At 39.8% G+C, this 66,679-nt stretch overlaps 2 long non-coding RNA genes across 2 annotated transcripts; both read left to right on the forward strand.

Moving 5' to 3' along the window:
- Nucleotides 1-38,732: 38,732 nt before the first annotated feature.
- On the forward strand, nucleotides 38,733-48,481 carry LOC133041209 (uncharacterized). The gene is made up of 5 exons (XR_009689195.1): nucleotides 38,733-40,110; nucleotides 40,408-40,518; nucleotides 40,961-41,104; nucleotides 43,454-46,385; nucleotides 48,390-48,481. It is a non-coding gene; the product is annotated as an uncharacterized LOC133041209 (long non-coding RNA).
- Nucleotides 48,482-50,487: 2,006 nt separating this feature from the next.
- LOC133041210 (uncharacterized) lies at nucleotides 50,488-59,971 on the forward strand. The gene is made up of 2 exons (XR_009689196.1): nucleotides 50,488-56,245; nucleotides 58,113-59,971. It is a non-coding gene; the product is annotated as an uncharacterized LOC133041210 (long non-coding RNA).
- Nucleotides 59,972-66,679: the final 6,708 nt, after the last annotated feature.

Raw genomic sequence — 66,679 nt, forward strand, 5'->3', positions numbered from 1 at the left:
GAACCAAGCATATATCAATATAAAAGTTGCTACACTGTCTCTAGAACTTGAGAATAAGGCCATGGCTTTTGCAACAGAGAACAACTTTTTATTTGAAAATCAACAGCTGGAATCTTACTGGAGCCAGGAGGGACTGAGTACTGATATCAAAGACTATGTGACCAGAGCTGCCCATTACATGCTGGATATTGTTTAATTCACCGTGGCATAAATTCAAGCAGGTGCAACACAATTCATTATTCCATGTAAATGGTACAATAGAGCTTGGGCTTAAGTGACTTGAAAAGGCACGAGTACATTGCATAAACAGCTCAGACTTCCCCATTATCTATCCCCATTGAATGAATGCCTCTTCTAAAATTCAAATCTATAGCTTATAGGGGGATATCCTACAAGCAGTTGTCACAAGAGAGAACTTGGGCTTAGTTCACAGATGGATTGGCATAATATGTTGAAACTGACTGAAAATGGACAGCTGCATCACAATCCACTAAGGTATTTCTAGAGGACAGTGGTGAAGAGAAATTCTCCCAGTGGGCAGATCTGCTAGCAGTACACTTGGTCATCCAGTGCTAATGGCAAGAGATGGAGCTTGAGGTATTTAGACTCCTGGTCAATGGTTGCATGACTTGGCTAGTTGTTGAGGAGCCTAGAACAAATAACACTGGAAGGTTTAAGACTAGTCATTCTGGGGAAGAGGTATGTAAACAAATCTATAAAAGTAGTCACAAAGTCTGCAGATCTTTGTGTCTTACACTAATGCTCATTAGAAAGTATTCCCTGCAGAGGAAGCTTTCAACAGTTAAGCAAACAGAATGACTCTTTCTAAAGATGTCATTTTTCTCCTTTCCTTAGCAACCTAAAGCCTCATGTAATGGGCCAACTGACAGAATGGCCATATGAAGGGATGAAGACACCAAATGGGTCTAACAGCATGTACTTCTTCTAATCAAGACTGACATAGCTGCTGCCATGGCGAATATCCATCCAGTTTCTCAGAAGAAGAGACCAAATCTGAACCATCAATATGGTGCCATCCCTTGAGGCAACCTCAATTTAAGCAGTAGGTCAATTATAATGGGCCAGTTCAACCATGAAAAGGGCAATAATTTTATCTCACTGGAATAGAAATCTACTAAGGATGTTAGCTTTTCTTCCCTTGCACTTTCCTCAGGACCACCATCTAGCTAGCTCACAGGATGCCTGATCTATTAGTATCACATTCCATACAACATTTCCTTTGAGTAAGATCCCTTTTAATGCCAAAGAAGTGCTACAATAGATGCAAAACTGCAAGAACCACTGGTCTTCAATGTACATCCGTCATCAAGAGCAGCTGTCTAAAAGAACATTTGAAAGCCTTGTTGGAGTTTTGACAAAATCACCAACTCAGGACTGACTCTTCTCTAGGATGCAGGGTATGTGATGCTAAATGGTAGATACATGGTAATGCTTTACCGTAAATAGTAAGAATAAATGGCTCTGGGAAGCACAGGATCAATATAGAAATGGATTCTTTCACAATAATTCCTAAAACTCTCAGAATTTGTACTTTCCGATCTTAGGTTCTACAAGATTAGAGATAGTGGTTCCTGGGGATCAGATCGCTAGAGTGGAATGGAAGGATGCTTCTATCAAATGACACAGAAAACTTCCTATGGAACTTGAAGGTAGCACCTACCTGTTCACTTTGAACTCTTTATACCAAGAAACATTAGGCAAAGAAAGATATTAATATCTTTTCAAGAGTTACTGATCATGTGAAGAAATCCAGAATTGCTGCTATACAATAGGGATAAAAAAGGGTATGTCAGCAACCCAGGAATTCACTAAGGTATCTTTTGGTTGTTTCGTACCTGGCAAATGATCAGTTGTAGCAACCATAGCCTGATAAAGGCAAGGCCATTATGAATATATACCTTCAGAAATGAGGTCACTCCAGCAGACAAGCAACTGAAAGGGAGGGAATTCTGGAATAGATAGTGAAGAAAGGAGATTATATTATACCCTTGGAATCAGTTGAAGCTGATAGCATGTTGTTCCTACCAAAACAAGAAAGAAAAAGGAAAGAGAGAGAGGTCTCTTATTTCAGAATGGTAGCTAGATATAATGAGAGCACATGACTTGAACTGATTAATGCAAGAGAGTGGATTGTACCATATTGTAGTTCTAGTTGCTTCAGTTCTCTTGATCTGTTTCTGTCATTGCCATACTTGTTTCTATCTTGTTCCAACACCAATAGCCACTGAACTGACAAACTTTGGTTGGAGACTGACTCATTTCATGTGGGCACAACCTAATAGCATTTTACCCATGCCCATACAGAGCATGTCTTGCCTTGCTAAGTAACACATATGATTAACTCAGCAGTATTAAAGAATTAATGTCCTAGGGAGCAAGCATTTGACCAATAAGAAATGGGAGCTAATGGATAAATTCTCCTTCCTTCCCTTCCTGGAAGGGCTGACTTGAGAAGCAATTGTTTTTATGATCTCTTAGAAGAAAGTCCCATGGATCAGATAACATTGTCACTTGATATCACGTATGGCCAACTTGATAATGCACCTTTTTATTGGCTCTTACCCCACTTTCCCTCTTGTGCTTTCCTTCTTCCTCAGATCTACTGTCCAGGATTAGAAGAACCCTTGCCAAAGGAGAATGGAATTACTGAGATTTTCTTGGGAAAAAAAAAAACAGGTTTATAAAAAGAGGGGGCTATGTTTAAACATCTTAAGAAAAGAGTTAATAGGCATCTTTTGCCACTTCAGGAGGATAGCATAACTCTAACTTACTGGTTGGCTGTCAATCACAGCACATCCATCCTTTAAACCTAATGTAAGTCCTTCAGATGGCAGTACCAGCAGACACATAGAGATACCCAAAAGAGATGAGGGCCATAAAGAAAAGGAAATTAATATTAACTAAGCACTTTGACACATATCTGGTCTCATGACTTCATGGCAAATAAGATGGGGAAACAGTGGAAACAGTGACTGACTTTATTTTTTGGGTCTCCAAAATCACTGCAGATGGTGACTGCAGCCATGAAATTAAAAGACGCTTACTTTTTGGAAGGAAAGTTATGACCAACATATACCGCATATTAAAAAACAGAGACATTACTTTGCCAACAAAGGTCCATCTAGTCAAGGCTATGGTTTTTCCAGTAGTCATGTATGGATGTGAGAGTTGGACTATAAAGAAAGCTGAAGAATTGATGGTTTTGAACTGTGGTTTTGGAGAAGGCTCTTGAGAGTCCCTTGGACTGCAAGGAGATCCAACCAGTCCATCCTAAAGGAAATCAGTCCTGGGTGTTCACTGGAAGGACTGAAGCTGAAACTCCAATACCTTGGCCACCTGATGTGAAGAGCTGACTCATTTAAAAAGACCCTGATGCTGGGAAAGACTGAAGGCAGGAGGAGAAGGGGACGACAGAGGATGAGATGGTTGGATGGCATCACCAACTCGATGGACTTGAGTTTGGGTAAACTCCGGGAGTTGGTGATGGACAAGGAGGCCTGGCATGCTGTGGTCCATGGGGTCGCAAAGAGTTGGACATGACTGAGTGACTGAACTGAACTGATGACACATATACTCCATATATTATCTCATCCAATCTTCTTAGGATGGAAGCATTATTATCTCTATTTCACAGATGAAGGAATATAAGTTCAGTTCAGTCGCTCAGTCATGTCTGACTTGTTGCAACCCCATTGACTGCAGCATGCCAGGCCTCCCTGTTGATCACCAACTCCCGGAATTTACCCAAACTCATGTCCATTGAGTCAGTGATGCCAGTATGAATATTTCAGATTAATACTACCCAACTACCAAATGGCTGGGAATCAAACTCAGTTTTTTTTCACTAATGCACTTTCTTCATATTAGATTTCTTTATTGTGAACCAGAATTGTATTTAGATATTACTGTCTTTGTGATCTTGTTGGACTTAGAGAAAAAGAATTTTGGTATATAGGGAGCAAAAAAAAAAAAAAATCATCTTGTCAAAAGCAAAAGTTAAATACAATTATATGTAAAGGAGAAAAAAATAAAAGAGAACAGAAAGTCAGAATCTTGGACTACAGTTGTCCAAACCAAAGTTTTACAATGTGGTCCCATCGCTTCATGGCAAATAGATGGGGAAACAATGGAAGCAGTGGCTGACTTTATTTTTCTGGGCTCCAAAATCACTGCAGATGGTGATTGCAACCATGAAATTAAAAGACGCTTGCTCCTTGGAAGGAAAGTTATGACCAGCATATACAGCATATTAAAAAGCAGAGACATTACTTTGCCAACAAGAGTCTGTCTAGTCAAGGCTATGGTTTTTCCATTAGTCGTGTATGGATGTTAGAGTTGGACTATAAAGAAAGCTGAGTGCAGAAGAATTGATGGTTTTGAACTGTGGTGTTGGAGAAGACTCTTGAGAGTCTCTTGAACCACAAGAAGATCCAGCCAGTCCATCCTAAAGATCAGTCCTGGGTGTTCATTGGAGGGACTGATGTTGAAGCTGAAACTCCAATACTTTGGCCACCTGATGCAAAGAACTGACTCATTGGAAAAGACCCTGATGCTGGGAAAGATTGAAGGCAGGAGGAGAAGGGGACGACAGAGGATGAGATGGTTGGATGGCATCACCGACACAATGGACGTGGGTTTGGGTGGACTCCGGGAGTTGGTGATGGACAGGGAGGCCTGGTGTACTACAGTTCATGGGGTCGCGAAGAGTCGGACAAGACTGAGCGACTAAACTGAACTTAACAGAACGTATATGTATCAAAAAAAATTGGATGTGTTACAAATTTTTAATCAGTATGCCAATATATTTTGTCTCTCATTAAAATACTCTATTTGATGATGGCTGTCAGATTAAGTATTGTGTTCAGTGGGTTGTCCAACATGATACAGTGATAGAGGGCAGAGTAAAACTTCCTGTGAACCAGGAAGGATTGTATTGCAGATTTAAGCAGATGCTAAGGAAAAAAATGTTTACGGAACACCTGAGAACATTGTCTTCTGTGTATATAAGAAAGAGCAGTCAAGATAGTCAGTATTTCTATCAAACAGCAACAGTGGTGCTGTGAGACCAAAAATCCCTAAAGTCTGAGACAACATTATTTTCTATAGTTCCAACCAATCAGTAATTACTGCTGACTTGTTTACTGTTGCTAAATGAGTCTTTTAGTTGAGTCACTGAAAATACATTGAACATGAAAAGTGTGAGAACTACTGTTCCAAGAAACCTATTTACTTGACCAGACTTGCCACCCCACCTAATCTGAGAAACAAATGGGAAATCGCTAGTTCAAGCAATTTATTGTGTTGAAAAAACACTTTTCCCCACCAGTACAACCAAAATTGTCAGGGAACATTTCATTTTAAGGATTCCTATATGTTGTTTTCTGTTTCTCAAGGGCCCTCTGTTCCTTATCAGTTCCTGGAAAACAGGAATGAGCAGAGCTACACACAGTTCTCAGGACTGAGGTCATGAGATGGAGTGCATACGTGGATTCCTTTCAGTAACCTTTTACTTCTCTGTAAAACTACTTAGTCATGTTCCTACTTCTCAAGATATGGATTGTCTTCTGGCCCTGTGGCAATTGTTATTCCCCTAGCTACTGTTGTTATGGCCCTATGACGATTGTTATTCCCTTAGTTACTGTAGTTATGCATCTGGTTTCGGTGTTTTTGCTCAACTTTATTTATTGTCTAAAGCTTCCTTGTATAGCAGTATACAAGCACACGCTGCCATGAATAAAGCACCCTTGTTTCACTTGAGACTTGGGTCCCTCGCGTCCTTCTTTTTGTCGCTCTCTCTTCATCGACTCCAGTCCCCAGGTCCCGGTCTGCAAAGACCATAACACAAAATGAAGAACCAGTGATACAGAGACCCATATTCATGGAAATTTCTGTCAGAATCAGCAGCATCTCTTTAAGACAGGTGACCCATCTGGACCCAAATGGCCCAGAAAACATGAAGGGGAGACTTCATTCACTGAGAATGTATTTAGGATGCAGAAGAGCTAAAAATGAAATTCCTTGAGCCCTGGGCAGGAATCACAACATGCATTAGAAAGGACCAGATAGAACTGAGAAAGAAGAAAGCCAGGACTTTGCTTTGGGCTGCCTCTTCTCCCCCCATGTTTTGGCACATGAAGGAAGCCTGTAAAGTAGAAAGAATTTTTTCAGTAAATGGCAGATGCCATATCTGCTGAAGAATGGAGGTGAAGGTAGCCCCCCCAAAGCCTCAGAGTGGCTCCAAATGGTCAGGCAGAGACTGAGTCGTCCATTACTGGCACTGCAGGCCAGCTAGAGCTCTTTCAGGAGAGTCAGCTCCAAGTTTTCTTTACAAGATTTAACCATATGGAGACAAGTTTCACTGGCTAAGATCCCTTCTTTCCCATTTTATAAAGATTTGATGACAACTCAATATGCAATTCTGGCTTCCACACTTGGCTCCTGATGGTGTCCTGAAAATAGCAACCAACATCTGAAGGTGGGTTGGTGAAAAGGACATGAATGGAAGGGCCAGAGGGCACTGGATGAAAATCATAACTCCAGCACTTCCTGTTGAGATAACAACTCTCTGAGCTACAGATTAATCCCAGTTAAATAGGAAAATGATAACTGCATCACAAGAGTGTTATGAGAATGATATTGTGTACAGATTCCATCTCTTAGGTGGTACTCAAAAAATGTTAATTCCCTTGCCCTGACTTCAGTTAAATTCAATGTGTTCTTTAATCCTCACAATTCTATAAGGAATGCAGTCAGGTACCCATCTAAAGGTAATATGTCAGAGAAATTGAGTCTGACAATGTGCCTAAAGGTTGATGGCTGGGAAATAACAGAATTAAGAGTTATCTCCACATCTTTTAAAAATTCCTAATATGTTTGCTCCTTTTGTTCTAAGTCACAAGTTTTTATTCATTTATTCACTCATTCAACAAATGTTTGTCCAGTGCCTAAGACATACCAGATTTAGAAATTAAGGACTGAAAAAAACCAACAAATCTCTTTCCTTGTAGACCTTATATTATAGTAAAGGGAGACAGATAACAAATATAAAACATGTACAGAGGTGACAATGCTAGGTGGAAATACAGTGAAGTAGAGGACTGGAGGGCTGAGTATATGTATGCACTAATTAAAGAGGCTGGTCAGGAAGGTGGTCTGATAAGTTGACCGTGGAACAGAACTGAAGGAGTCAGAAGTGAGCCATACAGATACCTGAGGGAAGAGTGTTTCAGGAAATGGAACCACCAAGTACACAGGTCCTGAGGTAGCAGCATGCTGCTTTTGTCAAAGGAATATCAGAGATATTATAGCTGCAATGGAGTGAGGGGGACGGGGGGCAGTGGTGTGATATGAAATGAAAGAAGCATGCATGAGGCGGCTTTACACAGGGCTTCCTAGGTGATGGTTAGCTCTTTGAATTTTACTCCAAGTAAGATGGGAAGCCAGTAAATGTGTTGAACAGAGAAGTAACAAGATCTTAAGTTTTTACAGAGTTCACTTTGCTGGGGGCAAGGGGAAAACCTGAAACCATACACTAATTCAGGGGAGTGATGAGGATGGATGGTTTGTGTAGGATAGTGGTGGTGCAGGTGATGAGAGGTGGTCTGGTTTTGTATATATTATAAAATAGGTTCAAAAGAAGTTGTTCATGGAAGAATGTGAGTGTGAGAGACAGAGGGAGAGACATCAAAGATAACATCTAGGCTTTGTTGTTACTTTTTAAACACCATAGAAAATCACCAGTGATTGCTAAAGTGTCAGTCTTTATAAGTAACCGTGAATTAGTCATTTTACCTCTCTAGATTTAGTTTCTTCATTAGCAAATGTCTCATGTGTCTTACGATTGGTCCAGAGGCAGCACCCTTCCCTCCAACATCCTTTCCTTCCGACATCTTTTGAAGGCCTCAAATTTAATTTGAGGATGGTGTTTCCTCTTCCAAATTCTAAGAGTTTCTCTTCCCCTCTCTCTCTCCAAGCATCATTCTATTTGCCCCTTGTTTTCTTCTTCCTAACTTCCCTTTTCCCATTCAACCTGCCTCTTCCTGAGTTATAGAGAGCTAGGGAAACACGGTCATAACTTGGAAGAGAAGCATTCCTTTTCTTATGCATTATGCTGGCCTTGCATTCTCAATCCAACAAGGGCTAAATTTTTGACATCTACAGTGGGTTAGGTGTCCTGGGAAGATAGTCTATATCCTCAGGAACTGGTTGCTTCTCCTTGTATTAATATCTTGATACATGCAGATCCCTTTAAAAGAGAGTAAGGGAATCACAGTGTTGCAGAGCAGAAACTTAAATCTGAAAAGCTTAGGTCTATTTTAAAAACGTCATTTTCCAGTTTTGTCATTTGCCTTCCTCAGACCTATTCCCAGCACTCATAAGGTATAGACACTTGACTGACTTGAAAACCAGATACATAGAAATTCTACTGGACAAAGGGAAATCCCTCATATCTCCTGAGCACTGAATGGCTTCTAGATCCTCCTCTTATTCACTGTGCCATTTAATCCTTAGGACAGCCCTACGAGAAAGAAGGGCAAAACAGAAATTATTTCCCCACTTACTGGTGAAAAAATTGATAATCAACTATTATTGCCCAAGGAAACAACTGTTAAATGTAGGATCCATATTAAAATCACTAGAATGTGGGTCTTCTGGTTTCTAAACACAATGCTATTTCATAATAATAGCTTCTATTTATTGAGCTCTGTATACCGAGTGTTCTGTGAATAACTTATATTAATTACCTTATTCAGTGTTTACAAATGCCAATGAAATGCATGTATTGCCCTATTTTACAAATGAGGAAACTAATCTTCAGGAAGTTTAAATAAGTTAATCATACTTCAATATAGCTGAAACTATAATAATAATAATAATAATAAAGCTTCTATATTTACTTAAAAAAAAAAAGTTAAATAAATTGTCCATCTGACACTCAGATTTAGCCAAAGTCAACCCTGCCCTATGGTGCTGGTGTTGTCTATCATATAGAGAAACTTTGGGGTTAAAATGGATTTCAATACAGTGGAACACTTCATTTCTATACTTGTCTCTCCTAGGTTTTTTTTTTTTTTTTTTTTTTTTTTTCTCTACAGACATCTCTTACAATTTTTCTCCTACCTCAAGGCTATGGCTTTTTGGCTTCCTCTGCTAATTCCTTTTCCTCTACAATTATCTTAATTTTGGAGTCCTCGAAGGCAAATCTTGAGCTCTCTCTCATTCTTCTCTCTGCAAGATTTTTATCCATCTCCTTAGATTCAAATACCATACATGAACTTGAGAGTCTCAAATTTTTGTTCCCAGCTTAGCAGTATCCTCTAAGCTCTACACTTTCCCCCATCTCCAGATGACATCTTGGTATATCTGCTTGCCTGACTTGCTGACATCCCAAATGTAACAACATTCCAAAGGGGAACATGCGATTCCCTCTCCACCAAACTCCTAAGCTGATCATATTGAAGTCTTCCCTTTCTCTGAAAATGACAGAACCACTGGAACAGTTGCGAAAGCTAAAAACTACGGTTCTTCCCTTTCCTCACTCTTCACAGCCTATCAGCAAGTCCTATTGGCTCTGCTTCCCAAATATATCCTGAAAGTCTCTAGTCTTTTCTGTTTTAAGCCACCATTGATTTTCATCTGTGCCATCTCATAGCTGCCCCACTGCACCCACTCTTGCCCCTTCTCATCTGTTCTCTTTACAGTAATTTTTTTTGGAAAATGTAACCCAGCTCACGTCACTCCCCTATTTCAAAGTCCTCAATGATTTCCCATAGATTTCAGAAATCCTCAAACACCTTAAAGGTTTGTGTGATGTCGTTCGTGCCTTTATCTCCCTTCTTTCCTTCATTATACACCAGTCATGCTGACTTTCTAGAAGTTCTTAAAACTTTTCCAGTTCCATCCCACTTCAGCACTCTTATCTTTGCCTTTGTTTTGAAAGCTTCTTTCCTGACCCTTCTACCTGGCTGGCTTTTTGGTCTCATTTTGAACACTGTCTCCTATGAGAAGCCTTCTCTAATGACTTAGTCTTTATCACAGCACCATGCTTACTTACTTCGTCATAATTACCACAAACTGTAATTATTTATCTGTGTGTTTATTTATTGCCTGATTCTACTTGAGGACAGGGTTTTGTCAGTCTATCATTGTCACAATTCAGTGTCTGCACTTACGTGTTCCCAGTACACAAAGCTCAGGAAATATTTATTGAGTGAATGAATGGGTAAAACTAAATTTTAGTTATGCAGACTACCATTTTCATAAATATGATGCCTTGGTCATGTTTATCCTCTGTGTTCTGTGCTCTGCAAACTCAAAGAGGCATCCCAGAGATGCAGCAATATAGAAATGAGCTGTGGTCAGGACCTAACTTCTATTAAACAAGAACGAAGAGGACAAACTGTATTAACCCAAAAGAATCTAGGCCGTTAGGCCAGGTGCCAGAATTTTTTGGCTTTTTGATTTCCAGCATTTCCTTAGGTATGAAATGGACTCAAATTTCTGAAAAGTCATCCAAAGTATGACCACATATTATAAAAACCATTTTACTTAGCCTTTAAACAAATGTCATGCTCTATTTAAATATCAGCCAGGCTTCTTATTAGCATGTACAGGGTTAGAGGCCATATCTAACCTAGGCCTTAATCTTTGTCACCAAAAGTAGGCAAATGTATAATCATAATAACTTATTATGAGTCTTATTTTAAGAGCCTACTTACTGTATGACAAGTATGCCCCAGTACTAGGTGCTGTATGAGTTATTTCTACTTAATCTTTGCAATAAACCTATTAGGAAAATTTTTTGCCCAACTAATAAAGATTTACTGAGCATGGCCTCGCCCATCAGAACAAGACCCAGTTTCCCCCTCAGTCAGTCTCTCCCATCAGGAAGCTTTCATAAGCTTCTTATCCTTATCCATCAGAGGGCAGAGAGAATGAAAACCACAATCACAGAAAACTAATCAAACTGGACCACAGCCTTGGTCCTCAATGAAACTATGAGGCATGCTGTGTAGGGCCACAGAAGACGGGCGGGTCATGGAGAGTTCTGACACAATGTGGTCCACTGGAGAAGATAAAGGCAAACCACTTCAATATTCTTGCCTTGAGAACCCCATGAACAGTATGAAAAGGTAAAAAGATAGGACACTCAAGGTTGGTAGGTGCTCAATATGCTACTGGAGAAGAATGGAGAAATAACTCCAGAAAGAATGAAGAGACGGAGCAAAAGCAAAAACAACACCCAGTTGTGGATGTGACTGGTGATGGAAGTAAAGTCCAATGCTGTAAAGAACAACATTGCAATAGGAACCTGGAATGTTAGGTCCATGAATCAAGGCAAATTGGAAGTGGTCAAACAGGAGATGGTAAGAGTGATAATAGACATTTTAGAAATCAATGAACTAAAATGTACTGGAATGGGTGAATTTAACTCAGATGACCATTATATTTACTACTGTAAGCAAGAATGCCTTAGAAGAAATGGAGTAGCCATCACATCCAAAAAAAAAAAAAAAAAAAGAGTCCAAAGTGCAGTACTTGGATGCAACCTCAAAAATGACAGAATGATCTCTGTTCATTTCCAAGGCAAAGCATTCAATATCACAGTAACCCAAGACTATGCCCTGACCAGTAATGCTGAAGTAGCTGAAGTTGAACTGAAGAAGCTGAAGGTTTTATGAAGACCTAAAAGACCTTCTAGGATTAACAGCCAAAAAAGATATCCTTTTCATTATAGGGGACTGGAATGCAAAAGTAGGAAGTCAAGAGATACCTGGAGTAACAGGCAAATTTGACCTTGGAGTACAAAACAAAGCAGGTCAAAGGCTAACAGAGTTTTGCCAAGAGAACGCACTGGTCATAGCAAACACCATGTCCCAACAACACAAGAGAAGACTCTACACATGGATATCACTAGATGGTCAATACCAAAATTAGACTAATTATATTCTTTGCAGCCAAAGATGGAGAAGCTCTATACAGTCAGTGAAAAAAAGACCGGGAGCTGACTGTGGCTCAGATCATGAACTCTTTATTGCCAAATTCAGACTGAAATTGAACAAAGTAGGGAAAACCACTAGACCATTCAGGTATGACCTAAATCAAATCCCTTATGATTATACAGTGGAAGTGAGAAATAGATTCAAGGGATTAGATCTGATATACAGAGTGCCTGAAAGACTATGGATGGAGGTTCCTGACATTGTACAGGAGGCAGTGATCAAGACCATCCCCAACAAAAAGAAATGCAAAAAGGCAAAATGGTTGTCTGAAGAAGCCTTACAAATAGCTGAGAAAAGAAGAGAAGCTCAAGGCAAAGGAGAAAAGGAAAGATATACCCATCTGAATGCCGAGTTCCAAAGAATAGCAAGGAGAGATGAAAAAGCCATCCTCAGTGATCAATGCAAAGAAATACAGGAAAACAATAGAATGAGAAAGACTAGAGATCTCTTCAGGAGAAGGAAACAGCAACCCACTCCAGTACTCTTGCCTAGAAAATTCTGTGAGAGAGGAGCCTGGTGGACTGCTGTCCAGGGGGTCGCACAGAGTCTAACATGACTGAAGCAACTTAGCATGCATGCATGCATGGATTGGAGAAGGAAATGGCAACCCATTCCTGTATTCTTGCCTGAAGAGTCGCAGGGACAGAGGAACCTTGTGGGCTGCCGTCTATGGGGTCACACAGAGTCGGACGACTGAAGTGACTTAGCAGCAGCAGCAGAGATCCCTTCAAGAAAATTAGAGATACCAAGGGAACATTTCATGCAAAGATGGGCACAATAAAGGTCAAAAATGGTATGGACCTAACAGAAGAGGAAGATATTAAGAAAATGTGGCAAGAATACACAGAAGAACTATACAAAAAAGATTTTCGTGACCAGATAACCACGGTGTTGTGATCACTCGCCTAGAGCCAAACATCCTGGAATGCGAAGTCAAGTGTGCCTTAGGAAGCATCACTATGAAAAAAGCTAGTAAAGGTGATAAAATTCCAGTTGAGCTACTTCAAATCCTAAAAGATGATGCTGTGAAAGTGCTGCACTCAACATGCCAGCAAATTTGGAAAACATAGCAGTAGACACAAACTGGTAAAGGTCAGTTTTCATTCCAATCCCAAAGAATGTTCAAACTACCACACAATTGCACTTATCTCCCACCCTAGCAAAGTAATGCTCAAAATTCTCCAAGCCAGGCTTCAACAGTACTTGAACTGAGAATTCCAGATGTTCAAGCTGGATTTAGAAAAGCAGAGGAACCAGAGATCAAATTGCCAACATCCGTTGGATCATCAAAAAGCACGAGAGCTCCAGAAAAACATCTACTTCTTCTTTGTTGACCACACCAAAGCCTTTGACTGTGTGGATCACAACAAACTATGGAAAATTCTTTAAGAGATGGGAATACCAGACCATTTGACTGCCTCCTGAGAAATCTGTATGCAGGTCTAGAAGCAACAGTTAGAACCAGACATGGAACAACAGACTGGTTCCAAACAGGGAAAGGAGTACGTCAAGGCTGTATATTGTCATCCTGCTTATTTAACTTATATGCAGAGTGCATCACACAAAAGGTCAGGCTGGATGAAGCACAAGCTGGAATCAAGATTGCCAGGAGAAATATCAATAACCTCAGATACACAGATGACACCACCCTTATGGCAGAAAGTGAAGAGGAACTAAAGAGCCTCTTGATGAAAGTGAAAGAGGAGAGTGAAAAAAGTTGGCTTAAAGCTTAACATTCAGAAAACTAAGATCATGGCATCTGGTCCCAGCACTTCATGGCAAATAGATGGGGAAACAATGGAAACTGTGGCAGACTATTTTTGGGGGTTCCAAAATCACTGCAGATGGTGACTGCAGCCATGAAATTAAAAGACGCTTGCTCCTTGGAAGAAAAACTATGACCAAACTAGACAGCATATTAAAAAGCAGAAACATTACTTTGCCAACAAAGGTCCATCTCATCAAAGCTATGGTTTTTCCAGTAGTCATGTGTGGATGTGAGAGTTGGACTGTAAAGAAAGCTGAGCACCAAAGAATTAATGCTTTTTAACTGTGTGTTGGAGAAGACTCTTGAGAGTCCCTTGGACTGCAAGGAGATCCAACCAGTCCATCCTAAAGGAAATCAGTCCTGAATATTCATTGGAAGGACTGATGCTGATGCTGAAACTCCAATACTTTGGCCACCTGATGCGAAGAATCAACTCATTTGGAAAGACCCTGATACTGGGAAAAATTGAAGGCAGAAGAAGAAGGGGACAACAGAGGATGAAATGGTTGAATGGCATCACTAACTCGATGGACATGAGTTTGAGTAAGTGTCGGGAGTTGGTGATGGTTAGGGAAACCTGGCATGCTGCAGTCCATGGGGTCGCAAAGAGTCAGATTCGACTGAGCGACTGAACTGAATAAATGAATACTCTGAAGCTCATAACTGAGTGACTGAACTGACTGGCAGGCTCAGAGAAGTGACATTACTTGCTCTTACACCAGGCTTATAGCTGGTAAGAGGTTACACAGAGATTAAACTCACTTTTTCTGATTGCAAAGTGAGCATTATTTAAAAAACATTGTGTTTTGGGGAAAAAAATACTTATCAATATCTTTTCTGCTGCACACCTTCTTCTTTTTTTGGCTGTACCTTATGGCATGTGGGATCTTAGGTCCCCAACCAAGGCTTGAACCCATGCCCCCTACAGTGGAATCACAGAGTCTTAACTAGTGGACCTCCCCCTTCCCCTGAGAAGCCCTGCACATCAATATCTTTTTATTAAATTATTTAAGTATACCATACTTTCTGATCAACTAATGAAATGTGATTCTCTTTAAGAGGCAACCTGTGTAAGCTCTCTGGCTCTCCATTACTTCTCTGGGGTGAAATTCTATCAGTGATCCTATCACAGAGAATAGTCTTAATTTGCCTTCCCTCAGTAAATAATTGGCTCACAGGTATTAGCTATTTCCTGTTGCTTGACATCTCCTCAAAGAGAAAATGAATGCACTTCAATAATGATCTGTGAAACCTTTGGATTTCATGAAGTTGCTGATTAGGTCTGTACAAAGAGAAGAAAATGGCACCATTATTTCATTATTTATTTTCTATTTGGGGTTTAACTTAAACTTTCATTTGAAGTTTGAAAACCACTGCCCTTGAGAAATAGAGAAAAAAAAGAAAAGGAAGGAATGAAGGGAGGGAGAGGAAAAGGAAGGAAAAGGGGAGGGAAGAAAATAAGAAGGTTAAGATCTTCTTTTTTCTTGGAATGGCTTCCACAATTAAGTCATCCTGACACCACTGCCTCTTAAAGCTTCATAACCAACTTTGCACCTTTACTGATAAGTCTAAGTTCCTACCTAACATTTCCAATAAGATGAACAGTAGATACAGATATTATACATTTGAAATACCCAAAACTATATTCCTATTCCCCCAAATGTAATCATTCCCCAAATTTTCATCTCAGAAAAAGTCTACACCACCACTCGATGCTAAAAATAAACAACCAAACAACTCTTGGAGTAATCCTTGCCTCCTGTCTCTGCTACACATTTCACAGCCAACATTTGGCTTTACTGCCAAATTTTATAGTATTTGTCCACTTTTCTCAGCATCTTCTGCTACCACTCTAGTCCAAGCCATCACCATTTCTCACCTAGATGAAATACAACAGCTTCCTAACTGGTCTCCCTGCTGCTACTCTCACCCACCTTCATACAATTTGCTCTCTAGACAGCAGTCAAAGTCAGTTTTTAAAAAATGTAAATTAGATCATGTTACTCTCCCTCTCACAATTTTCCAAAGGTTTCCCATTATACCAAGAATAAAATCCAAACTCCTTACTATAATCTAAGACAGAGTTTTCCAAAGCAAGCCATTATTAGGTTGTGAAACCAATATCCTGGGTAAGGATTAGCTGTTGTGGTCCTTTAATGGACCGGAACCTTGTGGTCCCGAGTCACAGATGAGAAAGCGAAAGAGAAAGAGGCTAATATTCCCTGGGTTACGCAGAGAACCAATAAAGCCCTAGGACAGCGCTTGTACTGCTCACGGAGGCACAAGGCGCCCTCTCGAAGAGGTCTTGAAAGCCAGGGCAGGAGAGTGAGCTCAGCAGGTTTCCACGCTCCAGAGAATTAGCCAGAGGGAGAGACAGAAAGAGAGAGAGACACAGAGACCCAAGTTTCTGGTGAAGCAATGGTGTTTTAATGATCTTTTAATGAGTATATATAGGCTGTTGTACAAGGAATTTGTTTTGACAATGATAAAGATCAGAAAACCAAATGTACAGCAACCATTATCCAGGGAACAAGGAATTAACAATGGTCATAAGGTCAGAAGACAATCCATATCTCAAGAAAGAGCGTCGTGGCTAAGCAGTTTTGTCGTAAGGAGAATGTTTACTGAAGGAAATCCATGCATGTGTCTCATCCTATGACCTCAGTCCTGGGAGCAGCCTGCTGTTCCACTCGTTCCTGTTACCAGGAACTGATAAGGAACAGAGGATTTATGAAAGACAGAAAACAGCACACAGGAATTCTCCTGTTAAACGTTCCCTAATGTTAGCATTGTAAAATAAAATGGAAAAAAATCAAAGTTTATTGAAAGAACTTATGTTTAAGATGTGTGGTGTGTGTGTGTGTGTGTATAGTGGACTACAACATAAAATGCGTTTCTTTCTGTGGATCCCATTAAAAGAGTTTGAAAACCATTGGCCTACAAGATCTTAAAGATCTGTTTGCTCACATCTCCTGCATAATATTCCACCTCATCCCCTGCTCATCAAAATACCTCAGCCCTTCTAGCATCCTTATTGTGACTTCAGAGAAGGAAAGCTTCTCCCCACCTCTGTCCCTAGCACTTGTCTGAATACTCTACTTCCAATTATTCATATGGATGGATCCTTCTTACCATTCAGATCTCAGCTCAAATGTCACCTGCTTAGAAGCTTTTCCTCTAACTAATCTAAAGCAGTCCCTACCACTTCTCTATCACATCGCCCTAGTTTATTTTCTTACGTTGCTAACCATGCTGTTGCATATTTATTTGTTTGTACATTGTCTTTCTCAGCATAATGCAGGAATCTTAACTGTCCTGTTTGCCACAGCTCCCCCTACACGTATAACAGCCTCTCAATAAATATTAGTTGATAGAATGTTGAATATTTCAGTTTTATGTGGGTTTTTGTAAAATAGGGACACCTTATAATGAAATCCTTAAATAACTATAATAACATTGGTAGGAAAACAAGATGCTGCTGCTAAAACTGAACAGTGATTGGCAGGCAGGGCCCATGGGAGAGTGTGATGGTTCATTTGTCAGCTGATGGAGGAAAATCCAAATGTAGTGTATAAAAGGTAATTTCTGGGCATGCAAGGTATAAAATGTAGACTGGTTGACATTGAGTATAGAATAGTCAGGGACGTTGTCATAGTTTTTGTCTAGTGCCCTGTGGTACCTGGCAAGAAAACCCCTTAAAATTGAAGTGTTCCTCTTGAATTCCCTTCAATAGTGGGACCAGGGACAAAAACCTGCCTTCAGTCCTGAATGAAAGAAGAGGGACCCAGGAAGGCAAGTCAAGAGTGGCAACTGCTAAGAATGATGAGATGGGGCGGCGTCAGAGTGGGAAGCACCCTCAGGGAGCCAGGCCCACAAGTAGACTCCAGAGTCAGAGGAAAAGAGGCCCTCATTTCCTTCAAAGTCCCAGCTAGCAAACTCCCCCAAGAGGTGAGAGTATTATTACCTGGATCTTTATTTACTTCTTTCCAGATGACCCATCATAAAGAGGCTTGTATGCTAAGCTGAGGAGTTTAAACTTTCTTCTAGATACAAAGGGGAACCTCTGAGGAGTTTAAGCTGGAGAGTGGCCTGTTGGGGTGTCTCAGATCCCCTGGCTGCATGTGAAGGGGACTGAGAGTTTGCACACATGGAAGCAGGAAACTCTGTTGCAGATGCACTGTATGAGAAGCACTGAGCATCTAAACAAAGACAAAGGCTGTGGGACATTTGTGCAGAGGGAATCCGACTCCATCCCTGGTAGCTCAGATGGTAAAGGATATGCCCGCAACGTTGGAGACCTAGGTTCAATCCCTGAGTCAGGAAGATCCCCTGGAGAAGGGAATGGCTACCCACTCCAGTATTCTTGCCTGGAGAATTCCACTGAATAGAGGAGCCTGGTGGGCTACAGTCCATGGGGTCGCAAAGCGTTGGACACGACTGAGCAACTAACACTACTTACTGGTTAAGTGCTTCCAGTCTGTCGTCCCAAACCAGTTAGGAATTCCAAAGCCTTTTCTGGTTCCTGTAAAATAAAACAGAGAATAGCATCTCCTTCAGAGACTGCTTTAGGGGCTGATATGATAATGCATTTAAACCCTAAGTGCCTGACACAGTAAAGTGAAAGTCGCTCAGTCGTGTCCAACTCTTTGTGACCCCATGGACTGTAGCCTACCATGCTCCTCCGTCCATGGGATTTTCCAGGCAAGAGTACTGGAGTGGATTGCCATTTCCTTCTCCATTAAGTGCTCAATAAATGTTAGCTATTACTCTAGTGTGGTGGGCTACAGTGCATGGGATTGCAAAGAGTCAGAATGACTGAGTGACTAAACAACATATTAGTTTTTCAGGCAGGCACTAGTATCATTTTTTTAGCACTGTGGGGGACAATGACAGACAGAAATATGCTCCACATCCTGCAAATCAGAATTCACATTCAGTCAGCATCAGTTTCCATTCTATTGTTTTCCTCTATTTCTTTGCATTGATCACTGAGGGAGGCTTTCTTATCTCTCCTTGCTATTCTTTGGAACTCTGCATTCAAATGGGTATATCTTTCCTTTTTTCCTTTGCCTTTTGCTTCTCTTCTTTTTTCAGCTATTTGTAAGACCTCCTAGACAACCATTTTGCCTTTTTGCATTTCTTTTTATTGGGGACAGTCTTGATCACTGCCTCCTGTACCATGTCATAAAGAGAGACTAGAGATCTCTTCAAGAAAATTAGAGATACCAAGGGAACATTTCATGCAAAGATGGGCACAATAAAGGACAGAAATGGTATGGACCTAATAGAAACAGAAGACACTAAGAAGAGGTGGCAGGAATACACAGAAGAACTATGCAAAAAAAAGATCTTCATGACCCAGATAACCATGATGGTGTGATCGTTCACCTTGAGCCAGACGTCCTGGAGTGCGAAGTCAGGTGGGCCTTCAGAAGCATCACTATGAACAAAGCCAGGTGGAGGTGATGGAATTCCAGTTGAACTATTACAAATACTAAAGATAATACTCTGAAAGTGTTGCACTCAATATGCCAGCAAATTTGGAAAACTCAGCAGTGGCCACAGGACTGGAAAAGCTCAGTTTTCACTCCAATCCCAAAGAAGGGTAATACCAAAGAATGTTCAAACTACCACAAAATAGCAGTCCTTCCACAAGCTAACAAGTAATGCTCAAAATTCTCTAAGCTAGGCTTCAACAGTCCATGAACTGAGAATTCCAGATGTTCAAGCTGGATTTAGAAAAGGCAGAAGAACCAGAGATCAAATTGCCAGCCTCAGTTGGATCATCAAAAAAGCATGAGAGTTTCAGAAAAACATCTACTTCTGCTTTACTGACTACACCAAAGCCTTTAACTGTGTGGATCACAACAAACTATGGAAAATTCTTTAAGAGATGGGAATACCAGACCACCTTACCTGCCTCTTCAGAAAACTATATGCAGGTCTAGAAGCAACAGTTAGAACCAGACATGGAACAACAGACTGGTTCCAAATTGGGAAAGGAGTATGTCAAGGCTGTATATTGTCACCCTGCTTATTTAACTTATATGCAGAGTACATCACACAAAAGGCCAGGCTGGATGAAGCACAAGCTGGAATCAAGATTGCCGGGAGAAATATCAATAACCTCAGATACACAGATGACACCACCCTTATGGCAGAAAGTGAAGAGGAACTAAAGAGCCTCTTGATGAAAGTGAAAGAGAAGTGTGAAAAAGCTGACTTAAAACTCAACTTTCAGAAAACTAGGATCATGGCATCCAGGCCCATCACTTCATGGCAAATAGATGGGGAAACAGTAACAGACTTTATTTTTGTTGACTCCAAAATCACTACAGATAGTGACTGCAGCCATGAAATTAAAAGATGCTTGCTCCTTGGAAGAAAAGCTATGACCAACCTAGACAGCATATTAAAAAGCAAAGACATTACTTTGCCAACAAAGGTCCATCTTGTCAAAGCTCTGGTTTTTCCAGTAGTCATGGATGGATGTGAGAGTTGGACCATAAAGAAAGCTGAGCACCGAATAATTGATGCTTTTGAACTGTGGTGTTGGAGAAGATTCTTGAGAGTCCCTTGGACTGCAAGGAGGTCCAACCAGTCCATCCTAAAGGAAATCAGTCCTGAATATTCATTGGAAGGACTGATGCTGATGCTGAAACTCCAATACTTTGGCCACCTGATGCGAAGAATCAACTCATTTGGAAAACCCTAAGGCTGGGAAAGATTGAAGGCCGGAGGAGAAGGGGACAACAGAGGATGAGATGGTTGGATGGCATCACCAACTCGATGGACATGAGACTGAGCAAGTTCCAGGATTTGATGGACAGGGAAGCCTGGCATGCTGTAGTCCATGGGGGTTGCAGAGTCGGACATGACTGAATGACTGAACTGAACTGAACAGTTCAGTTTGGGATCAGATGGCCAAAGTATTGGAGCTTCTGCTTCAGCATCAATCCTTCCAATGAATATTCAGGACTGGTTTCCTTTAGGATGGACTGGTTGGATCTTGTAGTCCAAGGGACTCTCAAGAATCTACTCCAACACCACAGTTCAAAAGCATCAATTCTTTGGCACTCAGCTTTCTTTATGGTCCAACTCTCAGATCTATTCATGACTACTGGAAAAACCATAGCTTTGATGGGCCTTTGTTGGTAAAGTAATGTCTTTGCTTTTTAATATGCTGTCTACGTTGGTCATAGCTTTTCTTCCAAGGAGCAAGCATCTTTTAATTTCATGGTTGCAGTCACCATCTGCAGTGATTTTGGAGTCCAGGAAAATGAAGTCTGTCACTGTTTCCATTGTTTCCCTATCTATTTGCCATGAAGTGATGGGACCAGATGCCGTGATCTTTGTTTTTTGAATGTTCAGTTTTAAGCCAGCTTTTTCACTCTTCTCTTTCACTTTCATCAAGAGGTTCTTTAGTTCCTCTTCACTTTCTGCCATAAGGGTGGTGTCATCTGTGTATCTGAGGTTATTGATATTTCTCCCGGCAATCTTGATTCCAGCTTGTGCTTCATCCAGCCTGGCCTTTTGTGTGATGTACTCTACATATAAGTTAAATAAGCAGGGTGACAATATACAGCCTTGACGTACTCCTTTCCCAGTTTGGAACCAGTCTGTTGTTCCACATCTGGTTCTAACTGTTGCTTCTAGACCTCCATACAGATTTATAAAAAGGCAGGTAAGGTGGTCTGGTATTCCCACCTCTTGAAGAATTTTCCACAGTTGGTTGTGATCCATACAATCAAAGGCTTTGGTGTGGTTAATAAAGCAGAAGTAGATGTTTTTCTGGAACTCATGCTTTTTTGATGATCCAACTGAGGCTGGCAATTTGATCTCTGGTTCTTCTGCCTTTTCTAAATCCAGCTTGAACATCTGGAATTCTCAGTTCATGGACTGTTGTAGCTTAGCTTAGAGAATTTTGAGCAATATTTGCTAGCTTGTGCAAGGAGTACAATTGTGCGGTAGTTTGAACATTCTTTGGTATTGCACCAAAGTATTTGGTATTTGGTATTGGAATGAAAACTGACCTTTTCCAGTCCTGTGGCCACTGCTGAATTTTCCAAATTTGTTGGCATATTGGGTGCAGCACTTTCACAGCATTATCTTTTAGAATTTGAAATAGTTGAACTGGAATTCCATCACCTCCACCTGGCTTGTTCATAGTGATGCTTCCTAAGGCCCACCTGACTTCGCACTCCAGGATGTCTGGCTCTAGATGAGTGATCACACCATCATGGTTATCTGGGTCATGAAGATATTTTTTGTATAGTTCTGTGCATTCTTGCCACCTTTTCTTAGTATCTTCTACTTCTGTTAAGTCCATACCATTTCTGTCCTTTATTGTGCCCATCTTTGCATGAAATATTCCCTGGTAGCTCTAATTTTCTTGAAGAGAGCTCTAATCTTTCCCATTCTGTTGTTTTCCTCTACTTCTTTGCATTGACCACTGAGGAAGGCTTTCTTATCTCTCCTTGCTATTCTTTGCAACTCTGCATTCAGATGGGTATATCTTTTCTTTTCTCCTTTGCCTTTAGCTTCTCTTCTTTTCTCAGCTATTTGTAAGGCCTCCTCAGACAACCATTTTGCCTTTTTGCGTTTCTTTTGGTTGGGGATGGTCTTGATCACTACCTCCTGTACAATGTCAGGAACCTCCGTCCATAGTTCATCAGGCACTCTTAGACGGGGGAGATGCTTTTAAACGTTTTTGCCTGTGGGGATGGTCCTCATAGAGGTGAACCCTGAGCTACAGAGTGAAAAATAAAAAGCATTTTGACAGGCATTGGAGTTACACTGAAAACTGCAATTCAGTAGAAGGAAAACAGCGTTAAACTGGTCTTGACTGGGGTGAGGGTGTGACTGAGGACTGGTTCTGGCCAAGCCAGGCCAGGTCAGCATCAGGGCGGAGATCCCTTGGCTCTGGGCCTTCCTTCCTGAGACAAGGCTCGGGTCTTAAGCGAGTGGGAGAGGCGGCAGCCATCCAGGCCCACAAAAGGTCGGGGGTTGAGGGCCCCTCAGCCTAGATTTTGTCTGCAAACCCAGTTTCTGAGGTGCCTAAAAGTGTACAAATAGTGAAGCCGGGCCCAGCCGAGCCAATTCATTACCTCGCCTCAGCGCTGCATGCTCATTATCTGCTCTCCATATCACCTCTCCTCAGGGGGCTCAAAGGAATCAGCAAATCCCCCGGCATCAGAGCTACGAATCCCCAGCACAACCCATTCACACGCAGCGGGGCGGCTGGGGATTAATTGGAGGGGGAATGTTGTGAATTCCAGAGAGTTCTTTCTCTTTGCCTCACAGCCGGTGGCCGGGGATATTGCTACATGAAAGCTTCCCTGTCAGTATCGATCATCATTGCCCGGGCTGCTACATTCCAGAGAATGAATTGGCCTCATTTGGTAACTCAACTGGAGTGGGGGATGGGGTGGGGTGTCTTTCGGGATGGGTCCACATTTGTGGTCCCCACTCCTTGCTCCGTAAGTGGTTTCCAAAGACAAACAGAAATCCACAGGGCCCCGCTTTCTTCCCCTGGTTCCCGACTTGGGCGATGCTTGGTACAGCGTGACTCAGGGGAGGGTGGGAAAGGGCGGGACCTGGGTTAGGGCCCGAGCAGGAAATTAGTTGAGGCAAAGCCGCGTCTGAGCAGAGAAGCAGGCCAATAGCCCCCCAGGGTTTCTCTGATTGCTTTGATGCGAGGCCGATTTCCCCCTCCCATCCCGGGGCTTCTCGGCAGGAGGCCTGCGGGCTCTCCCCTCTCCGCGCCGAACGGCGCCCGCGCCTGGGAGCCGAGGGAGCCCAAGCCCCGCCGCGCCCTGGGGCAGGGGCGCTCCAGCAAGGCAGACACGAAATGCAAGCGTCTGACGCCTTCCCTGAGGAAGCAGTTGCTGGAAACCCCGAGAAAGGACAAAAGGAGCCTCTTCCTGGGATTTTATCTCTGAGGTCTGCAGACTGAAACCTTTCTCTAATTCTTACCTTTTCAAATGCATTATTGCTAGACTGCTTTCCCCTCTCCCCCAACCGTCTGACCGTTGCTCGCTCTGCCGTCCTCCTAGACCCTCCCCTGCCTATCTGCAGTATTTCCTGAAACTCCCACCAAGTGAAGAGTTCAGAGAATGTACCCTGGGGAATCCTGGAGTCCGGGCCTCTTCATGCCGCCGCGAGAGGTACCTAAACTGAGGGGCCTGAGGGGCTGGCTGAAACCCCCGCCGGGCCCTGCTGTGGGGCGGTGTGGTGCCCGGCAAGTCGCTGGGCTCCCTCTGCCTCACTTTGGGCATCTGTAAGACAGATGATAATAACTGTTCTGCCTCCCTCTTATGACTGTGTAGGGATTAATGGAAGAAGAGATTTAAAGCACTTTGTGATTTGTAAAGCGCTCAACAGAAGGTATGATGATTATTAAATTCTCTCATTGGGCACGGTATTGAATGTATTCGTGATCTTTATAAAAACTTCATTCTGCATTTACCTCCCTCTATCTATCTAGTCCTGTGAAGTATGTCCAGGGAGGGACAGAGATAAAAAGAGAAGCCAATGTACACAAAAGGAAAAATGAAAAAAAGCATGATTGTTATTATAATTTTCAAAAATAAAAACAAAGTGATACCCCTGCAGCATTTCAAATTATGGACGTCCAGAAGGTGACTCTCTCCACGTGGACATTTTTCTGGTCCAATAGTCTATCTACTGGGGATTCTTTGGCATGGCAGCAGGCAAGCATTGGCCTGCAAATCAGAAACACTCTGTGATATTGAGCAAGTCATTTCTTTTCTCGGGCTTAAGTTTCCCCATCACTAAAATATGTGAGTAGGAGTGGACTTCCTTAAAATCTTTTCCAATCCCTCTGTTTTATCATTCTGTAGTTACCTTGATTAATATTTAGCAACAGTTGAGGCTCCAAGGTCATTTCATACTTGCTAGAATATCAAAGAGTTTTACTAATCTTCATCCTGGGATAAAGGACTAAGTGAGCAAACAATCCAGAATCATGCCAGCCACTTAGGGACCCTTAATTCTACTTAATCATAATGAGAATTTTTCAACATTTGGAAATTAATATGGGAAGAAGCATGACATCATGCCTTAGAACCAGTGCAATTGGCACAGGATCTCATCGCAATTAGCACGGCTTCCCCACCCCCAGAAGCTTCAATACTAAAAATGCCTGCTTCACTTAGTAACTCCACTCTAAAAACTGACACCTGAAAACTACAACCTAGGTGTTACAAGAATCCTAAAGACCACAAGGTCACCATTTCATTTTACCATTCGGCCTGCCAGATCTAGAGTTTCCCCACCAGGGTCTTTTCTCTCTCTCCCAGGTGCACTGTTTGCCTTAGAGAGGCAGCTCTCCCCTTCCCAGCTGCTGTCAGCTGGCTTGTCTGTCCCCAGTGGGAGACTTCAGGTTCAAGGCTCTGTCTGGGGAGGTCATATACAGCCTTGACTATTATTCTGATGGATCGTTTTAATTCTCCCCACTTTGATCATGTCAGTTTCCACAACAAACAAGGCTCACCAGAAGCATTCCTGGGCTCACAAAGGCAAACATGCTTGGCTTTGCATCACATGCCAGAGGCCAGAATTCTTTGGTTTTAGCTTCAAGGCTATTTTAACCCTTGGTTGCATAAGTTTCCAGGTTAACACGTTTAACCTTCGTTTCCTGCAACCAAAGACATGTTAGGCTCCTCCAGAGAAATGCAGTGATTTCCAGCCTTTAATTAAGTAAGGATCCAAGTGGCAGATGCAGTTCACACACTCTGGAGCCAAGTCCTGGCTACGAAGATTCTTTTGCTCCAAATGCTCTGCAGTTCACGGAGAGTAACTTCAGCTAATAAAAATAACTCTGTCTACTGAGTGCCAGGAGCCATTTTAAACCACTTAAAATATTATCTCATCTAATATGAGCAAAATGTTAAGGTGAAATAAGGATTGTGTCAACTTCTTAAGTGAAGAAACCGAGAAGATAGAAGCGAAGAAGTTTGTCCAAGATTACATAGCTAGCCTGGAATGGGGCAAGGGTTTTAACCTGGATTTGCCTGACTTGAGGGGCAGTCTCTAACACTATTAGATATTAGCAGTCATTATGCAATAGTTGAAAGAGCTCTTGATTGAGAGTAGGAAGTCAGAATTGAAATTGCTGACTGTGGACACCTCAGGCAAATCAGTTTTCTCCAAGCCTTGATTTCCCTAACTGTAAACTGAAGATAGAATTAAATCAGTTTTTTTCCTCCCAAACCTCAGTCATTCACTTTATTACTCATACCATTCACAATATTATTTAATAACTTTTTCTGTAACTCAATATGCTTTTTAAAACCAGATGTTTTAAAATTAAATGTTACTAAATTAAAAGCCAAAATGACTTGCTCAAAGTAGATGGTAGTAATAAAAATAAGATGATAAAAGCTATACCATTAAATTCTAGCTAGATGCTATTGCTTGCCTGAGGCTCTAAAATGTAGGCTAATCTTATGTTAAACTGGAAAATATGCAAGCTAGTTAAGGACACTGCGAATCAGTTAAATTCTGTGGAGGATATACCAAGATATATATAAGATTTTGCCACAATGTAACCATGTGGGAAGAAAATCCAACAACTTTCTCACTGTCTTACTCAATGTTACTTAACGTTTGGATGTGTACTACCTAAAGTTATCTCACCTGAATTTTTCCTGCATTCAACCAGTGGTCCCCATCTAATATTTGACCAGAAAATGTTGTGGGTTCCTTTTTCAGCATTTCTAACTGGAGTGGGTTGCCATTTCTTTCTTCAAGGGATCGTCCCAACCCAGGGACTGAACCTACATCTCCTGCTTGGCAGGCAGATTCTTTACCACTGAGCCACCTGGGAAGCCCATAATGAATTATTTCAGTTAGTAATAATGGAGTTAGCTTTTCTGAAACGATCATCAACTCAGTGACATCATTTGTGATTATGACAAAGGAAAATTAAGAAATGTAACCTGAAAATGTTTACATTTTATATATTAAAAACCAGAAGTGGAACTTTGAATTCCAAATGCTGTGACTCCAGCAATATAAATCATGTCTCCTCACATAGAGGCCTAGAATAGAATGTGGAAAGTAGAGATTTTTCTTCCAAAGTTGGCATAGGAAAATTTATTCTTTCACAAAAATTATTTTTAATGATGGACCCAATAAACACATATAATTTCTACACAGTGGTAGTTAAAGTTTAATTTCTTATATAGTCAGGAGACTGCTGAAAGGTTGGGCTGCTACAGCAATGGTTCTCTGATCACACACTCGATTAGATCAACAAGTTGGGCCAATGTAGCTTAGCTATTTTATGAGCTGAATCCCATGAACTATATGGCTATAAATTGATTGTGGCTATCAGCCGAGACCATGGCCAAAAACATATAATTGTCAACTAGTGTGTTTCACATAGATAAGGCCAAAGTGTATTTGCACCTGCACGAAATGCCTCACTCTCATTTTGATTCTGGGAGTTCAATTTACAAAGAGAATTAACATTTCTCTTTATTTTAAGTGGTTTCTATGGATACCTTCTACGAAGCATTTCATTCACATCTATCCAATTTAAGCTTCTCATTTTAATTTAAATACACTTTCATTCCTTCAGAATCTGTATATGATATTCACAGTTCAATTTCTGAAAATAACCTGTGAAAAGCATTTATGCACACAAAATTTTAAGTTAATATGTTTAAGAGTTAAAAACAAGAAACTCCAACAATACAGAAATTCATCATCTCAAAATTGGAAGTCTGTTTTCATTTGCCTCATACTCACTGAAAATCTGAACTGCAAAGAATCATGTTTTCTGATTTCAGGTTTGTTTGTTTTTTTAATCCTTACTGGGTGCTTTTTTGTCCCTTTCTTAATCTTATTTCTTGTTGCAGTTTTCTTACTTAGCATCGTTAGGATTACAAATTTTTAGGTTCTAGTGCCATTAATATTCAATAAGGTTTCTACTTAGTGTAGAAAAATTGAACAACAACAATAAAAAGCTTTAGAAGACTACAAGCTCAGATATATAATATTGCTAGTATTCACTAAACTTTTGTTAATTTTCCTTTTCCAAGAAAAACTGTTATATATAAGCTCTTGTTGAAGAAGAGATCTGTTGTCATCTCCAGCTACAAATCTTTCTTTTTATATCTACTGTGCAAATTTTATATGCCTCAACCTAGAAACCAAGATCTTCCACATTTTGGCTCCAGATTTCTGCCACCTCTATCTACCTCCCCTCCCTATGCAGACCCACTATGCCACAAATAGGCCCATTGAGTTCTCCCGGGAGTCGGGCCCCTTTCAACCTCTGGCCTTTGCTCTCACCGTCCTTTTTCTTGTGAAATGTTTCCTTCAGGATCCTCACTGTCTGTTTACTGAAATTTTATTCAGACCCTCAAGACAAATAACCAACAACACTTCCCTTAGAAAGTTTTTCCTCAGCCTCCCAATCAGAGGTGGCCACTTTGCTGTTAATGCCAAAGCACTCTTAGTACTCTGCATAATACCTATTTGTTTGATTCATTTGTGTATTTGCTTTATCCTCTGCTTCAAAATAAAAACTCCTTTAATATTTTTATTTTTAATAAGTAATGCATGAATACAATAATATACTAGTCAGAGACCACCAAAAGACATTCAAGGAAACATGCTGAATTAACCTGACCCAGTTCTCCTCTCCAGAAGCATCCAATGTTACCAATTCTTTGTATATCTTCTCAGAGATAGTCTATGTGCATGTGTGTGTGTTTATGTGTGTACACAAATGGCAGTATGTACACAAATGGTATTTTCATATTATTCTGCAGTGTGGACACATGATATTGGGCAGTTTATGCCTTATACAAGAGCGCCCAGTGGAAATGCAGTAAATGGGCCCTGCAGTGCAACCCAGGCTTCTGCCAAGCTGTGAGCTCTGTGGTCTTGCTAAGTAGATTCTAAAGAAAGACGCCTGTTTTAGATTTCCATGAATGGTCCTTAGAGGCTGTCAGTGGTCCTACTGTATATTTTTATTTCACTTTTAATTTTCACTTTATTGTGAAATATCTTTGTTATCTTTTTCACTTTGCACTCTATGAGAAAGGACTTGCATTACAAATTCATATTTAAGCACTGTCATCAGGAAAAAGATTAATTTGCAAAACCCGTTTTCAGCACTGGCCTATTTCTTTCAAGACTTGCCAGTTTACAAATTGTCACTGAAAATACTAAGTTGATATTATTGTTTTCAAATGAAATATCCATGAAAAGGCTTTCAGAAGTCATGAAAATATTAATTGTCATACTTACGGTTATTATTCTTTTTTGAAGCAAGAGTTTTAAGAATGTTTACTAGGTTAGCTTTATTTGGAGTTTATTAAATCTAAAACATGTTTTAAAAATCTAATAATTATAAATTTTTTTTTCTCTAAATTAGCCTAAAATATTTTTTTAAAAAGGTTTCATACCCTGTTTTCATACCCTGAGGGCTCATTGGGTGTCAGTTGCAAAACATGTCAAAAATCCAAGGCTCTTGTAGTTCCAGAAAAAAATGTATCTTTAATGCTTCTCACTCCAGGGGTCCTCTTTTGATGTGTTGCTGCCCTCATTTTCCAATAGCTAAGTCTAAACCTGTGTTTTTTCTTAGAAAATTCATCGTTCTACTTTGGAGCCTGATATTTGCCAGCCAGGACCATGGCTCCTTCCTGGATGTGAAAACCCAGAAATGCATTCTTATATCCAACCATCTATTTGTATTTTATAAACATATCTAGATTATAAGCCTTCGATACATCCGTTTCAGAATTTTATTTTAAATGGCTCTGTCACTCTGCTTGGACATGTTGTATTTAAGTCAGAATCTCTGGAAGACATTAAAAGACATTTTCCCATACCGTAAAAGATGAGAATATAAATATTTGTAATGCCATGGATATTTAGTACCCTTCTCCAGGAGATCTTCCTGACCCAGGAATTGAACCTGAGTCTCCTGCATTACAGGCAGGGTCTTTGCCATCTGAGCTACAAGAGAAGTCCCTAAAGCACCACCTATTTCTTTATTTGGCTGTGTCAAGTCCTAGTTGCAGTCTGTAGGATCTTTAGTTCTGGCATGTGAACTTGTAGTTGTGGCATGTAGGATCTAATTCCCTGACCAGGGATGGAACCTAAACCCCCTGCTTTGAGACCTCAGAGTCCTAGCCACTGGGCCACCAGAGAAGTCCATTACTCTGGCTGACCTAAAAAAAAAAAAAACCTACTAAGCTTTTAGATTTTTGACATAAAAATAAAATAATATGCCATTCGTCATTTGCAAACCCAAGGACCATCTGTTCTTCACCTCAGTTCACCTCTGACCTCAGATTCAGGGAAGAGAGAGCAAGATGATAATGACGATGAAGCAATAAACAGAAGGAGAAGAAGAAACTGTGAAATTAATGATCAGCCTTTTCAGGTCTCCAAATGCCAGGGAGTCAAAAGTACTGTCAAAACATCGTGCTTCTTTTAAGGTTAAGATGTATTCCTGGTTTATTTTTCACAAAGCAGTAATAAGTATTAAGACATTATTGCCCTTTCTCTGCATTGAAGGGGCCCAGAATACTCTACTACAGCATAAAAAATTATGTTGAGCTGATGGCATTTGAGAAGTCTCTTTTCCTTAACTCTTTTATCTGCCTAAGAGCAGAGCCTCCCAAAAGAACTCAAGAGAATTCAGTTGTCACAAATTCCCTTCCTCAAGCAACCAGCAAAGTCTGATTCTCATCACTGGCAAATGGAAACCGGCACCACACCACCTAAACAGACTGTCACATCGCCTGTCTCTTCTCCTAAGGACTTACTTATCTTTCCTTAAATCATTTGTTTTCCAAAAAGTGTTCTTCTCCCCCTCCCCTTCCCATGTTAAAACAGTACATAAGCCTCAAATTTTAGCCATCTTTTTGTATTACAGTTGTGTGTGTGTGTATGTGTGTGTGAACTCCCATGTGCATTGGACTTAGATGGATAAAAACCTGTCTTTTCTCTTGCTAAGTCTGTGTTTTTTTCAGTTTGATTTGCATGCTTCCAGAGACTGAGGTGGAAGATGAGTTTTTCCTCCCTGACAGTTTGGCCAGGAGGGTGGAATGTTGGGACTTTCAGCTTGCTCCAGAGACTAAAGCCTCAGGACCTCTGATGAAGCTGGCAAAGGTAAGATTTCTTTATCCTGGATAAAGAAAAAATAAAAACCCAGGTCACCTTGGAGTCCAGTTGAAAAAGGGTGGTAAGAGCTTCTCTTTGTTTTTTCTTTCTAACTTTAGGCTGACGAAGGAAGTACTGGAAAGAACTAGTTTTGGGACATTATGACTAGGGTGACTCGCAATTTTGACTACTCCTTTCCTCTTCAAGGTCACTACTGTGTCCTCTATGTCTCATTTTGTGTCCTGAGACCTTGGGTTGTATTTAGTGAGAGCCTGTTTGCTCTTAGAGTTTCCACCTGCCAGGGGGTGCAGGTTGTTGGACCTGCGTGTGCAAGCAGACACCCATCAGGTTGGGGGCCCTGGGAATTGGTAATTAGTTGAACAGAAATTCAGGAATCTGGGGTGCAGCTGGCTCCTTACTGACCATTGACAGCTCTCAGGGGATTTATCTGGCTTTCCTTATTGCCTTGCTAGTGCTGGGACTGCCTGTGGCAATGAGAGTCTTTACTTTCTCTGTGGCTATCTTTGGAGATGAATTTAAATATTGGGGTTTGCATCTTCTACACTCTTTGGAGGGGTCGTCTTTTGCATCCATGATTAAGTCATACAAGGGCTTATTGGCTTTGAGTCACATTTTTCTGTGAACTCTCATATTTACCTATATGAATGAAAATCTATCTTTTTTCATGCTAACCTTTTGTCAGTTTAATTCACATTCCTCCAATTACTGCACATAAGAAGGTAGAAGAAAAGTTTTTCCTCCCTGACAGATCATCTCTTCCTGGTGAAATAGTACTCACCCTTTAAGACCCAGCTCAAATGCTGAACGTTAAGACATATTTTCTCCGTCTGACTTTCCAAGACATTTGCTCATGCTTCTTTTAGAGCATTTCTGCAGATATTATGACATATACACCTATATTACTCTCTCATATTCTCATATACAGGTTTTAAAGTCAAAGACTGGATATGCTCTATCTTTGAGTTCCCAGTACCACTAAGGACGGTAGCTTATGTATGTAATAAATATCTGTGCTGTGCTTAGTCGCTCAGTCTTGTCTGGCTCTTTGTAGCCCCATGGACTGTAGCTATCCAGGATACTCTGTCCATGGAATTCTATAGGCAAGAATACTGGAGTGGGTTGTCATTCCTTTCTCCAGGAGATCTTCCAGACCCAGGTATCAAACCTAGGTCACCTGCATTGCAGGCGGATTCTTTATCATTTGAGCCACCAGGGAAGCCCAAGAATACTGGAGTAAATAGCCTATCCCTTCTCCAGGGGAACTTCCTGACCCAGGAATCGAACCGGGGTCTTCTACATTGCAGGCTAATTCTTTACCAGTCAAGCTACCCAGGAGAAAACTTATCTAATGACCCCAATGTTATGAGTCTGAATAGTTCCTCAGATGGTCAGTTCTTAGCTATCACTCTTGGGCAAGTTCCCTTCCGTTCTCAGCCTTAGCTTCCTCATTAGCAAAATGAGAATCATAGCACCTATGTGGCAACATTCATTTTCATGATGTGTGCATGAAGCCGTCTCATTCAAGCATCTAGCACAATGTCTAGGACATCAAAGATGCACTGCAGAGTTAGCTCCTCTGCTCCCTCACACCTACCTGAACACACTTCTGAACCCTGAGGAGCATAGCAGGCTTCAGAGCTGGATCCCATCTGAGCCTCTCTTTCAGGAGCCTGCCGTTCTCTCTCCTATCCAGCTGAAAATTTCCCCAAATAGGAGTTTCTCTTAATAGACAACAAATGCTGGGCAAAAATCCATTCTAGGGTCATATAGAGTCAAAACTCCAGGACTTCTAGAAGCTGCGGAAGTCTTGTTCTAGGCGTACTGTTAGATCATCTTGTCAGGCAGTTCACTATCTCCTGTGTTGGCCAACAGAGGGAAGCTTGAATTGTGCTGGTGGTGGAAAGGGACTGAGCTTAGAGAACTGCTCTTGAGAGAGGAGTGCGGATGGAAGAGATAGCCCATGTGATGGCTGGGCCAGCAAAGGGAGGACTTCAGTATAAGAAGAGTGTTCCCATCTCTCTGGGAATATATGAATTTATGTGATTTTTTTTTTCTTTCATTTGTACAAGTCTGTGTGTCCATGCTTATGTGCACAGGAGAATCGCCCAAGAGAAACCTGTGCATCCATTCATTCATCTGTTCATTTTAATCAAATTAAATGAGCTATTAAAAGTGCTCCAGGTACTGGGGGAAAAAGATAAATAAGATACCCTAGGACTATTAGGAATCTGACTACGATTTATTTAGTCTGTTGGAGACAGACAAGTAAGTGCTTTACAAGTACTGTTCTAGGATAGGTTAGCACCTAGCACTAGGTCAGATACCAGGGAAAGAACTCTGGAGAAGAGGGAAGAAACCTTAAACTGGGGTTTTCTTCTCCTCTGCAGCGTCTCTGTTAGGTTTCATATATTCTCCATCCCTCCCTCCCGCCTCAGGATTTATTTGGAAGTGGAAACAAATTTAATGAGACCTTTTTCTTTTGACATGTGCTGAAAAACCAGTGTGTGTTCAGTCACTAAGTCATATCTGACTCTGCAGCACACCAGGCGTCCTTGTCCTTCACTATCTCCCAGAGCTTGCTCAAATTTATGCCCACTGAGTCAGTGATGCCATCCAACCATCACATCCTCTGTCACCCCCTTCTTCTGCCCTCAGTCTTTCTTTTCTTCATCAGGATCTTTTCCAGTGAAAAGCTAGTACTATATAGCATTCCCTGTCTGGTTTAGGGACCACCTTTTTCTCTGCCAATTGCAAGGAAGCAAATTAAAAGAGGACTTTTAGTTAATGTGTTTCCCTTTGTTTGTTGTGGTAAATGGTAAATTCTTTGAGGCACCAGCACAGAGCCTACGATATGGAAAAGGCTCAGAAAATGTTCTCCAGTTGGTGAGGGAGCGAGTGAGTGAATATAACTAGGTCTGACTTGTAACATAGAGACATCTCCTCCAGGTTCTCCTCCTCCAGTGCCCTTGTGAGTAGCCCAATGCTGGGCCTGACCTTTGAGCAGCACTTGCTATATGATAGGTAATATTGTTATTATCATTACTAATATTAATAATTACAATTTAGTGGACTATATCCAAACATGTAAAATATTTATTTTCATTTTTAAAGTAGATAACCACAGCTGAGGACAGTCACCCCTTTGCTATCTCCTTAAGGTTCAAGTCCCTTGGGTCACAGCCTAGTGCGCAAGGAACCCAGGTGATGCCAGCTTCCTAGGGCTGCCTCATTCAAGACCCAAGACTTCACTCCTCTGCCTCCTAGGCATTTGTGAGGGCAGAATTCACCACTGCCGGGACACTGGTCCACAGTGCAAACCAGTTTGGTTCCCAGGTCTGATCCTAACCCAGCAGCTCACATCTCCCTTTGCTGAGATTTACACGCTAAAGACAAAAGGACTGAGTCATCTGCAAATTCTGCCACTGGGTCTGTTATTAACAGGGGAAGAAGGTTATTCATTACCATCTGTGAGAAACATCTGGAATGCTACCTCAAGGATGGAGACCAATTTAATCCACTCATTCCAACAACCAAATTTTCAGTTTGAAAAGTTGACTTCTGGGCCCTGATGCTACAGTTCTATTCTCAATTTAAAAACATCTCCCACACAGTAGGTGCCCAAGAAATATTGTTACCATTCATAGAGAAAATGTCACTTGGGTTTTAACCTGAATGAAGACATTTACCTTGTCTGGGGAGAAAATTATGCTTTGCAGGATGGCTAGTCTCTCAAGCTACCCATTCAGAAAGAATATCTCAGACTTCCTTGGTGACACAGTGAACAAGAATCTGCCCACCAATGCAGCGACCACAGGTTTGATCCCTGGTCTGGGAAGATTCCACATGCTTCAGAGCAACTAAACCCATGTGCCACAACTACTGAACCTGCATGCCACAACTACTGAAGCCCATGCACCTAGAGCCTATGCTCCACAACAAGAGAATCCACTGCAATGAGAAGCCCGAGGACCACAGCTAGAGAGTAGCCCCTGCTTGCCACAACCAGAGAAAAGCCTGCATAGCAGTGAAGACTCAGCACAGCCAAAACTAAATAAATACGTAAATAAGAATGTCTCTAAGGAAATTGTGCCTTTCCAGATGGCTCAGACAGTAAAAAAAAAAAAATCTGCCTGCAATGCAGGAGATCCAAGTTCAATCCCTGGGTCAAGATCTCCTGGAGAAGGTAATGGCAATCCACTTAATTATACCTTACAGGCAGTAGGCATTTGTAAAAATTTTGCTTCACAATGATAGGTCTGGAGGTATACAGAGGACCAGAATGGAGTATGTATATATGTATTACTTGTGTAATTGAAAATTTTTATTAATTAAAAAAAGACTAGAGAAAATATGACAAAATGCTAATGTAAATTAACTTTTCATGTTGTGGAAATACATATTACATCTGTTCTTTTCTATATTCTATTTCTATATATTCTATATTTTTTCAAAATCCTCAAAGTTAAAAAAGACTATTATATGTTGCCTGGATTTGGCCACCTAGAGGGTATGGATTAAAGGGCACAAAGGTGGGAGTGGCTTTTGCTAACTCTTTATAAATATAGACTGGGTCTTGTACCGTCATACAATCCTAAGTATCATGTATTACAATACTCATCTTACAAATGGAAAAAAAAAAGAGAGAGAGAGAGAGAGAGGTTAGCTAATTAGCTAAGATCACAGAGCTATGAATGGTTGAAGTGTGCTTCAAACCAAGCAGGATGCTTCAGAACCCTTCTCTTTAACCACTGTCATGATGAACTGGAACCCCTGACATTGCTATCATAGAATGGAGCACCAAGAACAGTCCAGTCTCCTGTCTTCCTCCTAGAATAAAAACCTGAGTTAGAGAACTTTATGTTTTTCTCTAAGGCTGCATTTCTCAATCTTTTCTTCCCCTAATTGTCCCCTCCCCATGAACATTTAATACTGTAGATATGTAGTATATTTATTTATGTACAGAGAAGGGCCACAAACCATTGTAGTATCTGGTTTTTGTCACTTACTATGAACCAGTTTTCACCTCCTTGCCGATAATGCTGTCCTCTGTAAAAAATGCTTGTGCTAAGGAAGGTCTGTAAGACTTTTTGTACTGCCATTTATCCACATACTACAAAAACGTGGTATGAAACAGAAGCCTCCATGTAGGCTTAACTTCACAGGAAATGCAGTACACAGGAAGAATTTTGGTTCTTTCTCCCCAGCTTCTGAGGTTGTGTGTTTGAGGGGTGCCTGCTGGTGGGTTTTGACAGAGTGGGGAATGAGTAACACCAAAGTAACTGCATATGAGCTAGAGGTTCCAGTTGTCCTTATTATATACAGAGTCAGTTTTCAATTATGTGTGCCAATAAGGTCCAGCAAGAGGATGGGTAATTGAAATCCACAAAGAATTCCCAAACCTCATTTAGAAAATTATTTCAAGCTCCTTCTTGAGCCTGTGAGCATGTAAGAACTAGACTGGGGTAACTATTGTTTCTATTGTTTCCAGCCTCAGATGGAGTGGAAATAACAATCATGCCATGTTCACCTTATATTCATTCACTGGAGCCTTCTCTTTGCCAGTTCTCTGAGGTATCTTTTTTAAGCCTGTGTGTTTGTGTGTGTGTGTTAGTCGCTCAGGCGTGTCCGACTCTTTGCAACCCCATGTACTGTAGCTCGCCAGGCTGTGCTGTCCATGGGGTTCTCCAGGCAAGAATACTGGAGTGGGTTGCCATTGCCTTCTCCATATTTAAGCCTACAGGGTCCATAAGTGGTATGTATTATCTTTCAATTTTTAAGAAATGAAACTGACTTGTTCCCAGTGCTGCCAGTAGGAAATGGCAGAATCCAGGTTCAAACTCAGGTATTTTTAATTCCAAGTAAGTTCCTTTGTTGTTTCATCAAAGCCTTATGCAAAAGCTAGAAGGACCTGGAAAATATTCAATTGGATTCTTTCATCTTGAATTGTTAATCAGTTTTAATATTAATTGTTTGAGCTTTAAAGTTAGATAAACTAGATTTATTTCTTTCTAATCATGTGTCAGTATGCAAGTTTCTTAACTACTTATGTGTTTCAATCAACATTCTAATCTGTAAAACTGTGTTGTAGGGAAGATTAAATGGGACAATGTTTTCAAACACCTAGTACATCATCTGCATCAAAACATCCTATTTCCTGCCCCATCCATAGTTTAGTCCTCATAGCTCTTATTTGGCTTTTGTTTTGTGCTCCTCTGTATTGCTAGATGTAATCTTATAGTATCTGTCTGGCCTTCTTTGCTGATTTTTAAGAATTCCGGGATATTGAGCTGTTCTCATAAAGGTTGTTCTCAAGTTTTCATATTTATATCTTTTCAATGTGTGAAATTATATACATTGTACATTGACACTCCTAAAGGGACTGTTCTGAGCTTATTTTGTACTTCTGTTTGTCAAACAATGAGAAAGAATTTGAACTTTAAAATGGAGGTACTTCTGGGATGGCAACAATTTTTATTTGTCCTGTTATGTGGATATTTTATTGGATTTGCCCTTCTAATTTTATAATAATGAGTGAAAAACGGTGATAAATAAAATTGTGAGATGATAGGAGATATCCCCTAAGTGGCAGATCCATGGCCTCAAATGGATGTTTATTGAACTTCAGTCTATATCTGTGTTCAACTGTCAAGTATAAGAATAAAATAAAAGGTCATCCATGAAACACTGGAGTCTATTTTCTAAGACTACCTAAAGGACAGCAGTAGGAGAAATGAAGAAATCTCTAGGTTATGAATTGTGTATCTATGTAAAAATTATTGCTATAATTTGAAAGCCCAGAGGAGTTCAAGGCTGAGAGAGATATTGCCAGAGGTAATGCTCACACAGATTCCTCCCTCAAGGAGAGAATGCCAGAGTTCAACTCTTTTAGACAAAAACTTCAAAAAGAAAAAAGTTGCTACCGTAAAATCATCATTATAAGCTCCTGTTCAATCTCGTGAACAATCTCATTTTGTAAATCTTTTTTCCTCACAATAAAATGATTTTTTTTCCCCTATTCACATGATGCTATTTTTAGAAAGCGAGTTCCTTACAGGCAGGAATATGTTTTGTTCACTGAAGTACTTCATGCACCCAGATCAGTACCTGGCCCAAAGTGATCACTTCATAGGTATTTACTGAATTTAATTCAAGTAAGCTCACAAAAACAGAAATATATACGAATGGAATAAGGTAGAGAGGCCAGAGATAAACCCATGCATCCATGGGTACCTTATTTTTGACAAAGGAGGCATATACAATGGGGCAGAGATAGCCTCTTCAATAAGTGGTGCTACAATAAGTGGCAATAAGTGGACAGCTACATGTAGAGAATGAAATTAGAATACTCCTTAATACCATCCACAAAGATAAACTTAAAATGGATTAAAGGCCTAAAATGTAAGACCAGAAACTACAAAACTCTTAGAGGAAAACACAGGCAAAACACTCGACGACAAATTAAAGCAAGGTCCTCCATGACCTACCTCCTGGAGTAATGGAAATAAAAACAAAAATAAACAAGTGGGACCTAATTAAACTTAAAAGCTTTTGCACAGCAAAGGAAACTAAACACGTGAAAAGACAACCCTTAGAATGGGAGAAAACAATAGCAAAGGAAACAACTGATAAAGGATTAACTTCCAAAATATATAAGCAGTTCATACAAGTCAAAACCAGAAAAACAAACAATCCAATCCAAAAGTGGGAAACATACCTAAACAAACAGTTCTCCAAAGAAGACACACCGATGGCTAACAAACAGATGAAAAGATGCTCAACATCGCTCATTATTAGAGAAATGCAAATCAAAACTGCAGTGAGATATCACATCAGTCAGAATGGCCATCATCAAAAAGTCTACAAACAAGTAAACTCAAGTTGAAATAAGATAATACTTTATAAAACTATTTGTGGTATTCAGTTTTCTCTTTAATAATCATGTGTGCCTGGTATAATCCAGGAGGTTAAGAAACCCTAAAAAGAGAATACAATTAGGAGTTTGCTATTTTAGCTCTCTCAGGTCCAGAAAAGTTAAGCACCAGGTTTGGTTCTGTTTTGCATTAAACATGTAATATTGATCAAGTCACTTAGCCTCCATAAATCAGACTTAAGATAAATAAATAATGACATATTTATTTATCTATTTATATATTTGCCATATTTACCTATCGATATATCCATGAACTGTTTACCTAAATATCTGCCTCACAGAATTAGGACACCTTATAAGAATATATATGCTGAACCAAAACAAATTGGATAAACTGAATAAACAAGTACATAAATACATGTAAGTTTCAAATAAAATATAGGCTAAAGGAGAAGATATGACAAAGAAACAAGCTTTGTTTTCTTTTCAGTTTTAAGTTAAGAAATGGCGCCAACATTGCAGGCTGATGTATCGAATGATTTTATGTGATAACTTGTAACTTGGCAGATTTCCCTGGTGGCTCAGACTATAAAGAATCTGCCTGCATGCAGGAGACCTGGGTTTGATCCCTGGGTCAGGAAGATCCCTGGAGAAGGGAATGGCAACCCACTCCAGTATTCTTGCCTGAAGAATCCCATGGACAGAGGAGCCTGGTGGGCTACAAGGGGTCCATGGGGTTGCAGAGTTGGACACAACTGAGCAACTTACTGCTAACACAATTTGTTAAGATTAACACATATTACACCTTTTATTTGTAGTAGTTGTAATCTTAAAGATGAGTAGGATAACTTCATGTTTATTTGCCTTCACACCATTTTGGCATTCATCTCCCCTCTGCACTGTAATCTTTGTGATTGTTGTGGATGTTTAGTGGGTATTACTGAGGGTGACACAGACTGGGTGATAGATTATATGCTAAGATGGTCACCAGCAACCTCTCCTATTCCTACATGAGTGCTGGCCTCTCCTCTAGAAGTGTAGTTTATTTTCCTTTCTCTTAAATCTGGGATGACCTTGCTTTGTCCAAAAGAATGGAACAGAAGTAATATTGCACCAAGCTTTGTGAAGCGTTGCAACTTGTACTTTCATTCTTTTTGGAGCCCTCTGAGACACAGTATAAAAGAGTCCATCTATTCTGCTCAACAGAGAGGCGGTAAGAAGAGAAACAGGCCCCAGACATCCTGGGCCATTTCAGCCACACTAGCTGGAGCTCCAGACAGGTAAGTGAAACCATCTGAGATCCTCCAGCCCAGGTGAGCCATCCCAGCCAAGACTACACGGGACAGAGAGGAGGGCCCGCCCAAATCCTGCCTGATTTGGAGAATTGCAGGCAAAAATGTGGCTGTTGTTGCTAGCCACTCACTTTTGGTATGGCTCCTTATGAAGCAGTAGAGCCACAGCGTGGTCTTCCCTGGGCAGAATCCCAGCCTCAGAAGCACCCTATCCAATAGTAGTTTGTTTCGTTTGTCTCATGTTTTTATCTTCTGTCCTAAGCAACTTCCTCTTTATTCCTTCAGTTACCACTCCACTATCTGATCTATCCACTCTCCATGGATTTTCAAGGAAGATCAGTGATGTTGTAAAAAAGGTCTTGACCTTTGATTGGTACCCTCAGAAAAGACTATCAGGTATGAACATGAAGCAAAGGTAATATTTAAAACAGAGTTGTTTGGCAATATAGAAAAGGAAATCTAGACCTTTGTAAACCAAATACCAGAAACTAGTGTCACGGTGGCTTTTCACATAAGGCAAAAAAAGGAAGGAAAATGACATTAGTCAATCCCAATGGACCCTAATAAGGTATTGGGATTGTGAAGGAAATGCAACATCACTTCCTTTATGAAATGAAAAAAAAAATTAACATACTACAAACATGTCCATTTTACTTTCAGTTTTAATGTACTGTACAGTCAATATTTTAATAACAAGGAAAAGAATAAAATAAGCCATAATCTTACCACCAACTGCAACTATTTTCATTTTGCCAAGTTCCTTTCCAGTCATCTTCCATGGACATTAAGTATAAACCCTTATTTTTAGCTAGTTAATTATCCAACTTCTCTTTCACAGGCATAAAGACCAATAGGAACCCAAAGCAGTGAGAGAAGCTGAAAATAAGGGAACTGTGCCTCTTATCTCCATGGAGGCTTTGGAGAGAAGGTGTTAATGGTTAATTTATTTCTTCATTTATTCAGTCAATGAACATTATTGCAGGTATTTTAAGTACTTTCCATTTCTTAACATTCTTCAGCTGTGTAATTACTTGTTCATTGGTCTTCTGCCCAATTAGACTATGAGCTATACATGGCCAGATCTGTTTTATCTTATTCACAACTATTTTTCTAGCATTTAATATAATGCCTAGCATTTTGAAGGTATTGAATAAATATTTTTTGGATTGACGTACAGGAATTGAAAGTTGGGAACATACATTTACCAAACCAGAGATAGAAGGAAGAAAGAAGAAATGGTTGATGTTAAATTAAATAGTGGGTAAGAGTCTATATATTAAAATGAAAACATGCATGCCCTAATGGACTTTAAAATAAATGTGGTCTATTTGATTAATGCTGTTAGTTAGAATTTGGGTCTTCTGGAAAAGAAAATGATGAAACCATCTCCGGAGACATCGTGTATTCAGTTCATTTAATATTTATATGGAGCTTCTTAACTTAGCATTCTCAAGGAGACCAAAAATGATCATTGGAAAGTGCAGTGATACTCAGGAGGATGGGGTGAGAGCACTCCCCACTCTCCCAGTCCCAGATAAATCAACATAGATTGAGTTAAATTTAGGTACTGTCCTGAAGGGTGGAGGGAGTACTCTCAAATATTCAGAAAGGAGCTATCCTTTCTCATCTCTTTCTCCACAAATTTCTGGTAGAGGTTTAAAAAGTAGGTTTGCTGTTACAAGCAATAATGAATATAAGTTAGACTAGAGGTCAAAAAGACACCCCAAAATTCAATGGCTTGTGTGTATGTGTGCTCAGTCATATGTGACTCTTTGCAACCCCGTGGACTGTAGCTGGCCAGGTTCCTCTGACCATGGGATTTTCCAGGCAGGAATACCGGAGTGGGTTGTCAATGGCTTAAAGAAGATACTGTGCTCTCTTATAATAGTCTACAGGCAGGCAGACCAGGCCAGTAGACAGATTTGCTCTACAAAATAATTGAGATCTAGATTTTTTTTTCCATCCTGCTGATCCATTATCCACTACTGAGGCTGCTGCTGCTGTTAAGTCACTTCAGTTGTGTCCGACTCTGTGTGACCCCATAGACGGTAGCCCACCAGGCTTCCCCATCCCTGGGATTCTCCAGGCAAGAACACTGGAGTGGGTTGCCATTTCCTTCTCCAATGCATGAAAGTGAAAAGTGAAAGTGAAGTCGCTCAGTCGTGTCCGATTCTTAGCGACCCCATGGACCGCAGCCTACCAGGCTCCTCCATCCATGGGATTTTCCAGGCAAGAGTACTGGAGTGGGGTGCCATTGCCTTCTCCACTACTGAGGCAGTACTTCTCAAATCTTAATGTTCATTCAAACTACCTGAGGTTCTTGCTAAGACGCAGATTCTGGTTCAGTGGGACTAGGATGGGGCCCAAGATTATGTATTTCTAAAAAGCATCCAAGTGATGTTGATTCTGCTAATTCAAAGATCACACTAGGGATAGTAAGGCACTAGGGTGGCACTGTCATTACCTGCATTGTCAAAGCTAGGTGGCTGGCATATTTTGTTTCCAGTTTTCAAGAAGGTAAATGAAAACAAGTCCAGAGCAAAAAGTTTCCTTAAAGTAAACAGTGTAGAAATTATATGAGTACCTTCTGCTAAGTATGACAACCATAAGTGGGTTCCAGGGGCTGGCAAATTTGCTTAGTCTCTAGCAAGTAGCCATGTTGCCAATAAAAATGTGGAATACAGGAGGTAAGCACTATTATCCTAGGAAAAAAAATAATTTTTAGAGGACAGTCATCAGTCTACACACAAAAACTAAGGAGGCAGGAACTTATAATTAAGCAAGAGAGATGAAACACACACACAAAAAACAGGCTGTATGGGCTAGATATGATTCTGAAACCTAGGAAGACAGCTTTAGCAAAACCCATTGGCTCAGAAGTCTATGGACATTGACAGCATTCCATTTTCAGTTTTCAACCCCTGGTATGCTTTGCTTGCATTTCCTCTGTGACTTGTTCTTGGGGGCTGCTGACAATATGATAGGTAACCAGGAATGACTCAGAGACTATTTTATTTTAATTTTATTTTTTCAGAGACTATTTTAGAGACACTGAGTAGACTCTTAACATTTGCCTATGGTTTGAGAAAACAGACGTAAACAAAAACCAAAAACATAGCTAAAGATGTCATTAAAGACATCAGGCTAAATATTAAGAAAATCCAAGCATATATTATGAACTTCTAGACATATTTAACATGATCTCATGATTTTTATCCCTATGACCATCAGTTTACCCAGGACGTATTTCGAAATACATTTCTGGCAGCATCAGAAACAAAATTCATTGTCTAGACCTTTGGTATGATGCACTTTTTTTTTTTTTTTTCAGAATCTTCAGTTGCATAATAAATTTGAGATGCTTCCAGTCAAGAAAATTGCATCACCTTTTCTGATATTCCTACCTCATTTCAACATCTAGTTATCCTCTGTCTCAGATAAGATGCCTTTTGGATCTAATATAGTTAGAGTAACCATACTGGAACACTTCTGAAATTGAAATGGGCATTGTTAACAATTATGCCAGATAGTATACACCAGGACTATCTTAGGTAACCCAAGTGATATATAACTTAATCTAGGTAGTACCTATCATATCTTCTTTCTTTACATATGTAACTATATAATATATGTATATGTGTGTATATACATGTATGTATGTGTATATATATGTATGTATGTATGTATATGAACTATATAGAGCTTCCCTCGTAGCTCAGTTGGTAAAGAATCTTCCTGAAATGCTGGAGACCCAGGTTCAATTCCTGGGTTGGGAAGATCTGCTGGCAAAGGAAATGGCAGCTCACTCCAGTATTCTTGCCTGAAGAATTCACAGGAGGCACCTGGCAGGCTACAGTCCATGGGGTCGCAAAAGTTGGACATGACTTAGCTTCTAAACCACCATAAACTATTTAATATATACATATATATTATATAATTTATTTGGCAGAAGTAGGGAACTTTAACTGTATTAGTAAGGTTCATTAAGATTGTAATGAATAATTAATTGTAGATTATCTTTGGTAGTAAGAGTTTGTTCCAATAAAAATAACATGAAGGTGTGACTGGGAAGGTGTGCAGTCACTGTTGACTCTAGTCCTGTTCTTTCAAGAATGGGTTGTTCAACATCATTCAGGATATAGACTGAGTTCCACTGTCTCGTCTTCTCTGGAGACGTGCCGTTGCTGGGCAGAGATATTGCCAAGTCCTCTCAAAGCGCTTGGCTTCCTTCACATCGAGCACACTCACGTTTGCCTTGTTCAGTCAACAGTACCCAGGGAACAAAGATGGTTTACCTCAATAAAAATGTTGTGAACTTTATGTGGTCTTTTTGTAGGAAAAAGAAAAACTGATTGAGGATCATTTACTCTGAAGTCATAGCATGCACGTAGAACATTGTGAACATTTCTCCAATGAAACAAATCTGCTATATTGTATATTTCCACTTAAACGTGTTTTGCTTTCAATGAAGGAAGCATATAACTTCTTTGATTGGGATACCCAGAAAGGAAATAACATGGTTTCTATCTCTTTTTCTCTGAGGCTTCACAGAGGTAAAGTAAGTAAATTGTGGGATGTGGTCCATTATGACCATAAAGCTTATTTGTTCATTCGATTACTCCTATGTAGGATTCTGTTACCAGAAGAAGTGGGGAGAGTGAATGTGACAGGCAGACAAAAATACAAATACCATCATGCTGGACAAGTGATAAAAGCTGATAGAGTGAAGTAGAAAATGTGTAGAACTTAACCCAATGATACTGCAATGGGAGCAGCAGCTGCCCTCTAAGATGAGAGTTTAGTTTGTCTGGAGAAGAATGATGTGTAGACAGTATGAACTCAGAATCACATTGCCTAGAGAGGGTTTCATATTGAAAGAAAGCATTATGCAGGAAAGGGAGCTAAGGTTATAACCTGGAAAAAATCAAATGCTGCCTTAAGCCACAGAGACTCAAATAGAAGTATAAATATGATAATGCATACGATAGAGACAGAAAAGTGAGGAATGAAGGGATGAGGGGTCAAGGTCAGAGACTTTTGTACATGACTTCTTAAATTTTACACATCTGGTAGAGAATTTTTCTTTTAAATGTGGGTCCTAGCTTGTTTCACCATAGTGAAAGATAATTCTTAAACAAGTTGAAAGGAACCAAATTAGACAAATTTCTAATTTTTAAGGAAGTACACAGTATTGAGACAGAAAGTCCCTTCCATAGACACCCCACAGCCTGGATTAAAAGCATGAAGCCAGCAAGGGAGGCGACACATGAGCAAGTGTTATGGTTTTGAAGACAAGAGACCCTTGAGCATTCACTCCTTCCATGTTGTACTAAATGCAAACACTATTCATAGTTTTTATTTTCTATTTATTTATTTTTTAAAAGCAATTTATTTGACTGCTCTAGCACACAGCATCTTCAATCTTCATTGCAGCATGTGGAGTCTAGTTCCCTGACCAGGGATCAAACCTGGGCCCCTGCATTAGGAGTGCAGAGTCTTAGCCAGTGGACCACCGCAAAAGTCCCTATCCATAGTCTTTCTATGTGCTGCTGCCTGGCAGAGTGGAGACATGAAGTAAAGTTTTATTGGATGAATGTATGATTGGTACTATTATTTCCCTTCTCCCCCTTCAAATGCAAACAAAGCCTGAAAGTCCAGCTTCCTTCTCTCTAACCACTGTGCAGGAACCAAGTCTAGAAGTGGAATCAAACCTAAAGTGCTCCTTTTAGCATTTTCCACAAGCTACATACACTTTAACCTATTCAACTTACTCATGTCTAGACCCAGTGAATTCTGTTAATGATACTTCTTTCCAAGGCCAACAGAACTAGTTACTAGGATCTAAGAAGGAGCGTGTATAGTTAACCAACCTGAGAGACAAGGATACAGAACCCAGGTACTAAGTTAAGCATGGATCAAGGGCTTTTTGTGGCAGACACTGAGTTGATATTTATCAAATCCATTTTTTCTTCTCCCTGAAACATTTTTCTTTCTTGTTTGCAATTAAATGTGATCATGTTTTAGCTAATTGAATGTGAACAGCAGTGATATGTGCTAATTTTAGACCGACTAAATAACTTTCCATCCCTCCATGGCATACAATCTTTGTTCTCTTCTCTGTTCCCCTGGCTTAGTGATAATAAGAATTTTGACCTGGGATGCCATAGTTTGAAGATAGCAGAATCACAAGATAAAGAAGTCCCAAATCTTCCCTTGAAGGAGAGCCACCTGCCACTCAGATATCTGTTTTGGATTTTATATGAGTAAGAAATAAATATCTTTTGTATTATGTCATTGAGATACTGGTGTCTATCTGCTGAAGCAAGTAGCATTACCCTAACTGATGCCTATACACATGAAGAAAGAATCATGGAAATGAGAGCTTGAAAGGGCCTTAGAAATGATCAAATCCAACTCTCTCAATATTCAGAAGGGACCCAAAGAGGTAAAATATTTCCCCAAGACTAATGATCTAGTACTAGAGCCCATGTGTTATTTATTAGTCAGGGTGAACTGAAACTGTAGCAAACAAAAAAAGAGTAATGTATCGGCTCACGTAACTGGAAAATCCGTGGGTAGGGCTTCATACAGAGGCTGAGACAACCTCGTTGGGATTTGGCTTTGCCCTGTGCCTCTGCCGTTCCTTCCCCTGGGTGGGCTGTTCTCAGGAACGCTTTCCACTCCTGGGAGCAAAATGCTGACAACTCCAAGATACAACCACAGCAGAATGAGCACTTTTCTTCAATGCACTTTAACAAAAATCCTGGAGTAATTGCTTCTGATTGACCTGGCTTTGTTGTATGCCCATCTCTGAACCACATGCTGCATTCACCACCCTAGATGACTTGATAGGTGCCATCGACCCACTCAGAAGACCTAGAAAAGCCAGAGGTCAGGGTTCTTACTTAACTTACTTAACTTAGAGGCACCATCTCTTCCTCACCATGAATTCATTGCACATTTGCAGTGTGCCAGGCTCTGAGCAGGATGCTAAAATGGATAAAAAATAAATAATACACAGGTCCTTCACTCAAAGAACTACCAATCCTGTGTGTTTGATAAAACGTGTACACAAATAATTACCTGGCCACGAAGCAACCGTATGAGCAAGCTGACTATCGGTCATAATCAGGATAGGCCTAGAGTTTATAATGGCAATTTCCTACCATGGGACAACATGTTTGTTAAAACCCACAGACTATCAGTGCCACTAAAAAGAGGAGAAACCTTTCAACTAGGGAATTAAAGAAAAGCCAACTGAAACATAGTTGGGGAAAATAGAATAAAGCTGGTTTTCCCTTGCAATTGCAAATTCCAACTTTAATTACTAAAACAGAAGCCCAACTTATCAAAAGTAGATTAAACGAGATAGAAATGTATTTTTCTCTCATAGAATATTTTAACAATAAACGATAATAAAGCAGCTTCGTAGTGTGAAAAGTCTAAGTTTCTTCTATCTCCATCTTCCTGTTGTTCTCTCCTTGTGGTGGAAGATGGATTACCAACACATCTCCTTAGTCAGCTTTCAGCAAGCAGAAAGGGGGAAAGGATCAAAGGAAAGACTTGTTTTTTGCTTCTAAACGTGCAACCCAGAAGTTGCAAACATTGCTTCTGCTCATATTCTATTGACTACAGGGAAGACAGGTGAAGAGCTTTTATAGCTGAGAGTTTTAATAAAAGACAAAGAGAATGCACACCAAGGGACTACTAGCAAATATGCTACACAGTAGAAGCAATGATTTAAGCTATCCATGAATGATGAAGGAGAACCTGAAGGCATTATTTAGTCAACTTCTATTATAGGAAACCAAGGTTCAGAGAGGTTGACTGATTTACCTAAGGTTGCACAGCAGATTATTGAGGGAGCTAGGACGCAAATTGATGTCAGTTGACTTCAGATGGTAAACTGTTCCTGTCACCCTGTGCTGCCTTTAAAAGTGTTCTGTTACATAAAGTTGTAAAAAGGAAAGTAATAGTACAAGATGTCAATGAGAACTTTTATAAGAAATGTCAAAAGGCAGAAATACTGATTTTTTCCCATGTATAGTTGATAGAGCTTATATAGATTTTAAAATATTTGATTGTGTATTTAACACGAACTAATATGTAGTCATAAAAATTATAGTACCACAAAGTGGTAAAAATTAACATCTTCCCAGGCATGACCATTGTTAACAATTTGTGCAGAGATATTCTTAGGTAGATTTTCAAAGGGTCTTAAATCTATTCCCACAGTGATGGGACTCCTTGCAATATTTTTTTTTTAGTAGAACCCAAAGGAAAAGAAAGATAAGTAAATCAGCAGAACCATTGCCTTTGGAGGGACTTGGGGTCAGGCTGCAGAGAATTAAAGGGCCAGTATAAGGTAAGAGGGAGAAGGCAATGGCACCCCACTCCAGTACTCTTGCCTGGCAAATCCCATGGACCGAGGAGCCTGGTAGGCTGCAGTCCATGGGGTCGCTACAAGTCGGACATGACTGAGCGACTTCACTTTCACTTTTCACTTTCCTGCATTGGAGAAGGAAATGGCAACCCACTCCAGTGTTCTTGCCTGGAGAATCCCAGGGACAGGGGAGCCTGGTGGGCTGCGTCTATGGGGTCGCACAGAGTTGGACACGACTGAAGCGACTTAGCAGCAACAGCAGCATAAGGTAAGAGGTGGGCACACTTGTACTTGTCATCTTGCCAACACCAGAACTGTTTGCTTGGCACCAATTCCTCCCCCAATCTCCATAACCCAGCTCCCCCCACCCAAGCTGATATTATCCCTAAGGACACTGCCTTATTTTCATCCCAAAGACTGGCTTCCACAGCCATGTTTACTTGGTGGAAAATATTAAATGTAGGGGCAAGGGGAGGGGAAGAGCATAAGTTTTTTGTGATTTTCTGACCATTCAGAACTGACAGCCCAGAACTGTATTCCCAGTTCATTCTGTCTGTACAAAAGACTGTTGTTTTTCAGTTGCTAAGTTGTGTCCCCATGAACTGCAGCAAGCCAGGCTTCCCTGTGCTTCACTCTTTCCTGGAGTTTGCTCAAACTCATGTTCTTATCTGGAGAATTCCATGGAGAGAGGAGCCTGGCAGGTTACAGTCCATGGGGTCACAAGGAGTCAGACACAACTGAGTGACTCACACACACATACACACACACACACACACACACACACACACACGTCCATTGAGTCGATGATGCCATCCAACATCTCATCCCCTTCTTCTGCCCTCAATCCTTCCCAGTATCAGGGTCTTTTCCAATGAGTCAGCCCTCCGCATCAGATGACCAGAGTACTGGAGCTTCAGCTTCAGCATCAGTCCTTCCAATGAGTATTCAGATCCAAGAGATGGTGTGTGCTGAAAGGCAGAAGAGCTGAGTTCAAGGCCTATTCACTATACATGTGCCTTGTAACAAGTCACTTAATTCTCTGAGCCTAAATTTCTTCATGGTGACCAGGGACAATTAACTTTACCAGGTGGAGAAAATTAGTGAAATGCTGTGTATGAACACTGTTGTAACTGTTAAGTCTGTGAAAGAGGCCTTGATGTCAGTGGGCTACACTTTCTAGATTAAAGTAATTTTTGATATTAAAAAGACTAAACATATTCATACACCATTGAAATTTGTGTTGGAAAGCCCGCAAATTCTAATTTATAAAAAGATTTTGAGAAACAGGACATAACAAAAATGTTGGAATACAATCTAATATTCATAATTTTTAGGGACTTAGCAAGCCCCAGGTTACAGGTTTGAAGTGCCCTGAATATTTTTAGGATTAATAAAAGGATTCTCCTTAATGAATAGGTCATAATTCTATAACATTATGTTTGATCTCAGAACTAAATCAGAGGAGCTAGTCCTTTTATTTTCTGTTTTTATTGTGACTTCTATTTTTACATCTGCTTTTAGTTCTAAACTTCATGTGAAGATTTTCTGGGCCATGATTTTGTTGGCAACCAGGGAAATGGATTGAAGAAATTCAACAGGTGGGGCTGATAGCTAGCTGCGCTGTGCTGTACTTAGTAGCTCGGTCGTGTCCGACTCTTTGTGACCCCACGGACTGTAGCCCGCAAGGCTCCTCTGTGCATGGGATTTTCCAGGCAAGAATACTGGAGTGGGTTGCCGTGCCCTCCTCCAGGGGATCTTCCCAACCCAGGGATTGAACCCAGGTCTCCTGCATTGCAGGTGGATTTGTTACCATCTGAGCTACCAGGGAAGCCCAAGAATACTGGAGTCGGTAGCCGATCCCTTCTCCAGGGGATCTTCCTGACCCAGGAATTGAACCAGGGTTTCCTGCATTGCAGGCGGATTCTTTACCAGATAGCCAAATGGCAACCCACTCCAGTATTCTTGCCTGGAAAATCCTATGGACAGAGGAGCCTGGCAGGCTACAGTCCATGGGGTTGCAAAAGAGTTGGACATGACTTAGCGACTAAACCACCAGCAGCAGGTACTATTAATTTCAGCTTTCCTGGTGGCTCAGTGGTAAAGAATCTGCCTGCCAATGCAGGAGACAAGGAGACATGGGTTCGACCCTGTGGAGAAGGAAATGGCAACCCGTTCTAGTATTCTTGCCTGGAAAATCCCATGGACAGAGGAACCTGGTGGGCTACAATCCATGGGTTGCAAAAGAGTCAGACACAGCTTGGAGACTAGACAACAATCATTAATTCAGCCTAAAGGTGGTCGTTTAAGGCTGGCCTCTCTTCTGATTGATTAGTACCTGTACCAGTGCTCACAGGGACCTTTGCATTGAAAAAGCAATGTCAGAAAAAAAAAAAAAAAAGCAATATCAGTTCCAAGACTGACTTATTCTTGAGGAGGGTAGAATAAACTTAAAAACATCTTCATTTTGTTTGACAAAAAGTTTTAAATCAAAAGCAGATATGTTTTTCAGTTCCCCAAACAAATGTCATTTACAAGTTGACTAAATTGTGTAGACTTGCTCTTGAGTTTTGGTGCTGTTTTAAACATAGTTTGGGGTCGCTTATGAAATAAACAAACAAATGAATCAACTTCTTCCACTGCTCCCCTCCCTGCAAAGAAGCCCAGCAAACAAAGCCAGTGCCTTTGTCAGGAAAGTACTTATCCTTTTTGCTCACCAACATGTCAGCTTGCGTGTCTTTCTTCCCAAGATCCATTTTCAACCGAGAATACAAGCAGATACATACTCCGATACTCACTATTCCCCTGAAGATTTTCCTGAATTTACACTTTCCTCTTAAATTTGAAAAGCTCTAAACAGAGATTGTTTAGATTGTTTAACATACATATACGTATATACATAGCTCAACCCCAAAATGTTTTGAAGACAACAATTTGTGAATTGGTATATATGTTTTCTTTCTTTCTCTTATTTTTGAAATGTTTTAAGCTAGTGACTAGTAAAACTAAGATTTTCCAGCTTTTCAACCAAAGATTAGAAGCCACTTCCTGGCCTCTGATAATTTTGCTTCTACTTACAGGACACAAAGAAAAGACAGCATGGGGAAATCATTTAATTCAAAATTACTTCCCTAACAGCTGTACTTATCAAAATCAGATATAGAGACATATAGAAACAAAATTTTGAGGAAAAACAAGAAATCCAAGAATTCAATCATTTCTATTATAACGGAATAAAAATAATTATTTAAGTTGCTGTATCTTCCAAGTCTAAGCATAGCTTATATAAATGAACAATAAAGTTTAAATTACTCCAAACTATCAGGCTATTTTCGTATCGATACTTTTCTACAACACACTGAAATAGTCACTTGCTTTATTTTAGATTTGAGATTGTGAGTGATCAACCTTTTTTTTTTCTTTAAAAATTTTTTGACTCTCACGTATACTACCAATATTGGTATTACTATTTAAATTAGAAAAGTGAATAAAATAATCAATTTTTATCATTAAAATGCTCTTTTAAGATGTTCCAAAGTGTTGATTCCATGCTTTTCAAAGTTTCAAAGAAATGTGAAATGTGAGAATTAATAATTGTTCACTTTGCTGTTGTCCTCTACTGTTCAATTAATCTTAGAATTTGATGGAATCTTTGTTGGTAAGATACCACAATTCTGAAGTCAATATGCTTTCATAAATTGAAAACTTCTCTTATGTAGTAAGTCTCTGTCAGGTAACAAGAGCCAAATTATTCAACCTAGAAAGGGCCTGAATCACCTCTAGTAGAAGCTGCTGCTGCTGCTGCTAAGTCACTTCAGTTGTGTCCAACTCTTCACGACCCCATGGACTACAGCCTACCAGGCTCCTTGCCCATGGGATGTTCCAGGCAAGAGTACTGGAGTGGGTTGCCATTGCCTTCTCCACTAGTAGAAGCTAAAGTTCATGATTTTGTTTAACTTTTTCTTATGCTTAATTTATGAACTTTAGTTCCACCTAAAGAAGAGTCAAGTATCTGATTCTGACCAGGAAATGAAACAAAGACTTAAGCACATTTGCCTTAAACAGTAATATAACTGTTAATATAATTTATTATTTTTGATGTTTAGCAACCAGATAATTTCTAAAAAAGATTGACTAATGACTAACATTAATCAGAGGAACTTTAATAGTCAATGAGAATTCCTCAAAGGGAAATATCATGACAATCTTCCTCAACTTAACTTATGAAATCAATTAATAAAGCCTGAAATCAAAATTTGCCTTCATGGCAAAGATGAGTGGGTTATTTTGAACTCTGAATATTAGTAGTCAATCTACAGCCACATTAGACAAGGAGCAGTTAAGACATGCTAGCTTTCAGTGATTTAATTTATTCCCATCATTAAAATGTTTGTTTCAAAAAAATATCCCTCCTAATATTTCAGTGTCTTAGGGGGAAAAGAGCTTCTATTGGCTATCTCAAAAATGTAAAATGTTTATGATATTTTCACAAGAATTGAGGTTAGAAGTTATTAGAGATTTTTTAACAGTAAAGATATTAAGTATGGCTGCAAATAAATCACTTTTTGTGTATGTGTTACATTTACTAGAAATGAATACCATCTATGAAAAGCAGGATAGCCTGATATTTAAGAATATAGTCCTATGTCAGAATCTTGGAGTTAAATCTTGCCTCTGCCAATTACTAGTGGTAAAACTTTCAACATTATATAACCCACATGAGACTCAGTTTTCTCATCTGTAAAATGGGAATATCTAATTGGAATGCTATGAAGTCATGTTCAACTCTTTGCAACCCCATGTAGCCCACAAAGCTTCTCTGTCCATAGGATTCTCCAGGCAAGAATACTGGAGCGGGTTGCCATTTCCTTCTCCAGCAAATCTTCCCAACCCAGGAACTGAACCTGGATCTCCTGCATTGCAGGCAGATTCTTAATCGTAATGATTATATAAAATGAAAAACCACAGTTTTCTTATTTAAAACTCTAAGACATAATGTGTATGTTTACAAAGGAAGTATGGGGAACATATTGTATATTATCCAAGACCCCCCCTAGAGCCTGGAGTAGCACTCCAAAATCAAATGTGCTAATTAGCTACTGCTTCAATAATTCCTCATAACAAAACAGTCCAAAATTCAATGGCTTATAAAAACAATTCTATGAAAAAAGTATTTTTTATTTACAGCTCTGTGGGTCAGCTGGCATGACTACTTCCTGCTGTGGGTCACCTGAGCTCAGCTAGAAGTGGCTGTGAAGTGAAAGGGCTCAGTTGTGTCCAACTCTTTGCCACCCCATGGACTATATAGTCCATGGGATTCTCTATAAAGCTTACTATGTTAGGCACTATTAAACTTCACATGTATGGCTAATTCAATCCTCACAACCTCTCTGTGAGGTATCATTATCCTCAGTTTGATATCCCTAGATAAAGAAACTGGAGCATAGGCACTCTAAAATTTTAATCAAGTTCACATACCTAGGAAGCTGCAGAATTGGGATTCAAATGCAGGTGGCGAGGCACTCCTTTCTCCTAACCTTGTCCTAACCTTTTTGTGAACTGTGAACTTCCAGATGTTCAAGCTGGTTTTTGAAAAGGCAGAGGAACCAGAGATCAAATTGTCAATATCCACTGGATCTTCAAAAAAGCAAGAGAGTTCCAGAAAAACATCTATTTCTGCTTTATTGACTACGCCAAAGCCTTCGACTGTGTGGATCACAATAAACTGTGGAAAATCCTGAAGGAGATGGGACTACCAGACAACCTGACCTGCCTCTTGAGAAACCTGTATGCAGGTCAGGAAGCAACAGTTAGAACTGGACATGGGACGACAGACTGGTTCCAAATAGGAAAAGGAGTATGTCAAGGCTGTATATTGTCACCCTGCTTATTTAACTTATATGCAGAGTACATCATGAGAAACGCTGGGCTGGAAGAAGCACAAGCTGGAATCAAGATTGCCGGGAGAAATATCAATAACCTCAGATATGCAGATGACACCACCCTTATGGTAGAAAGTGAAGAGGAACTAAAAAGCCTCTTGATGAAAGTGAAAGAGGAGAGTGAAAAAGTTGGCTTAAAGCTCAACATTCAGAAAACTAAGATCATGGCATCTGGTTCCATCACCTCATGGGAAATAGATGGGAATACAGTGGAAACAGTGTCAGACTTTATTTTTTTTGGGCTCCAAAATCACTGCAGATGGTGACTGCAGCCATGAAATTAAAAGATGCTTATTCCTTGGAAGGAAAGTTATGACCAAGGTAGATAGCATATTAAAAAGCAGAGACATTACTTTGCCAACAAAGGTCCGTCTGGTCAAGGCTATGGTTTTTCCAGTGGTCATGTATGGATGTCAGAGTTGGACTGTGACGAAAGCTGAGTGCCGAAAAATTGATGGTTTTGAACTGTGGTGTTGGAGAAGACTCTTGAGAGTCCCTTGGACTGCAAGGAGATCAAACCAGTCCATCCTAAAGGAGATCAGTCCTGGGTGTTCATTGGAAGGACTGATGCTAAGGCTGAAACTCCAGTACTTTGGCCACCTCATGCGAAGAGTTGACTCATTGGAAAAGACCCTGATGCTAGGAGGGATTGGGGGCAGGAGGAGAAGGGGATGACAGAGGATGAGGTGGCTGGATGGCATCACCGACTCAATGGACATGAGTTTGAGTAAACTCCGTGAGTTGGTGATGGACAGGGAGGCCTGGCATACTGCGATTCATGGGGTCGCAAAGAGTAGGACACGACTGAGCGACTGAACTGAACTGAACTGAACCTTTTTGTAAATACAAAGAAGCCAAATCTTTTGACAATGGACCAGGAATCCAAGTTCCTGTTTGCACATGAATCTAGGATATCTCTGTCTATTTTTTAAGATTTGGGAGATCTAGTCATTAATCTGGGTTTCCCTGGTGGCTCAAGACAGTAAAGAATCTGCCTGCAATGTGGGAGACTTGGGTTCGATCCCTGGGTTGGAAAGATCTCCTGGAGGAGGGCATGGCAACCCACTTCAATATTGCTGCCTGGAGAATCCCCATGGACAGAGGTACCTGGCAAGCTACAGTTCATGGGGTCACAAAGAGTCTGACACAACTGAATGACTAAGCACAACACACAGCACAGTCATTAATTTGCTTTTTGTCAATACCGCTTATCTGTGAGCTCCTGAAAGTCAGGAGGGCTGTGTGCTGATCCATTATATTCCCAGTGTCTGGCATAATGCCTGGGATATCATAGGCACCAAATATGTATTTGTTGAGCAAAATGAATGACCAAATGAGTAAGCTATATGTAATTAAGGCATTTTAAACATGGACCTTTAAGAAAATAGTTTGTACAATTTCCTTCAAGTCACATAGTATTTCCTATCTTGTTATTTTACTCTGTACTTCCTACTGCTGAGACTAAGGGCTGAAGTAAGGATGGCCTCCCCTCTGCTTAAGTCAGGCAAACACTACTGCTGGAATGTGATTCCTAATGTTCTCCATGGTGCCTTGGCTGTTTCATTTCATTTACTTCTTTTGTTGCCTTCACAGACCTAACACAAGTTTCAGACCCATGGGAGGCCCATAAAATAATGCTTATTCAATTGCATTGTAATGTCAGTGAAGGCTGTAGATGATGCCAGCCAATTGTGAGAAAGCTTGGAAGGTTAAGCCCCAAGGAGGTTCCTGCCATTTGGCTACAGTATTTTATCCATTCCTACCTTAATTGCTCTGTTTAAAGAACGTCAACAATTTTAAGGTGGGTTAATTAAATGTCACATTTTCCATTTATTTACTAATTCATACTACCATATTTTTAACCTGTGTGAGATAGTTACTTAGACTTCAATAATATTCTCCAAAAATAAACAAATGTTGGCAATAAAGTTATATTAACATTTAACATCAACTAATAATTAGTGGCTATACCATTTTTGTATTCCCTTAGTTATTTGAGAATCATGTTTCTAAGGAGATTTTAGGTAAAGCTGTAGACTTGTGTTTAGAGTGGAATATTGCCCAATAACAGTGTTGTCTACCATATATTTATTCCTAACCCTTTTGGCCTAGATTGTAATTAAAAGAGAGGGTTATTACAACAGCATGGTTATTACTCATTTCATGTTACAGTAGATTGGTTGATGTCTTCTGGGAAAATGAGGAACTCAACTTTAAGCTGAGGGATTTTTCTAAATACTCTGATGCAATTCTTGAGTGCACGAAATTATGATTTCTTAAGTTTTGAAAGAAGAAATAAACCCAAAGATTTATAAAAGAAAAACAACAGAAAACAATACTGCTGAACTACTAGCAATTGAAGCAGACAGAAGAGTCAAAATGAATTACATTTATTTTCAAAGCTAGACCATGAAGAAATGGCAAATCAAAAATAAGTAAGACAAGAGAAACTTTTTATGCTCACAAAGGAGATTTCTTGGCATTTTTCTTGATTCTTTAAATACTGATGCACAGAAACAATAAAAAAATTTCCATTGCTTTTTAAAATTAACTATTTTATTACAACAATAATAATATAGGTCCAATATTTTAAATATTAACAGAATAGGGATGTATAAGGTAAAACAAAATTTCTCCACCTTCTATCCTTCCTACTCTATAATCCCAGTTTTTTGGAGATAACTATTGGCGACATTTTCTTCCTTTTACAGCCATCGAGAAGGTTTCATTCTTACTGTTTGTGTTAGTTTCCTAGGGTGCCATAACACAATACCACAGACTGGGGGGCTTAAACAACAGGAATTTATTTTCTCACAGTTTGAGGGCCAGAATTACAAGATTAGGGTGTCGGAAGGGTTGGTTTCTTCTGAGGTCTCTCTTCTCATGTTGTACATGACTGTTTTCTCCCTCTGTCTTCTTGTGGTCTTTCCTTTGTGCATCTGTTGGTGTCCTAATTTCCTCTTCTTATGAGCACACCAGTTGAATTAGACTAGGGGCCATCCTAACAACCTCATCTTAACTTAGTCACCTCCTTAAAAGTCATATCTCCAAATATAGTCACATTCAGGGTCTCCAGGGGTTAGAGTTTCTACATATGAATTTTGGGGAACACAACTCAAGCCCATAATACTATTAAAGCAATACTGCAACAGAATTGTGAAATGCCTGGTGAAAAATTTCCTATAAAATCTTTCTAATCATTTACACTATCAGCAGTACATAGTAATACCTATTTACCTTCAGCCTTGAACTTATCTAAGCTTTTAATTTTTAACTGAATAGAAAAAAATGACTATTTTTGTTTTAATTTGTATAATTAAAAAATATGAATATGGCTGGGTATCTTTTCATGTGCCTGTTTTCTGTTAAGATTTTTCCCCTACGGTCTCCCTTGCCCATTCGTTCTATTGGTTATCTTTTGTTTACTTGTGTAAATGCTTGCATATTAAGGATGCTTTTTCATATGTATAAAAAATATTTTTTCCAATCTGTTCTTGTCTTTCTTTTTGTCCTTTTTATTGGATTGCTTTAAAATTGATAAAAATTTAATATGTTAAAGATAAAAATTTGGGTATTAAATGTTCTTGAGTAGCTTGAGAAGTTTGAAAAGAACTTTAGAAAAAGACTTCCCCATACCAAAATGATTTATGAATTAATATTATCTCAAGTTCTCTTCTAGGTATTTGATCCCTGGGTCGGGGAGATACCCTGGAGGAGGAGCCTGGAAAACCCCTTGGACAGAGGAGCCTGGTGGGCTAAATGCATGGGGTCACAAAGAGTTGGACATGACTGAGCACGCGCACGCACAATTAGCTACATAGCCTCTACTGCAATTCAGTGGGAAACAAATGGTGCTGGATCAATTGGATAAACATACAGGAAAACTAATTTGAGATGAATCATAATCTTTTACATGAAAATAAAGCAATCACACTTCTAGAAGAAAACACAGGAGAATATCTTCATGACTTTGGAGTTAGACAAGGTTTCTTAAAATGGAACATCAAGACAACCTGTAAAAGGAAGATTGAAATTTTGAACTTAATTAACACTAAGAATGTCTATTCATGAAAAGACACCATTTAAAAAGAAAAAAGAAGCCATAGACCAAGAGACAATATTTGTAATACAAATCCTGAATAAAGGTCTGTATCCAGAATATACAAAAAACTGGAAATTAAGAAAAAGTCAGCCAATTAAAAAGTGGACAAAAGAGAATATCAAATGACCAAAAGTCAACAGCATTAATCATCAGGAAAATACAAATTAAAATTTCAATGATATACATCCCATCAAAATGACTAAAATTAGAGATGGATAAGGCTAAGTGTTGATCAAGATGTTCAACAAGTGGAACTTAAATTGCTAGTGTTAGTATGTGTTGGCATACCTTCTTTGGAAAGTTATTCTATAGTATTTATTAACATTAAATACACCCGTATATCTATAGCCTAGCAATTCCACTTTTGCTATATACTTTACAGAAAGGAATGATTATGTCCCCCAAAAGGCCTATACAAGAATGTTTGCAGCAGCTTTATCACAAGCCCAAAATTGGAAGCAACTCAAATATTATATAAATTATAATATATTTACACAATAAAATGAAATAAAAGACTGCTACATGAAATAATATGGATTAATCTCAAAGATATCATTTTGAGGGAAAAAATAGCAGTCAAAATGATAACTAACATGTAAATATTATGGCATTCTGAAACAGGAAAAAATATATCAGTGGTGATAAAGATGAAAAGCTATTAGCACTGGAGAATGATTGACTAGACAGAAGTACAAAAGAGCCTTCTGAGATCAAGGGAATGTTCTATATCTTGATCTAGGCTGTATCTTATATATATATTTTTTCTGTGGTTGAATTGTGTCCTCCAAATTCATATGTTAAAGTCCCACCCTCACCCCAGTATCTAAGAATGTAACTTTACTTGGAGATAAGGTCTTTAAAGAAATGATTAAATTAAGAGACCATTTGGGAACAGACCTAATCTAGTATTAGGGCTTCCCTGATAGCTCAGTTGGTCAAGAATCTGCCTGCAATGCAGGAGACCCCAGTTCGATTCCTGGGTCGGGAAGATCCCCTGGAGAAGGGATAGGCTACCCACTCCAGTGTTCTTGGGCTTCCCTTGTGGCTCAGCTGGTAAAGAATCTGCCCGCAATGCGGGAGACCTGGGTTTGATCCCTGGGTTGGAAAGATCTCCTGGAGAAGGGCAAGGCTACCCACTCCAGTATTCTGGCCTGGAGAATTCCATGGACAGTCCATGGAGTCTCAAAGAGTTGGACATGACTGAGCGACTTTCACTCACTCACTGATCTAGGATGATGGAGAAAATGAGGAGGGGACCTCAGGGATACAAATACACAGAGCAAAGATCACGTGAAGAGACAGTAAGAGAGTGGCCATCTGCAAGCCAGGAGAGAAGCCTCAGAGGAACGTAACTCTGACAGCACTTTAATGTTGTACTTACAGCCTCCAAAACTGTGAAAAAATAAATTTCTGTTGCTTAAGTCACCCAGTCTATAATATTTTGTTATGGTGTATCTAGCGAATAAATACAGTATTCATTTGTAGACATTATCAATGTGTACACCTAAGATTTATATAATTTACTCTAAGTTATACCTATATACATCAATTTAAATTAAAAGCAAAAACAAAGTTTCCTTCTAGCAGACAGCCTGAGTTATCCCAAAAATATCAGTCCTACTCGTCATCACAAATCTGTACCATAATTCATCGAGTATTTCCTGCAAATCTCGTCACTGTATCCAATTGTCTTTAGCTCCACTTTAGCCTTTTCAGCTATAACATTTTGCTCTACTTTTACATGACAAGGAGAGAAATGGGGAGAGAGTGTGGAATTAGCATGATCTTGTTATTTTGGACACTTCAATGAGCTACAGAAAATTAGAATTCCATTTCTAGGTCCACCAGTAACTTTTTGAGCAACGCTGAATTTCTGCCTTCCCTACCTTGTACGTCTGCTTTCCCGTATGGCAAATGGTGATAATTATAATTGGTCAGACCTCCAAGGTTGTGAAGATTACTCAGATATTATCTTAAAATTGTACAGAATTGGTGCTATACAAACACAGAAGTGTTATTATTCCCAGCCCAATAATAAACATGGCTTCAAATGATAGCTTTGAAAGATCTATAATCATAATGAGAGCATCACTCCTCCACCCTTGTTGCATTTCTATTTCCCATGGTTATAGTCCCTAGAATCTGTTTTTTAACTTCTCTATAATTCTACCTGTTATACTTCATTGTACTTGTTGCCTTTTATGTCTCTTTCACTTTCTGGATTTTTTTATTTTCTGAAGAGAAGAAACATTCTCTGGAGTATTCAGTGTCTTTCATACAGTAGGTATTCAATAAGTGTTTGCTTAATAGGAAGATGGTTGTATGAATAAAAAGGACCCTCACTCTCATATTGAAAAGGTATCTAAAAGTTTGTGTTAAGTTATCTGAAAGAGGGAGAAAATTCCAAAGAATTCTGAAACAAGCCTTTAAAAGAGCACAAGCTACTCTTTTGAACTGAGTATTTCATTTCCAGGGTTTCCAGTTTGAATTTTTATCCAGCTTTCTTTTAAGTTTATCTGTACAGGAAATCAAGGAGAAAAATGGCACCAACAGCACCTACTTCACAGCAGGTGTTATAAGGACTGAATGAAATAATACATGTAATATATTCAGAACAGTGCTTCATACATAGAAAACTTTAGGGGATGCTACTATTACTGCTACTTGAATCAAAGGCAGAAAAGAGCACTTGTTAAGAGCAAGGACTTTGGTGCTACACTGATTGGGTTCACAGCCCAGCTCCATGGTTTATTAACTGTGTAATCTTGAGTAAATTGCTAATCCTCTCTAAATTAAAGTTTCTCTACTGTCTAAAATAAAATAAAAGCATGTATCGCAAATGGCTATTGTGAGGATAAACTGTTGTAAGTGATATGTATAGAAGTACACTTAGAACACTTAATACTCACTACAACTATTTAAGATATATATTAATATTTTTATACTCTATTAGTTCTGTGTTATATATTTATACATCATATCTATCTATCTCTATATACCTATCTCACTTCAAACAAGGTCTGTCACATAGTATGATATAATATTTGGTGTTATTATGATGATGCATTATTTATGATGCCTGGCAGGTAATATTGTAGTATTTATTGACTACATATATAAATGAGGAATCTAGGACAATTTCTAGGTTTCCACTTGGGTCTCTGGATAACCAGCAGTTTTAAGCAGGTAATACAACAGAGAAATACCATTATAGCTTGGTGACATCACCTTAGGGGTCAACTAGTCCATCCCAGTGATTATGTTACAAGAAGAGAGATATAAGCTAGACTGCAGATTATACACAGTAAGGTACAAAGAAGTGCCTTGGTTAGTCTGGGAACAAAAGGTAGTACAAAGAAACTAGATCTTAGAGTATTCAGTGGAATTTTGCTAGACAAAGGTTTAAAAGGTAGGCTTTATTTGCAGGCAGCAAGAAGATACTGCAAAATTATATTCAGAAAGTGAGGAAAATAGATCTGTGTTTTATATTTATCATACTTGGAAACTGTGGCACACTGGATTATCTATAGTAAGAAACTAGAGATTGGACAATTGGTAAGAAAGGTCCTCAACAGTCCCAAGTTGGAGAGATAATGAGTGTCTGGATTTGCAGTGCAATGGTGAGAATGAAGAGGTAAGGGTAGCTCATTATGAATAAGGGAGACAGAATCTGGTCTAGATAACTTGTTGGATATGGAGGTAATAACCGCCTTGAGGGTTGCCTTGAGACATGTCACTTGGCTAACTGGTTGGTGGGCCATTAAGTGAGATAAGGAAGACATCTTGCTGGTTTGGAGATGCATGTGGATTGTCAGGGCAGAGATATCTAACAAGCGATTAGCTCTATGAGTCTTATAGTTCAGTCAAGAGGTCAGGGCCAAAGATCCAGATTCGCTCACATAGTCTATGAGAAAAAATAAGGTAAAGGAATGAATACTCGGGAATATTAACATTCAGGGAGTGAACAGGGGAAATGGAGCTGCTGAAAGAGAGTGAAGGGGATGTTAGAGATATAGGAGGAGAATTGAGAAAGAAAAGTTATTAATATCAAAGCTGAGGTAGGGGGAGCTTTTCCAAAAGGAGTGTCAAATTTCAGAGACATCGAGTAGAAGGAAGACTGAAGAAGTCGCTGGTGATTTCTGTCAGAATAGTCAGTGGAGTACTGGGTCTGGAATCTAGATTGTCTGCAGTAAATCAGGGAAGAAACAGGAAATGAGGTTATAAAGCCAGTAAATATGAACTATTCTTTCCAGAAATTTGATTCACAACCAAAAGAAAGAAGCCAGTGAAGATGATGGATTAAGCAGAATGCATGGTTAGAAAGATACTTTTTAGAATGGAGATTTGAGAGTAAGATTGAAGAAAGGGATGAAAGAAGATTATTAAAGAAGCAAGTTGTAGAAGATGATGGAAGGTACTTAATAATAATAGCTAACAATTCCTGGGGGCTTTCGCGGTGGCTCAGATAGTAAAGAAATTGCCTGCAAGGCAGGAGACCCAGGTTCCATCCCTGGGTAAGGAAGAACCCCTGGAGGAAGGCATGGCAACCCACTCCAGTATTTTTGCCTAGAGAATCCCATGGACAGAGGAGCCTGGTGGGCTATAGTCCATAGGGTTACTCAGAGTCAGACATGACCGAATTGACTTAGCACACAGGCACACAACAATTACTGATTGTATACCATATGCTAAGTACTCTATGTACTAAGCACTTTCCACAGACTAACTCACTTAATCCTTATTCTCACCCTGGATTCTTGCCTGAAGAATCCCATGGACAGAGGAGCCTGGCAGACTACAGTCCATGGGGTCACAAAGAGTCGAACACGACTTAGCGGCTAAACCACCAACCACCACTCACCCTGGAGGCAGGGGCTAAACAGAACACACATTTAACCCTTAGGCTGTGCTGGCCAGCTCTCTAAAATAGGTCTAAGAGCATAAGTAAAAGTGGATATGCATCAGTAAAGTTGTATGCTCTGCCCAAGAGAAGTTCATTGCTTCTTTAGATATCAGGCATCAGAAAATACAGATGAGTTTGGAGATGAAGAGTGTTTATACATAGTGGCTCCTTCCCCCAACTTTCCCAGTAAATAGTACAACTGTTTCATGAGGGAAGTGAAGAGCCAAAGATCAGGAAGAAAGATCTGGAAGAATCACTACAGATGCTGGGGTTATTGTTGTTTAGTCACTAAGTTGTGTCCGACTCTTTGCAACCCCATGGGCTATAGTCTACCAGGCTCCTCTATCCATGGGATTTTCCAGGCAATAATACTAGAGTGGGCAGCCATTTCCTTTTCCAGGGGATCTTCCTGATTCAGGGATCCAACCCATGTCTCCTGCATTGACAGGTGCAGTCTTTACCTCTGGATCTTCTGAGTAAACCACAGTCCTGTTAACTTAAAAAAAAAAAAAGTGTGACCTATTGGCGTAGATATGATAAGTCCCCAAATAACTACAATAGCAGGTAGCATATGTGAAGGAACATAATAGACATAGCTATATAAGGGTTCATCCAAAGGAGATAATGTATCTGCTTATGAGGCAACAGAGATAAAATATCTCCCAGTGCCTGTGATACTGGAAAAATAGTTTCAACAAGCAGTCCTAGAAGCTTAGTATCCCATTCGTTCCAATGGACAGCTCCACAGCTCAATAACAGCAGGGTTGTTCAATGAGAGAGAGTTTTTAACAAGAACTACAGGATAAATAGGAGTTGATGGGAACACAGCCCAGGGTGAGGAAGAGTCCCTGAACAGGGATGAATGGGAAGACAGAGGTTGAGAACATTGAGCCTCAGTTTTCTAACTAAAAAATGTCAGCCCCCTCTTAGATTATTCTTCTTTTCTTTCTCTCCCTCTTCCTTTAGTTCTTAATATTGAATATTTATCAAATTCCTGATGCTTTGCTAAGGTCTTCATGCATTGAATGTATTCAGTCCTTTCCATAGCTTTTGTGAAGATGCCATCATCTCCATTTTCAGGTGACTTAACTGAGGCTCTAAGAGGTCAAGTTACTTGCCCAAGGAATTCCATTCAGATCCAATTGGTCTTTATCTTTGCTTCTCACATTGGCTCTAATAATAACACAAACAGCACCTGGCATATAGGAGATATCCCATAATATCCCAAATTAGTAACAGTGATAATAATAGTAATAATAGTTATTAATGAATATATATCCAACAATATGTGGTGCTTTGTGGATTTGCCAAGATGTTAAAGTGAATGGAATCCAGGGTTCCTTTGTGGGATTGGTAGAAAAGGAAAATTTTTACTTTTTCCTTTTTAAAGCAAATCCATTGAACTTAAAATGTTTTAAGCAGTTTTAAAGACTTTACACAAATTATCTCATTTTTATTCCCATTTTACAGATGAGGATACTGAGTGACAAAACAATTACCCTAAGTGGCCCAGGCACACAATCAGTAACTGGCAAAGCAAGGACTCAGACTCCAGGTAATTTGACTCCAGAGCCCATGCTCTTCACTGCTACACTGTATCGACTCTTCAGAAGTCTAATTGAGTCAGACTGTGGAGGACCTTATACATCCAGCCAAGGACAGCACACAACCTCTCCTTTCCCTTTCTCAGATCAGAGGTGTCCTCCAGGCCTCTTACATCAGTGACTCTTTAGGAGTTGGCTAAATAGAGCCATTGCATCACCAAGACCCTTATACTTGCCTGAGATTATAAGCTTTATGAGAGTAAGAGCATTTTTGTATTTGTATTCCAGTGCTGGCCAGACACTTAGTAGATGTTAAATATATAATAAATCTTTATGAGATAAATGAAAAAAATATCATAGAATCATTCAGGCTTCAGAATATCAGATTTCTTAGAAAGGTTAGACACATATCAGAACTAGGAATTTTTACCCATATAAATGATACAGTAAGATGAATAATATTTATAAAGCAACTTCAAATTTGGGGTCAAGACAACAAAATATCAGGCAAAAATATTTTAGGACTCAATTTGCAGCTTAACTAAGCCAACTTAATTGTGTGCATTGAATATTTTTTGCTAATGTGTACTCTAAAAGTATATCCTCAAAACACTGTGAAATCATGCTTAACAATTACTTTTATGAGTCATTTGACTTGAAAATTGATCTTGAACTTGGAAAAGCCTTAGTGGCAGATCCAAGCAAGAAAGAATTGCAAAGATTTAAGGCTTTATCGGATGGAGTCTGACCTAAGTGACAGTAAGGTGCTGAGGAAAAAACAGAATTGAGTGTATGAACAGTGCTAGCTGAAAGACATTAAAAGATTGCCTGAGAGTTGGCAGGAGGTGTTTCTGAATGACTGTCTCCTGATGGAAACGTGGGAAAGAAGGACTCAGCCCAATGACAACACAATTTCTACTCACTTCCACAGCCTTAGGGGGTTCTTACTTTGGTGAGTTCAAAGGGTATGATTGACATAAAGGAGGTAAAAACTGAGGCTCTGAAGTGGGCTTTTAATGTAAGTGGCATGAAGGCAAGGCCTGTGTTACACTCACTGCTTTTCCCCAGGGTCTAGATCAGCTCCTGGCAGTCACAGGAGCTCCATGCATATTTGGTGATTGAATGAACAGTGTGTTGCATCTACTTTAGAATCGCAGCTCACCACATTATTAGCTCTGTGACCAAGGGAATAGTCAGCTTCTCTGGAACGGCTTTCTCTTCTTAAATGATAAAAAATAGTACCTACCTCATAAGGTTGTTGTGCAGATGAATGGTGACAAAGTATGTAAAGTGGATTGTTTGGTATATAGGAAGCAATCAAGGTAAGTTTTTCCTGTTGTTGTTGTTGCTGTTATTATTAGGGTTGTTTGCTGTTGGCTGTTTGCTGCCACGTATCTGCATTTGGGAAATTACCTGCCCTCCCTCACTCCCAGTCACCCCAGTTTCCTTTAATTAGTGGGAAGTAATAGAAATATGAAGGTCCTTGAACACTTCCATGTATTTTATCCTCATGCAACTTTTATTTTCCCACATTACACATAGATGCCCGAAGCTGTTTTTATTGGAGATTGTCTTTCATACTGAGCTCCTTAGTGATGATTCTGAGCTAATTTACAATTAGCATGGGGTAAGGATTGGGCTTTGGTCCAAGTCAGGGCCTATTCTCACCCCAGATGGTCTGGGGCT

Source organism: Dama dama, chromosome 20 (assembly GCF_033118175.1).
Source record: "Dama dama isolate Ldn47 chromosome 20, ASM3311817v1, whole genome shotgun sequence".
NCBI lineage: Eukaryota > Metazoa > Chordata > Mammalia > Artiodactyla > Cervidae > Dama > Dama dama.